Here is a 72,089-nt window from a genome sequence, read left to right as displayed (position 1 = left end):
TTTCTGCCAAAGTGGATAACCTCATACTTGCTAACATTATATTCTATCTGCCAGGTCCTCGCCCACTCGCTCAGCCTATCCAGATCTCTCTGCAGACTTTCCTCACCCTTCACGCAATTTGCTTTTCCACTCATCTTCGTCTCATCAGCAAATTTTGTCACCCTACACTCAGCCCCCTCCTCCAGGTCATCTATATAAATGGTAAATAGTTGAGGCCCCAGCACCGATCCCTGCGGCACTCCACTAGTCACCAACCACCAACCAGAATAGCACCCATTGATACCAACTCTCTGCTTCCTATTAGACAGCCAATCCTCTATCCACGCTAACACCTTACCCCCAACTCCGTGCATCCTAACCTTCTGAAGCAACCTTTTGTGAGGCACCTTATAAAATGCCTTTTGGAAATCTAAAAACACCACATCCACCGGTTCCCCTCTGTCTACCGCAGTAGTCACATCCTCATAGAAATCCAATAAATTCGTCAAACAAGACTTCCCCTTAACGAATCCATGCCGCGTCTGCTCGATCAAACCATTCTTTTCTCGGTGCCTCGCTATTTCTTCTTTGATGATGGATTCTAGCATTTTTTTCAACTACAGACGTTAAACTGACCAGCCTATAATTCCCTGCCTTTTGTCTGCTACCTTTTTTAAACAGCGGCATAACATTAGCTGTTTCCAATCTTCCGGCACTTCCCTGGAGTCCGGTGAATTTTGATAAATAATTACTAAGGCATCCACTATCACCTCTGCCATTTCTTTCAGAACCCTGGCATGCATTCCATCCAGTCCTGGGGACTTGTCCACCTTCGGTCCCATTAGTCTATCAAGCACTACCTCTCTAGTGAGAGTAATTGCATTCAGGCCCTCAACTCCTACCCACATCCTGCATTACTTGTTAACTTGTGTCAGATATTCCACCCTGGTTATTGATCCATAATCAAAGGTAAATAGTCTTCTTACTCCCAGTAAACTTTATTTAAGAGGGATTACTGTCACTGAAATCCACTCTAACATTACACAGGATTCCACTAAAGACAATAACTTCATTGATTACCAAGCCTATGAATTACATGCAGAGTTTTGCCAGTTGATGAGAAGGATTAAAACCACAGAGACATTTCAAGACGTTTGATTTAAGTAAATTGCATTGTTCACCTGTTGTCTGTCTAACAGTGACAATGAGATCACCATGGGGCATTTACAATCAGAGTTTAAAGTCAGAGAGCGACTCACACACAGATTTACACAATCTCAATGGTTAGACTCACTCACTAGGAACACCGATAATGGCAATGATTGGGTAGAATATTTTCTCAGCCATGTCGATTGGACGATGCATCTTCAGTTTGAAGTGATGGGACTCTTCGTGCTGCTGACAATCTCTCCGCCTTAAACTGTAAACCTATATATTCCCAAAGCCTTCAATTTATACACTGTAAAATCACCTCAGGGACATTGAGGTAGCAACACGACTTAAAGATTTTTTAAATATTTGAACAAACAGATTACGACATTGAGTTCAGTGGTGAAAAATATTTTCTTTAGATGGAGTTAACTCTTTCCAAATACTGGATTCTGTTGATCACATTTATCATCTAATAACAAGTGGAAAGATGCCGTCCTCTGAAACACCATCAGTCCCATCTCTAAATCTCACATTGTTCAGTGATATCCGTCACTGAACTGGGACATTTCAGTAATTGAGTTTCAATTGTTACCGTGCCTCTCTGTGGTATTTAACTGCGGACTTTCAGTGATGTGATTTAAGAGGGTTATGGATGAGCATAAATTGCACAATCCTGTTAGTCAATAAATTATAACTTTTAAAACTGCAAGGAAAATTATTTTACCTCTAAATCTAATGGTGCTCCTCAAAATGAAAAAAAGCTAAAAACAACGGAACACCTCAGAAAATTCAAATTCAAACCCTACGACAGATCCAAAACATCACCTCTTAGAGCAGTAAAAAATATCTAACTGTGACAAATCATGCACATGCTCCAGTTAACACTGACCCTACATCTGACACACAGCCTTATACTGAGAGAGAAATGGGTTGAGATGTGGATCGAGAGAGAGAGAGAGCACTTTTGAGTGCGGGAGAGAGGACGGGGAAGCAAATGGTGTGAAAGGAATGGTGTTTCTAAAAGTAACTTAAACTTAGAGGAAAGGCAGCTGCATCCTAAAATGACCCAGTGTTGTGCTCACATTAAATAACTCAGCTGGTTTATTGTCTCCTGTCTCACACACTTTAAGAAAGATGTGAAGACATTGGCGAGAGAAATGGAGGAGATCGTTCAGCAGAAAAGAGACAACTGAATTGAGGGAGAGAGAAGACTAATGGGTGGAGAGAGTGATGGATACACACGGGTAAAGAGGTGGAGGAAGACAGATGAGATGAGCAAGTGAAAGATGCAATTTGAATGAGAGAGGGAAATAGGCGTGTGGGCGGAGAGAGTGAGAGACACACAGGGAAAGATGCGCTGAGGGAGAGATTTTGATGGAGTGAGAGAGGCGGAAGTGGGGAGAGACGGGCTGAGAGGTGTGGAGAGAAGGATCTAAGATATGAAAATGGCCCGAGAGAAGTTGAGGGGAGGGGGAGCGAGAGGGAGTGAATGGAAATGTGAATTTGCAAGAGGAACGTGGTGACGGAGAAAGTGCATGTTACAGAGGGATTGTGTGAAAGAGTGCCTGAGAAATGTGAGTGCGCAAGCTTCTGGATTTGTAAGTGTTTTCGTGTGCGTCAGTGCATGCAACATATCAACGAGAGGGAGTGTGAGAATGAGCTAGAGTGTGGGAATGTGACCCGGGGAGACAGACAGAGGGCATGTGGAAGTTTAAAAGGGTGAAAGTGCTTGATAGTGTCTGGGTTTGTAAGTGTTTTTGTCATGAAAAATTGAAGATTAGTGTGGGCCTGTGTGCATGCACATGTATGACAGAGAGCTTGTGATTGTGCATATTAGTGTGTGCATGAGAGAATGTGAGTGAGTGAATGTGTGAAAGACTGTTTGTTTGGGACAGTTAAGTATAAGTGCAACCCTGACTGGTCATTTGTGAATGTGTGAGTGTGTAATTTTGTGTGTGTGGATGTGAGAGTGTACGAGTGCACATGCGTGAGCCAGAAGGAGCGCCCAAGGGAACGTGTGGGTGTGGGTGTGGGTGGGTGTGTGTGTGATTGACAAAGGGCGAGAGAGATTGAGACTGTGTGTGGAACTTAATGTGTGTCTGTGTGTGACACACTGAGAGAGGGAGTATGTGTCAGTGTGTGAGAGTGTGACACTGTGTGAGAGAGTGTGTGTGTGCGCATCTGAGAGAAATATTGTGTGTGTGGTAGAGGCGGAGGGTGAGCGATTCTGTTTTGTGTGAGACAAAGTGAGGGAGGGGGAAACGGAGGGGGAGAGAGGGCGGGGGTGGGGGGAGGGAGGGCATGGTACCATAGAGTCCTAGGGGTTTACAGCATGGAAACAGGCCCTTCGGTCCAACTTGTCCATGCTGCCTTTTTTTAATCTGCTAAACTAATCCCGCTATACCCATTTTACCCATGTAACTTCCTAAATGTTTTTTAAAAGATTAAATTGTACCCGCCTCTACTACTACTACTGGCTGCTCGTTCCAGACACTCACCACCGTCTGTGTGACAAAATTGTCCCTCTGGACCCTTTTGTATCTCTCCCCTCTCACCTTACACCCATGCCCTCTAACTTTAGATTCCCCTACCATTAGGAAAAGATATTGACTATCTCGTGGATCTGTGCCACTCATTATTTTATAGATCTCTATAAGGTCACCTCTCAGCCTCCTAAAAAAAAGTCCCAGTCTATCCAGCCTCTCCTTATAATTCAAACAATCAAGTCCTGGTATCTTCCCAGTAAAACTTTTTCTAGTTTAATAATATCCTTTCTATAATAGGGTGACCACACTTGCACACAGCATTCCAAGTGTGGCCTTACCCATGTTTTGTACAACTTCAACAGGACGTCCCAACTCCTATATTCAATATTCTGACCAATGAAAGCAAGCATGCCGAATACTTTCTTCACCACTCTGTCCACCTGTGACTCCACTTTCAAGGAACTATAAACATATACCTCTGTAACTCTCCCCAGTGCCCAGGGACGGGGGACACGGGACTGGGGCGGGAAGGGGGGAGTTGGGGTGAAGGACCAAGGGAGGGGGAGACAGGGCAAGGGAGTAATGGGGTGAATGAGGGAGAAACCAGTTGAATCAGGCACCGAGGGGGCATGGCGAGGGGAGCATGGTGAGGATTACAGTGTATCAGGGTGCTGCCGGGTGAGTACGGGGTGTCACAGTGTATCAGGGTGCTGCCGGGTGTGTACGGGGTGTCACAGTGTATCAGGACACTGCCGGGTGTGTACGGGGTGTCACAGTGTATCAGGACGCTGCCGGGTGTGTACGGGGTGTCACAGTGTATCAGGATGCTGCCGGGTGTGTACGGGGTGTCACAGTGTATCAGGACGCTGCCGGGTGTGTACGGGGTGTCACAGTGTATCAGGACACTGCCGGGTGTGTACGGGATGTCACAGTGTATCAGGACACTGCCGGGTGTGTACGGGGTGTCACAGTGTATCAGGGTGCTGCCGGGTGTGTACGGGGTGTCACAGTGTATCAGGACACTGCCGGGTGTGTACGGGATGTCACAGTGTATCAGGACACTGCCGGGTGTGTACGGGGTGTCACAGTGTATCAGGATGCTGCCGGGTGTGTACGGGGTGTCACAGTGTATCAGGACCCTGCCGGGTGTGTACGGGGTGTCACAGTGTATCAGGACGCTGCCGGGTGTGTACGGGGTGTCACAGTGTATCAGGACACTGCCGGGTGTGTACGGGGTGTCACAGTGTATCAGGGTGCTGCCGGGTGTGTACGGGGTGTCACAGTGTATCAGGGTGCTGCCGGGTGTGTACGGGGTGTCACAGTGTATCAGGGTGCTGCCGGGTGTGTACGGGGTGTCACAGTGTATCAGGGTGCTGCCGGGTGTGTACGGGGTGTCACAGTGTATCAGGACGCTGCCGGGTGTGTACGGGGTGTCACAGTGTATCAGGGTGCTGCCGGGTGTGTACGGGGTGTCACAGTGTATCAGGACGCTGCCGGGTGTGTACGGGGTGTCACAGTGTATCAGGACGCTGCCGGGTGTGTACGGGGTGTCACAGTGTATCAGGACGCTGCCGGGTGTGTACGGGGTGTCACAGTGTATCAGGACACTGCCGGGTGTGTACGGGGTGTCACAGTGTATCAGGATGCTGCCGGGTGTGTACGGGGTGTCACAGTGTATCAGGACGCTGCCGGGTGTGTACGGGGTGTCACAGTGTATCAGGACGCTGCCGGGTGTGTACGGGGTGTCACAGTGTATCAGGGTGCTGCCGGGTGTGTACGGGGTGTCACAGTGTATCAGGACGCTGCCGGGTGTGTACGGGGTGTCACAGTGTATCAGGATGCTGCCGGGTGTGTACGGGGTGTCACAGTGTATCAGGACACTGCCGGGTGTGTACGGGGTGTCACAGTGTATCAGGGTGCTGCCGGGTGTGTACGGGGTGTCACAGTGTATCAGGGTGCTGCCGGGTGTGTACGGGGTGTCACAGTGTATCAGGGTGCTGCCGGGTGAGTACGGGGTGTCACAGTGTATCAGGGTGCTGCCGGGTGTGTACGGGGTGTCACAGTGTATCAGGACACTGCCGGGTGTGTACGGGGTGTCACAGTGTATCAGGATGGCTCTCAGGTATGTATGAGGTTCTCGCGATGTATCAGTACCCTGCCAGATATGCTCAAGACTTAATATTAAAAATGATCTCCGGCTGGATTTGACAAAATGAAAAAAAAAGCATTTTTACTGAAGGTGTCAGAAATTGATTGAAATTTAGCTTGCACCTGGACAGAATACTTGATATAAAATGGCAAATTCAAACCACAGTCATCCTTCTTTGTCCATTGAGTGTGAGATTTCCAATTTTGGAAAAGTTCTAAGGCCAGAATCTTCAGGTCATTCACAGCGGCAGGATTCTGTGGTCCCACTGCCAGCGTGCCTCCAATGGGTTCTCCACAGCATGGGGTGGCTTCAATGAGAATTCCCATTGATTGCAACAGGAATGGAAAGTCTTTCCACCAGTGAATTGCATTCTGCTAAAGCAGAATCCCACCCAAAATTAAACAGTGACAGCCAAAGATTCTGAATCTCACCCTCATTTAAAGAAAATACATTGAAATGTCAATTTCATTTTTGAACTTTCAGGTTACTAGATTTTTCAGGTAAATATATGTGATGTTCATACAATCACAACCCATTTAAAACAATCAGCTTTCATAAACATGTGTAGTATCATGATAGCATCTGCTGTATTTGAATCTGAAACCAAATTGACTGAGTTACTACAGCATACCTACCTGCAATTCTTTCAGTATTTTATCCAGCTTTGGTACCTATGTGCATTTTCACACAGGATTCCCATATCTCCCTTCAGGCTTCAAAGCCTTTCTCCATCACCAGATTCAGGAAAACTTTGGAACTGTTCATCTGGTTTCCCTTCTCCACACACTCAGTGATTTTCTGTAAAGAATAATAATAAATGCATTGAGAAGCAGAGTGAAAGTCAAACACTAAAGATGTGAAGTAATGTATCTGCTCTGTGATTGAATTTCACAATTGTGTTGAATACAAAACAAGTCACTAAACTTTCTTTAACAGCATACATTGACAGTGTTTGTGCTGCAATTTAAAGTTCATAACACACTTCACAGAATAAATCTATGGACCTCGACAACAATGTCCCTTGTGCTGGGAATGCGCCCCCACACAATTCTTAGAGACAAGTCCAGTCTTTACCCCGAAGAGAACAGTCACTGATCGGGCTTGAACTCTGTGGAAGAGTAAACTTTATTTATTAGTCACAATTAAGGTTTACATTAACACTGCAATGAAGTTACTGTGAAATTCCCCTAGCCGCCACAGTCCGGCACCTATTCGGGTCAATGCACCTAACCAGCATATCTTTCAGAATGTGGGAGGAAACTGGAGCACCTGGAGGAAACCCACGCAGACACGTGGAGAATGTGCAAACTCTACACAGACAATGAACCAAGGCAGGAATTGAACCCGTGTCTCGGGTGCTATAAAGCAGCAGTGTTAACAACTGTACTATTGTGTCGCCTGGATATTCACAGTAAAGGACACTGGGCAAGAGATTGGAGTTAGATTGGATGGAATTTTGGAGATTTTCAAGTGAACAGAGAGGCTGCTTGCATTGAATTTCTTTAAGTGCTCTCTCAAAGAGCGACATCCTGCAGTAAGTTCTACATTCTGGGCTGTGACTCCACGCAGGCTGGAACTGACAGTGAGTGATATGTGGGGCGGGATAAATGCTGAGCTTTTAATCTCCAGTTTGATTCTGCTGTTTCCTTTTTTACAGAAGTTTCTCATGAAAGCTGCTGTTTCATTTACCGTCTGTGCCAAATTAGCCTTGGAGAAGGTGATGGTGAGCCAAATTATTCAACAACCTCAGTCCTTGCACCAGTGATGGACAACCTGGGATAGTGAGTGGGCCGCATGAGTTTCCCGCTGTCATTTCAGTGGGCCGCAAGTTTGAGCTAATCATGAATCAGATTAAACACATTTAATACACAACAAATATTTATAATGAGTTGAATATTTCATAATCAGTTATAGAAAATCTTAATTATTCATATATTAATAAAACTGTCATCAAATTCAAATGTAGAAATAACATTAATATTTAGTCAGTGTGGAGGGCAATCAGCATGCCTGTCACCACTTCATGTGCTTATCACTTCATTCATGCTGATAGAAAAAAATCTACACAGATGAAAACCAGTGGAATTTGGCTGCCCTGTGCATGGACAATAATTAAATAAATACCTTGTGGGCCACACTCAGATTCCAGATGTGCCACATGTGGCTTTGGGATGCAGGTTGCCCATCAATGCCTTACACCCTTGATATGCCCACAATGCTGTCAGGGAGTTCCAGATTTTTGATCCAATGACAATGCAGGAATGCCACGGCTAGACAGGACTGTGTGTCACACAGCGGAAAGATGAACGAGGTGCTGTTCTCATGCATCTACTGCTTTTGTTCTTCTAGGAGGTCTCAGGTTTAAAGGAGGTTTGAAGAATTGCTGCAATGCTATATAGTGCTGCCATAGACTGCTAAAAGTAACTGAAGGTTCAAGCTGATAGAGTATCAAATGAGGTTGTTTTATCCTCATTGGTTTTGGGTTTCTTGAGTATTGATGAAGCTGTACTCATCCTGGAAAGTGAAGAATATTTTATTGAATTCCTGACTTGTGATTTGTAGATGATGGCCAGGCTTTGGGGAGAAATGAGGTTGAAATGAAATGAGGGAGAAATGAAATAATCAACCTCTATGTGACCAACCTCTGAAAGCTCCTTTGGTTGGAGTAATCAAAAGATTGTCAAGTTTCTGGTTAATGCTAATCCCCAGCGATGCCGATGGTCGATGGTTCACTAATTGCATTGGCATTGACTACCAAGGCGGTTAGACTCTTTCTTCATGAAGATAAGACAATAAGAAGTAGGAATAGGAGTAGGTCATTCAGGCCATTGAACCTGACCCACTATTTAATAAGATGATGGTTAATCACTAGGTCCACTTTCCTGCCTTCTCACTGTAAGCCTTAATTCCCCTACTGATTTAAAACCAATCGATCTCAGCCTTGAAAATATTCAATGACTCAACCTCCACAGCTTCCTAGAGTGAAGAATCCCAAAGATTCATCAGAATAGAAATTATTCTTCGAATCGTCTTAAATGAGCATCCTGTTATTCTGTGACTATGCCTTCTGGTCCTACACTCTCCCACAACTGGAAGTATGCTCCCACCGTTTACCCTGTCTGATCGCCTAAGAATATGATATATTTCAACCATGTCATGTCTCATTCTTTTAAACTCCAAGGAGTACAAACCAAACCTGTTTAATCTTTCTACATATGTCAGTCCCTCCATACATGGGGTTATCACAATAAAACTCCTATGTACTGCCTCCACTGATAATATATATTTCCTTTAATAAGGGGACCAAAACTGGACACAGTATTCTAAATGTGGCTTCACTAGTACCTTGCACAGTTGCAGCAACAACCTCTTTACTGCTATAATGCAGCCCCCTTGAAATTAAAGCCAGCTTTTCACTTGCTTTTCCTATTATCTCCTGCACCTGTATGCTAGCTTTCTGCGCTTCATGAACAAGGACTCTGAACTCCCTTTGTGCTACAGCTTCCTGCAACCATTCCCCATTTAAATAATCATCCATCTTCTCATTCTTTCCTTCAGACTGAACAATCTCACATTTTCCAGCATAGAATTTCATTTGCCAATTTTCTGCCTACTTAACCTATCAATATATGCCTTAAACTATTTATACCTTTCTTACGACATGGCTTCCCTCTCACCTTTGTATCATCTGCACACTTAGCCACAGTACATTCTGTTCCTGCACATCTGTAGAGCTGTGGTTCCAGCACTTTGGCACTCCACTGGTTACTGCCCTCAATCTGCTTGTGGTCTGAGCTCCACTTCCTTGCCTGCCTTCCACACACTCACATCTATCTAAGTCTGTTTTGAGTAAATTCAATGAAAGATTATTGACAGAAGTGGAATTCAAAGATAGTAATTGACTTGTGAGGTATGAATGTTGTTATTTATCAGCTCAATCTGGAATATAAAGGAAACATAACACTGAATGAACATTGAACAAGGAAGATTTTAAGAAAAGGAACAGGTCATTGGTCCTGCAGTGCCATTTAATAAAATTATGGCTGATCTGATTGTGATCTTATCTCCACTTTTCTGCCTGTTCCTCTAACCGTCCACAACCTTATTAATCAAACATCTGTCTAACTCAGCCTTGAATGTATTCAATGACCCTGTCTCCGCTACTCACTGAGGAAGAGAATTCCAAAGACTAACAGTCATGCGAGAGAAGACAATCTTCATTATCTGAGTCTAATAAGGGAGACCCATTAATTTTAGATTGTTTCTTCTCATTCTAGATTCCCTCAAGGGGAAAAATTCTCTTCAGTAGCTCAGTATCAATCGCCTCTCATTTTTCTAAATTCTAATGAGTATAGGCCAGAAACTGCTCAATTTTCCATACAAGACAAAATCTTTATCCCAGGAATCAGCCTAGTGAACCTTCTCTAAATTGCTTCCAATGCAAGCATATCCCTCCTCAGGTAAGGAGACCTCCATGTGGTCTCACCAATGTCCTGCACAATTGTAACAAGACCTCCCAACTTTTGTATCCATGCCCATTGAAATAAAGGCCAGCATTCTATTTACCTTCCTAATTACTCATTGTACCTGCATGCTGGCCGTTTGTGATTCATATACAAAGACTCCCAGATTCTCTCATACGGCAGCATTCTGCAGTGTCTCTCATAGAACCATAGAAAATTACAGCTCAGAAACAGGCCTTTTGGCCCTTCTTGTCTGTGCCGAACCATTTTTCTGCCTAGTCCCACTGACCTGCACTTGAACCATATCCCTCCACACCCCGTCTGTGAACCCGTCCAAGTTTTTCTTAAATGTTAAAAGTGACCTCGCATTTACCACTTTATCCGGCAGCTCATTCCACACTCCCACCACTCTCTGCGTGAAGAATCCCCCCCCTAATATTCCCTTTAAACTTTTCTCCTTTCACCCTTAACCCATGCCCTCTGGTTTTTTGCTCCCCTAGCCTCAGTGGAAAAAGCCTGCTTGCATTCACTCTACCTATACCCATCAAAATCTTACACACCTCTATCAAATCTCCCCTCATTCTTCTACACTCCAGCGGATAAAGTCCTAACCTATAAGACTCTTGTCAGACCCCACTTGGAGTACCGTGCGCAGTTCTGGTCGCCTCACTACAGGAAGGATGTGGAAGCTATTGAAAGGGTACAGAGGAGATTTACAAGGATGTTGCCTGGATTGGGAGGCATGCCTTATGAGGATAGGTTGAGGGAGCTCGGTCTCTTCTCCCTGGAGAGATGAAGGTTGAGTGGCGACCTGATAGAGGTTTATAAAATGTTGAGAGGAATAGATAGGGTGGATTCTCGGAGGCTATTTCCCAGGGCTGAATGGTCACTACGAGAGGAGACAGGTTTAAGGTGCAGGGAAGCAAGTACAGAGGAGATGTCAGGGGTAAGTTTTTCACTCAGAAGGTGATGAGTGAGTGAAATCGGCTGCCGTCAATGGTGGTGGAGGCGAACTCGTTGGGGTCTTTTAAGAGATTTCTGGATGGGATTGAGGGTTATGGATAGGCCTGGTAGGTATGGCTATGATCGGTGCAACTTGTGGGCCAAAGGGCCTGTTTGTGCTGTAGTGTTCTATGTTCTATTCAATCTCTCTCTGTAACTCAGCTTCTCAAGTCCCGGCAACATCCTCATGAACTTTCTCTGCACTCTTTCAACCTTATTTACATCCTTCCTGTAACTAGGTGACCAAAACTGTACACAATACTCTAAATTCAGCCTCACCAATGCCTTATATAACCTTACCATAACACTCCAACTTTTATACTCGATACTCCGATTTATAAAGGCCAATGTACCAAAAGCTCTCTTTACGACCCTATCCACCTGTGATGTCACTTTTAGGGAATTCTGTACCTGTATTCCCAGATCCCTCTGTTCAACTGCACTCTTCAGAGTCCTACCATTTACCCTGTACCTTCTACTTTGGTTTGTCCTTCCAAAGTGCAATACCTCACACTTGTCTGCATTAAATTCCATTTCGCATTTTTCAGCCCATTTTTCTAGTTGGTCCAAATCCCTCTACAAGCTTTGAAAACCTTCCTGACTGTCCACTACTCCTCCAATCTTTGTATCATCAGCAAATTTGCTGATCCAATTTACCACATTATCATCCAGATCATTGATATAGATGACAAACAACAATGGACCCAGCACTGATCCCTGCGGCACACCATGAGTCACACGCCTCCACTCAGAGAAACAATCATAAGAACATAAGAACATAAGAAATAGGAGCAGGAGTAGGCCATCTAGCCCTTCGAGCCTGCCCCGCCATTCAATAAGATCATGGCTGATCTGAAGTGGCTCAGTTCCACTTTCCCGCCCTCTCCCCATAACCCTTAATCCCCTCTCTTATCAAAAACCCATCAACCTGCATCTTAAAAATATTTAGCGAGGTAGCCTCCACCACTTCAACGGGCAGAGAATTCCAGAGATTCACCACCCTTTGAGTGAAGAAGTTCCTCCTCAACTCTGTTCTAAACCGCCCCCCCTTTATCTTGAGGCTGTGCCCCCTAGTCCTACTATCCTTTCTGAGCGGGAAGAGTCTCTCCACCTCTATCCTATCCATCCCATTCATCATCTTATATGTCTCAATGAGATCTCCCCTCATTCTTCTAAACTCTAACGAGTACAAGCCTAGTTTATTCAGCCTCTCCTCATAGCACAACCCCCTCAACTCAGGCATCAGCCTAGTAAACCTCCTCTGCACTCCCTCCAAGGCCAAAATATCCTTGCGTAAGTGCGGCGACCAAAACTGCACACAGTACTCCAGCTGCGGCCTCACCAATGCCCTATACAGCTGCAGCAAGACCTCCCTACTTTTATATTCAATCCCCCTCGCTGTGAAGGCCAGCATCCCATTCACCATCCTGACTACCTGCTGCACCTGCAGGCTGGGTTTTTGCGACTCACGCACAAGGACCCCGAGGTCCCTCTGCACCGTCGCCTGCTGCAGCTTTTCGCCACGTAAGTAATAGTCCTTCCTACCATTATTCCTACCAAAGTGGACCACCTCGCACTTGCCAACATTAAATTCCATTTGCCAGTTCCTGGCCCATTTGCCCAGCCTATCTAGATCCTTCTGCAGACTCTCCACATCCTCTGCGCAATTTGCCGTTCCACCAATCTTGGTGTCATCAGCAAATTTCAACACCATACACTCTGTTCCCTCCTCCAGATCATCTATATAAAAATCCTCCACTACCACTCTCTGGCTTCTTCCATTGAGTCAGTGTCTAATCCAATTTACTACCTCCCCATCTATCCCTAGCAACTGAACCTTCCTAACTAACCTCCCATGAGGGACCTTATCAAAGGCCTTGCTAAAATCCAGGTAGACAACATCCACCGCCTTCCCTTCATCCACTTTCCTGGTAACCTCCTTGAAAACCCCTAATAGATTGGTCAAACATGACCTACCACGCACAAAGCTATGTTGACTCTCCCTAATAAGTCCCTGTCTATCCAAATATTTGTAGATGCTATTCCTTATCACACCTTCCAATAACTTGCCCATCACCAACGCCATTTACTGGCCTGTAATTTCCCGGATTTCTTTTTGAACCTTTTCTAAACAACGGAACAACATGAGCCACCCTCCAATCATCCGGCACCTCCCCCGTGCATACTGACATTTTAAATATGTCTGCCAGGGCCCCTGCAGGTTCACTACTAGCCTCCCTCAAGGTCCGTGGTAATATCCTGTCTGGTCCTGGGGAATTATCCACTCTGATTTGCCTCAAGACAGCCAGCACCACTTCCTCTTTAATCTGTAAAGTTTCCATGACCTACCCACCTGTTTGCCCTATTTCCGTAGACTCCATGCCCATTTCCTCAGTAAATACGGATACAAAAAAAAGCATTTAGTATCTCCCCCATCTCTTTTGGTTCCATACACAGTTTACCACTCTGGTCTTCAAGAGGACCAATTTTATCCCTCATTATCCTTTTGTTGCTAACATACCTAAAGAAGCTCTTTGGATTTCCTTCACTCTGTCTGCCAAAGCAACCTCATGTCTTCTTTTAGCCCTCCTGATTTCCCTCTTAAGTAGCTTCTTGCACTTTTTATAATCCTCGAGCATCTGATCTGTTCCTTGCTGCCTGTACATTTCACACAACTCTCTCTTCCTCTTAACCAGCATTACAATCTCCCTCGAGAACCAAGGTTCCTTATTCCTACTTACTTTGCCTTTAATCCTGACGGGAACATACAAACTCTGCACTCTCAAAATTTGTCCTTTGAAGGCCTCCCACTTTCCATTTACATCCTTACCAGAGAACAGCCTGTGCCAATCCACACTTCCCAGATCCCTTCTCATTTCATCAAATTTGGCTTTTTTCCAGTTCAGAACTTCAACCCGAGGACCAGATCTATCCTTATCCATGATCAGGTTGAAACTAATGGCATTATGATCACTGGATCCAAAGTGTTCCCTCACACTCACATCCATCACCTGTCCTAACTCATTTCCCAATAAGAGATCCAATATTGCATCCTCTCTAGTTGGCACCTCTATATACTGATGTAGAAAATTCTCTTGAACACATGTTACAAACTCTACCCCGTCTAAACCTTTAACAGTATGGGAGTCCCAATCTATATGTGGAAAATTAAAATCCCCTACTATCACAACTTTCTGTTTCTTGCAGTTGTCAGCTATTTCTCTGCAGATTTGCTCCTCCAATTCCCTTTGACTATTGGGTGGTCTATAATACAACCCCATTAATGTGGTCATACCTTTCCTGTTTCTCAGCTCCACCCATAGGGCCTCTGTAGACAAGCTCCCCAATCTATCCTGTCTCAGTACCGCTGTAACATTTTCCCTGACCAATAATGCCACCCCCCACCTTTTATCCCTCTGTCTCTATCACACCTGAAACATTGGTACCCTGGAACATTGAGCTGCCAGTCCTGTCCCTCCTGTAGCCAAGTTTCACTAATGGCTATAATGTCATATTTCCACCTGTCAATCCATGCCTTCAGCTCATCTGCCTTCCCCACAATACTCCTGGCATTGAAATAGACATACCTCAAAAGATTATTTCCACCACACTCAACCCTTTAATTTGTGATTTTGTATGAACTAACCTGTCTTTTTACCCCAGCTCCACTATCTGCTCTGGCACTCTGGTTCCCATCCCCCTGCAAATCTAGTTTAAACGCTCCCCAATAACACTAGCAAACCTCCCAGCAAGTATATTGGTCCCCTTGTAGTTTAGGTGTATCCCGTCTCTCTTGTACAGGTCCCACCTGCCCCAGAAGAGGTCCCAATAATCCAAGAATCGGAAACCCTGCCCCCTACACCAGTTCCTCAGCCACTTGTTCATCCGCTCAAGCATCCTACTCTTACCCTCACTGGCACGTGGTACAGGCAGCAATCCTGAGATTACTACCCTCGGGGTCCTGCTTTTTAACTTCCTTCCAAGCTCTCTATACTCTCTCTTTAGGACCTCCTCACTCTTCCTACCTACATCATTGGTACCGATGTGTACCACGACATCTGGCTGATCACCTTCCCACTTTAGAACACTGTGCATGTGATCAGAGACATCCCTGACCTTGGCACCCAGGAGGCAACAAACCATGCCGGAGTCTGTGTCCTGACCACAGAACCTTGTGTCCGTACCCCTGACCATTGAGTCCCCTATCACTACCGCTCTCCTCTCCTCCCTCCCACACTTGCGCTACAGAAGCAGATTCAGTATAAGAGTTCTGGTTGTCACAGCTTGTCCCAGGTAAAGCACCCTCCACAACAGTATCTAATTCCGTATACCTGTTTTGGAGGGGAATGGCCACAGGGGAACCCTGCTCTGCCTGTCCTTTCACATTTCCATTTCCTCTCCTTACAGTAACCCAACTTCCTGTGCTCTGCTGCTTAGGTGTAACTAACTCCCTAAAGCTATTGTCTATATACATTTGACAAGGTTCCCCATGGTAGGTACTACAGAAAATGCAGATGCATGGGATTGAGGGTGATTTAGCAGTTTGGATCAGGAATTGGCTAGCTGATAGAAGACAGAGGGTGGTGGTTGATGGGAAATATTCAACCTGGAGTTCAGTTACAAGTGGTGTACCTCAAGGATCTGTTTTAGAGTCACTGCTGTTTGACATTTTTATAAATGACCTAGATGAGGGTGTAGAAGGATGGATTAGTAAATTTGCGGATTACACTAAAGTCAGAGGAGTTGTAGACAGTGAGGATGGATGTTACAGTTTGCAGAGGGACATAGATAAGCTGCAGAGCTGGGCTGAGTGGTGGCAAATGGAGTTTAATGCGGAAAAGTGTGAGGTGATTCACTTTGATAAGAATAACAGGAGTACAGAATATAGGGCTAATGGAAGGACTCTTAGTAGTGTGGATGAGCAGAGAGATCTCGGGGTACATGTGCATAGATCCCTGAAAGTTGGCACCCAGGTTGATAGGGTTATCAAGAAGGCATACGGTGTGTTAACTTTCATTGGCAGAGGGATTGAATTTAGGAGCCGTGAGATCATGTTGCAGCTGTACAAAACTCTGGTGCGGCCGCACTTGGAGTATTGCATACAGTTCTGGTCACCGCATTATAAGAAAGATGTGGAAGCATTGGAAAGGGTGCAGAGGAGGTTTACCAGGATGTTACCAAGTACAATGAGAATGTCTCATGAGGAAAGGCTGAGGGACTTGAGGTTGTTTTCATTAGAGAGAAGAAGGTTAATAGGTGACTTAATTGAGGCATACAAGATGATCAGTGGATTAGATAGGGTGGACAGTGAGAGCCTTTTCCCTTGGATGGTGATGGCTAACATGAGGGGACATAGCTTTAAATTGAGGGGTGGTAATTATAGGACGGATGTCAGAGGTAGGTTCTTTACTCAGAGGGTAGTAAGGGCGTGGAATGCCCTGCCTGCAGCAGTTGTGGACTCATCAACTTTAAGGGCGTTCAAATGGTCAGTGGATAGGCATATGGATAACATTGGAATAGTTTAGGTTAGAGGCTCATTAGATTGGTTCCACTGGTCGGTGCAACATCGAGGGCCGAAGGGCCTGTACTGTGCTGTAATGTTCGATGTTCTGTATACTTCTCATTTTTCCAAATTAAACGGAGGTCATCAAGCGCCTTCTCTACTTCCCTAACACACTTTGCTAGCAGCTGCAGCTGGATGCATCTCTTGCAAGTGTTGTCATCAGGGTTACCAGATGTCTCCCTGGTCTCCTACATGCTGCAAGAGGAGCAATCCAACTGCCTTATGAGGATAGGGTGAGAGAGCTCGGTCTTTTCTCCTTAGAGAGACGAAGGATGAGAGGGGACCTGATAGAGGTTTGTAAGATGTTGAGAGGTATAGATCGGGTGGATTCTCAGAGGCTTTTTCCCAGGGCTGAAATGGCTGCCACAAGAGGACACAGGTTTAAGGTGCTGGGGAGTAGGTACAGAGGAGATGTCAGGGGTAAGTTTTTCACTCAGAGGGTGGTGGGTGAGTGGAATCGGCTGCCGTCGGTGAAGGTGGAGGCAAATTCGTTAGAGTCCTTTAAGAGACTTCTGGATGAGTACATGGGACTTAATAGGATTGAGGGTTATAGGTAAGCCTAGTAGGTAGAGATATGATCAGCGCAACACGTGGACCAAGGAGCCTGTTTGTGCTGCAGTTTTTCTATGATTCTATGATTCTAACCATCACAACAAGACCTTGTACCCTGAAAAATACTTCAGAGAGAAGAAGATAGATTCTGCATCGAGGTATTTCTTGGCCGAGGTTTTCCTAACTCAGTAGTATCTATTTTCAGTTATGTTGATATTTCGTTAAAGTTAGTGTGCAGTTTAAGGGTTAAAGTTCAGTTGAGAGTTGATGTTCAGTTAGAATTGAAGCTCAGTTGCCACTGTTTATGTTTGAATTGGTATCAGAAGTGTTGAATAAAGAAATAGTTGAATTATTGTCCTCGTTTGTCTCATTAAACTGGAATTTTTGGAAGGTGTTTAAGTTAAAGCTATATAATACCCTCATTTCCCCCAAAACCCCATTTCAAGTTTCTGACTTTTTAATTTGAGACCTTCAAACCCACTCTTGCAATGCAGGCAAAGGCCACAGGCCCAGTCTGTGCACAGCAAGATCTCACAGCAGCAATGTGAACCTAAATCAGATGGCAGACAATCATTCCCCCGCCCCCGGCCACTTTGCCTCTGCTATAAGACCCCTTCTTCACTGTCCACCCACCCCCCGCACCCCACTACACACACCCTCAACCCTCACACTGTGTCATTGTGTGTATTATCCCAAGTCTGGAGACTTCCCCACAGTCCCCTGGAAGGTTTTATCTCCCTCTGAGAGAAGCCCCTTTTTAAAACAAAGCCCTTGTGGTGCACAGCAAGACCCCACAAGGTGCAGTCAACTGTGTTGAATTTTTTTTAATTTGGGATATGTCTATACGGAGAGAGAGAATGAGGCAGACAGAGGCTGAGACAGTGAAATCCACCCCAGCCCCTCCCCGAGACCCTCAGAATTAAACTAGAACCCTATCCCTCATTGAAGCCCACCCTCCTCTGTGTCTCTCCAGCTGTTTCCATTCCTGCCTCTTTCCCTCTCTCCCTGACTGTCTGTCTCCATCTGTTTCTGCTACATTTACTGTCATACAGGAAGCCAAACACTGTCATCTATGCACAACAAGATCCCACATCAATAGTATGCTGAGAACTCTATACCTCCCCCCCACCTCAGTCACCTGGGAATGGTTAATTAACATCTCTATTTTCCCCTATGTTCCAGTCTGGGTACTTTTAATTCAGAAATGTCTATTGTGCTTCACAATCTATGAAGTGTGGTGACAGTTGCATTGCTGGTCTTTGCATGCACAGTAAGATCCCAGAGGAGACTATCTTTCGCCCTCAGTTTCCCTCAATCTCTCTCTCGCTCTCTGTTTCTTCCAATCAGCCAGAAAAATTGAGATGGAGAGAGAGAAATCTACAAAATAATCTCCTCAAAGACAATTCAAATATTCACAATCACCACCTTCCCCCACCCTGCCACTGCCAGTGCACCCCTGTGTCCCTCTCAGACTCCAGGAGCTGCTCACCCCACTCTTTCACTTTGGGAAGGGGCTGCTGATTCCTTTGGGAAACTTTTTAAAATCTTTCTACAACTTCCACACGCTGTGAGAGGATGTGAGTGGAGCTGCAGCCTGTGACTACATACTGGAGACCCTCACATCCTGATTCCCCTTCCCAATCCACCCTCACTCCCTCCCCATGCCTGTGTGACCCTCACTCCCCTCAGCCTCCAACCATCTCTGTTTTACTATTTCCCACTCTTTTCTCCCTCTGATCCTGTCTTTCTCACTCAGTGTAGTGATGGATGTTCCTTTCTAGATCCTTGTTCCAGTCCTTCTCTTTCTTCATCCCTCTTTCTTTCCCTCTCTCATTTTGTGGGAATAATAGTGTTGGAGGCTGAGCTGCAGTCAATAAATTGGAGTCTGACATTGGTAACTGTTAATTATTGTAAATTATTGTTAAATTATTATAAATAGCAATTCTGAGGGAGGGGAACAAGTTCAGGTTAAAGGGGAAAATGTTCAGTGGAGATGTGCTGGGGAAGATTTCACACAGAGGGTGGCGGAGGCCTGGAATGCGCTGCTAAGTGAGGTTGTTGAGGCAGACACGTTAGTGATATTAAAGATTTATCGGGATAGACACATGAACAGACAGGGAATAGAGGAAAATGAGCAATTGGTTTAGATAGATCAGTGTGACTGGCACAGGCTTGCAGGACCTGAGGGCCTGATCGTCTGCTGCACTCCCTGCTTCACATCCTCTGGAGCATCAATGTTTAATTTAGCTACTCTTTTTTTGTTTTACAACCATGCATGACTCTCCTGAATCCATGTTTGTAATTGTAAACACTCAGGTCTCTCCGAGAAACTGTATTCATATTTGTAACCATCCAAAACTCCCCCGAACTTGTATTTTCAATTATAAACATTTCCGACTCCCCCAGAAACTAGATTTGTAATTGCAAAATTCCAGGTCTCCCAGAATCTGTTTTGTAGTTGTAGCCATCCAGGTATTTCCCAGAATATCTATTTATAATTTCAAATATTCTGGACTCGCCCAGGATCTGTATTTACTGATGTGACCACCTAGAACTCCCCCTGAATCATCGAATCCGACAGTGCAGAAGGAGGCCATTCAATCCATCAAGTCTGCACTGACCACAGTCCCAGCCAGGCCCCAACCCTGTAACCGAGCTAATCCCCTGGACACTAAGGGGCAATTTAGTGTGACCAATCCACCTAAGAGCAAAGAACAAAAACAGCCCGGGAAACAGGCCCTTCGGCCCAACGAGCCTGCGCCACCATTTTAACATTACCAGTCCCCCCACTCCACCCATGACCCTTATCTATGCTTATGGCATTCCACATTGAGGGAAGACTAATTTAGGGACAATTTATTACCTCCAATCAGCCTAAGAGCACATCTTTGGGGTGTGGGAGAAAACCGGAGCACTCGGAGAAAACCCACACAAGCACGGGGAGAATGCGCAAACTCCCACAGACACCGGCCCAAATCCATGTGTCTGCACAGCAAACAGTGATAGTCACTGAGCTGTCGTCTTGCCCAGTATCTGGTCCAGTTTAAGCACACACTAACGACATGAAGCACTAGGCCAATCTCGAACAACCAAGAGCAGCCCCAGTACGACCCATCGCGTGTATGCCCCTCGTTGGACAACAAGGCGGACTGTAGAAGAAATTAGATTCATATAAGCAATTAGGTTGCATAGAAAAGTAAGTCTGTTTTAAACGGACCTACTATAGTAGGGGCTAAAGCTGCAGCAGTAGCTAAAGGGTTAATGATTCACTATATACTCACCATTATACCGAAAATCAAGAAACTAGCTGAAGCAGGCAGGGTTAGAAAAACAGGGGCCTAGCAGACACTCAAGGTCTAAAGGCCAGATAATGGGCCATCTGCCTTTTAGGAGGATAGAAAAATAAACCACCATTCTTCTCCCCTATCTAGTTACGGTAAATCACAAGGGACAGAGACTGTAGGATGATTTAGACCAAGGACACTATAGATAAGTCCTAGGACCAAAGTTTTAATTAATGGGACAATGATTAAAGGGGTAATAGAGATAGTAAGGATAATAGGGAGTATTGTAACCTGCTTGCAGAGTTGTTTGTTTCACTGTATAAAAATAGCGCGGGTTTGTTCAAAAATTCAGAGTTCTCTCGATGTTGACTGAGGTGTACTCTCCGTGGTATCACGACAATAAACTCTCCTGACGCCTGACCCTGAACATCTCTGCCTGAGTTATTCTGAGCTAGGAGTTTCTTCAACACGGACCGACTTAAAACCTAACCCGCACGTCTTTGGAGCACTGAGAGGAAGCCCACGCAGACATGGAGAGAACATGCAGAATCCACACAGACATTGGCCTAAGCCGGGAATTGAACCTGGGTCCCTGGTGCTGTGAGGCAGCAGTGCTAACCACTGTGTCACCCAAGTAAAGTTTAACTTTACTCCTGGATTGTTTGAATAATAAGTACAGAATCTGGGGGAGTCCAGGGTGTTTACAATTACAAATGCAGATTCAGTAGGAGTTCTGGGTGGTTACAGTTATAAATAGGACTCGTCCAGAATCTGTATTTATAATTGTAACCATCAGATTGACTCAGAAATTGCAATTGTAGTGATATTGACCTTGTCCTGTTGTTCAGTCTGACTCGATTGGTTAGACTCTCACTTGGTCAGTCAGAATGTCGACCTTGGTCACTCGTTTTCTCTGTTGGTGTTGCTCAGTCGATCAGAGGCTCAATCTCTCGGTCAGGTGCTCTATCAGCCTTATTCACTGAGTGTGTTGCTCAGTCGTGCTGAGTCTGTCAAACAGTCGGCCTCGCTAGCACTGGATCGGTCAGTCAGTCTGCCTCACTCGGTCAGTCAGTCTGCCTCACTCGGTCAGTCTGCCTCACTCGGTCAGTCAGTCTGCCTCACTCGGTCAGTCTGCCTCACTGGGTCAGTCAGTCTGCCTCACTCGGTCAGTCTGCCTCACACGGTCAGTCAGTCTGCCTCACTCGGTCAGTCAGTCTGCCTCACTCGGTCAGTCAGTCTGCCTCACTCGGTCAGTCAGTCTGCCTCACTCGGTCAGTCTGCCTCTCTCGGTCAGTCTGCCTCACTCGGTCAGTCTGCCTCACTCGATCAGTCTGCCTCACTCGGTCAGACTGCCTCACTCGGTCAGTCTGCCTCACTCGGTCAGTCAGTCTGCCTCACTCGGTCAGTCTGCCTCACTCGATCAGTCTGCCTCACTCGGTCAGTCTGCCTCTCTCGGTCAGGCTGCCTCACTCGGTCAGTCTGCCTCTCTCGGTCAGTCTGCCTCACTCGATCAGTCTGCCTCACTCGGTCAGTCTGCCTCTCTCGGTCAGTCTGCCTCACTCGATCAGTCTGCCTCACTCGGTCAGTCTGCATCACTCGGTCAGTCTGCCTCACTCGGTCAGTCTGCCTCTCTCGGTCAGTCTGCCTCACTCGATCAGTCTGCCTCACTCGGTCAGTCTGCATCACTCGGTCAGTCTGCCTCACTCGGTCAGTCTGCCTCACTTGCTCAGTCTGCCTCTCTCGGTCAGTATGCCTCACTCGGTCAGTCTGCCTCACTCGATCAGTCTGCCTCTCTCGGTCAGTCAGTTAGCCTCACTCGGTCAGTCTGCCTCACTCGGTCAGTCTGCCTCACTCGGTCAGTCAGTCTGCCTCACTCGGTCAGTCTGCCTCACTCGGTCAGTCAGTCTGCCTCACTCGGTCAGGCTGCCTCACTCGGTCAGTCAGTCTGCCTCACTCGGTCAGTCAGTCTGCCTCACTCGGTCAGTCTGCCTCACTCAATCAGTCTGCCTCTCTCGGTCAGTCTGCCTCTCTCGGTCAGTCTGCCTCTCTCGGTCAGTCTGCCTCACTCGGTCAGTCTGCATCACTCGGTCAGTCTGCCTCACTCGGTCAGTCTGCCTCTCTCGGTCAGTCTGCCTCACTCGGTCAGTCTGCCTCACTCGGTCAGTCTGCCTCACTCGGTCAGTCTGCCTCACTCGATCAGTCTGCCTCACTCGATCAGTCTGCCTCACTCGGTCAGTCTGCATCACTCGGTCAGTCTGCCTCACTCGGTCAGTCTGCCTCTCTCGGTCAATCTGCCTCACTCGGTCAGTCTGCATCACTCGGTCAGTCTGCATCACTCGGTCAGTCTGCCTCACTCGGTCAGTCTGCCTCTCTCGGTCAGTCAGTTAGCCTCACTCGGTCAGTCTGCCTCTCTCGGTCAGTCAGTTAGCCTCACTCGGTCAGTCTGCCTCACTCGGTCAGTCTGCCTCACTCGGTCAGTCAGTCTGCCTCACTCGGTCAGTCTGCCTCACTCGGTCAGTCAGTCTGCCTCACTCGGTCAGGCTGCCTCACTCGGTCAGTCAGTCTGCCTCACTCGGTCAGTCAGTCTGCCTCACTCGGTCAGTCTGCCTCACTCAATCAGTCTGCCTCTCTCGGTCAGTCTGCCTCTCTCGGTCAGTCTGCCTCTCTCGGTCAGTCTGCCTCAATCGGTCAGTCTGCCTCTCTCGGTCAGTCTGCCTCACTCGGTCAGTCTGCCTCACTCGGTCAGTCTGCCTCTCTCGGTCAGTCTGCCTCACTCGGTCTGTCTGCCTCACTAGGTCAGTCTGCCTCACTCGGTCAGTTTGCCTTCACTCAGTCACTCAGTCAGTCAGTTGTTCGGCCAGTCATAGAATCATAGAACCTATGGCATGGAATTAGGTTGAACCGATCTAAACTTTATCTTTAATACCCGGCAAACTAGTCGTGTCCTCCTCCGTGAAGACCGAGGCAAAAAACTTATTTAAAGCCTCAGCCATTTCCTCATCGCCCACCACTAAATCCCCCCTCTCATCCTTTAAGGGTCCAACATTCACTCTAGCCAGTCTCTTCTTTATATATTTGTAAAAACTTTTATTGTCTTTTTTTTATATTTAGAGCTGGTTTAGCTTCATACTCTATCTTTCCTTTCTTTATCACCTTCTTAGTCATTCATCGTTGATTTTTAAATCTTTCCCAATCTTCTAATCGCCCACTATTTTTAGCCACTCTGAATGCATCAGCTTTTAATTTAATACTCTCCTTTATTCCCTTCGATAACCACGGCTGGTTATCCCTTCTCCTACAGTCTAAAGGACTGTAGACTTTAGATTGTTTAGAAGGACGAGGGGGGATCTTATAGAGATGTGTAAGATAATGAAGGGGATGGATAGGGTAGAGGTAGAGAGATTCTTCCCGCTTAGAAAGGATAGCAGGACTAGAGGGCACAGCCTCAAGATAAGGGGGGGGGGGGGGGGATGCAGTTTAGATCGGAGTTGAGGAGGAACTTCTTCACTCAAAGGGTGGTGAATCTCTGGAATTCTCTGCCCGTTGAAGTGGTGGAGGCTACCTCGCTAAATATATTTAAGACACGGGTAGATAGGTTTCTGATAGACAAGGGAATTAAGGGTTATGGGGAGAAAGTGGGAAAGTGGAACTGATCCACTTCAGATCAGCCATGATCTTATTGAATGGCGGGGCAGGCTCGAGGGGCTAGATGGACTACTCCTGCTCCTAATTGTTATGTTCTTATGTAAACTGGTCCATCCAATCTAAATGTCCATCTAAGCTAACCCTATTTGCCTGCCGTTGGCCCACATCTTTCTGAACTTTTCTGATCCATGAACCTATCCAAATGCCTTTCGAAGGTTATCAGTAGCCCTGCTGCAATCACTTCCTCCGACAATTCATCCCACACACACACACTCTGTGTAATCAAGATGCTCCTCAGATTTCCATTAATCCTTTCAGCTCCCAACTTCAACCTGTGCCCTCGAGTTCTCGATTCTCCAACCCTGGGAAAAAGGCGGAGTACATTCACCCTATCCATGCCTCTCATAATCTCATACAGCTCTATAAGATCACTCCTCAGTCTGCTACTCACCAAAGAATAAAGTCCCAGCCTGTCCAATCTCTCTCTATAACTCGATCCCTTGAGGCCTGGCATCTTTCTTGTAAATATCAACTGCACTGTTTTCAGTTTAATGACACCTTTCTTATAGCAAGGCAACCAAAACTTGTGGCCTTGTACAATTGCAAGATAATGTCCCAATTTCGATTCCCATGCCCTGAATGATGAAGGCCAGAATGCCAGAAATCTTCTTCACTGTCCTTTCCATATGTGACTCCACCTTTAGAAAACCACGGCTGAGCCCCAAGGCCCCTTTGTTCAACAATATTCACTCAGTCTTACCATTCACTGTGAAAACCCTACCTTGATTTTAGTCATGCTATTACAGCCACTCAGTCAGCTGACCTTGATAGATCACTCAAATTTACTCATTCCGTTAGCTTCACTTACTGTTCCAGTCAAAAACTCAGACATATTCACTCACTCAGTCTTTGGCTGAGCAGCTGAATACATACTTTGATTCTGTCTTCACAAAAAAAGACACAAATCAGATCCCCAAAACGTTGGAGAATGCAAGATTTAGTGAGAGGAGTGAACTGAGGGAAATCAGTCTTAGTGGAGAAATGGTGCTGGGAATGTTGATGGGATTGAAGGTGGATAAATCCCCAGGGCCGGATAATTTACATCTCAGAGTACTTAAGGAAGTGACTCTAGAAATATTGGATGCATTGGTGGTCATCTTCCAGGATTCTATAGACTCTGGAACAGTCCCTGCGGATTGGAGGGTAGTAAATGTCATTCCAATATTCGAAAAGGGAGTTAGAGAGAAAACAGGGAATTATAGACCAGTGAGCTTTATATCGGTAATGGGGAGAATTCTCAAATCTGTAATCAAGGGCTTTATACAAAGCAGAAAGCAGTGACAGGATCAGACAGAGACAGCATGGATTTACAAAGAGGAAATAATGCTTGACAAATCTGCTGGAATTCTCTGAAATGTAACGAGTAGAGTTGACTAAACGGAACCAATTGATATCGTATATTTGGACTTTCAGAAAGCATTTGACAAAGTCCCGCAAAAGAGATTATCGTGCAAGATTAAAACACATGGGATGGACCTGGGTGTCCTTATGCACCAGTCACTGAAGGTAAGCGTGCAGGTACAGCAGGCGATAAAGAAGGCAAATGGTATGTTGGCCTTCATTGAGAGAGGTTTGGAGTACAGGAGCAGGGATGTGTTGTTACAATTATACAGGGGCCTTGGTGAGGCCACACCTAGAGTATTGTGTACAGTTTTGGTCTCCTTTTCTGAGGAAGGATGTTCTTGCTCTCGAGGGAGTGCAGTGAAGGTTTACCAGGCTGATTCCAGGAATGGCGGGACTGATGTATGAGGAGAGATTGATTAGGTTAGGATTGTTTTCACTGGAGTTCAGATGAAAGAGGGAGGATCTCATGGAGACTTATAAAATTCCGATGGGACTAGACAGGTAGATACAGGGAGGATATTCCCACTGATGGTTGCTTCTATTGTAGGCCTCTATCACTTGCTTTGTGAGTTAGTCTGCCTCGTTCTTTCAGTCAGCTGGTCTCCCTCAGTCAGTGTGTCATTCAGTTGGTCTCACTTTCTCACTCGATCAGTCAGCCTTGGCTCATTTGGCATCCCTTGCTGGGTCATTCATACTTCCTCATGTAGTTGCTTATTCAGTCAGTCTTCCTAGGTTTAGCAGCCAGCCTTGCTTAGTCTTTAGATCAGTTGATCTTTGTTGATCAGTCAGTCAGGCTCTCTCTTAGTTAATCAGCTTCACACAGTCGGTCAGTGAGTCAGTCTCACTCGGCTTTTGGTGGCAGCTTACTTTCTCAGCCACTCACACATCGTAGTCTCTTAACTCCAACTGGAGCATTGTTTTCCATTCTCTGTGAGATATGAACAAGCTGACTGACCATAGGGCAAAAATCCTGGGAGGATGGTAAGGGGTTTTAACGACATACAACTTGGTTGAAAAATGGGAGAGGAGGGAAGGTGGGTGCTCAATTTCTATCCATCAGAGTTAGGAAACACAGTGATGGAGAGATGCAGTGGCCAGCTGGAGGTTGAGTGGTATTTCATGTGTCAAATCAATGTGAGGGTGGTTGGCAATTTATAATTTTTGAATCCAATAAGATGAAAGAAAGGCATTGATGTGTGTTTTCCCTCAGTGTTTAATGTACTGAAGAATTGTAGTAAAGGGAAATTTTAGCACATTTTTCAACTGCTGCCTGAACTGAGTCTGAGTCACTGCATAAAGTGCAGTGTTTGTGCTGCAACTCAAAAGCTGCAGCATGAAACCCAATTCCATAACAAACCAATCTAACCACACTGACTCATATCCCAAATAATACATTCGGCTCCATATAGAATAAAACAAAAATGTTGACCATAAGAAGATGAAATTGGCTGAGATAACAAACAGTAAAATTATGGATTTCTTTCGATTCACCATCTCTGGGTCTCTAGGACTCTCCACATTACTGCGAGAGCAGAGTCGCCTGCGAGCTCTGCTGCTCACTAAAATGTGTCTGATGGTGAGAATATTCAGAAGCAGAATCAGGACGAATGGGACACACGGGGTTAGAATGTTGTGGAGGAACTCGACTGTTCCCCAGACCGGAGATTCCATAACATCCCATGGGAACTCACAGAACCATGGGTCGTTCGCCAGTTGATATCCTCCAAATAACATAAAATACCAGAAAATGTTCTTTAAACAGCTCAGAACCGTCACTGTTCCTAGAACCACAGCAGCTGTTTTCTCGCTGCAATATTTACTTTTTAGTTTGGGGCAGCAAATGGCCACAAATCGATCAAAGGTGAAAGTGACGGTGAACCAGACAGAACAGTCAGTGGCTGCATAAAGCAGGACAGCGTGGATGTTACACACATGGATAGATTCCAGGAAATAAAAATGTTCCACAAAGACAATGGGAATTTGTCTCAATATCAGGTCGAGGAAAATGACCAGTAGATCTCCTGCTGACATAGCCACCAGGTAACAAGTGATACATTTGGATAGACCACAATTTCTGCTCATCAGTGTCACAATTGTGATTAAGTTCACTGTAACAGAAGAAAATAAAGAATGAAATTATACATTGTCTGGGGATGAAATCAACTCTTTGAGTGGCGTGGTATTGACAAACACACACATGCATATACAAACACATCGACCCATACACTTACACACACACGCACACATTTACACACACGAACCTGCATACACAAACACGCAGAAATATGTACACACAGTTCCACTCGCATACATTCACACACAAACACACAGACAGACATGCACACACACGCACACACACACACACACACTGCAACATAACCTCGCTGTTTTTAAACTCCATCCCTCTAGCAATGAAGGACAAAATTCCATTTGCTTCTTAATTACCTGCTGCACCTGTAAACCAACTCCTTGTGATTCCTGCACAAGGACACCCAGGTCCCTCTGCACAGCAGCATGCTGCAATTTTTTACCATTTAAATAATAGTCCATTTTGCTGATATTCCTACCAAAATGGATGACCTCACATTTACCAACATTGTACTCCATCTGCCAGACCCACACCCATTCACTTAACCTATCTATATCCCTTTGCAAACTTTCAGCGTCCTTGTACGCTTTGCTCTGCCACTCATCTTAGTGTCATCTGCAAATTTTGACACACTACACTTGGTCTCTCACCCTATTCTTTTGCACAGAGAAATACACATATTCACACAGTTGCACTTACACACACTGACACACACAGACACACACATGGACAAACAAACACACACACACTTACACACATTCACACACACACACAAACTCACACACACAAACAGTCATATACTCATACACATACACAAACACAGCCATAGACAAACTCATATTCACCCACATACACAAACTCACACCATGCTCATTCACACACACTCCCACTCTCTCTCTCACACACACACTCACAGACACTCTTAAAAACACATTCACACACACACACACACAGAAATGCACACATATACATAATTGCACTCACATACATGCACATACATTGACACCCACACAGAAACACAAACCCACATGTACTCATACACACATTCACACACTCACGTACAAACACACAAACTCCCCAAGCCACACTAAAATACTCAGACAAACACGTACACACCAGCACACACTTGCACTGTCTCACACACACACACACAAAGACACACGGCACACACAAAAACACAGACACACATGCACTCACACAAACATAATCAAAGACACAGACTCACACATTGTCTTTTTAACACAAACTTGCCCATTCAGACACACCAGGACAGAGTCAAGTATACAAACATTCACACACACACACAAACACATACACTCACACACACGGACAGACACATTCACACACACACACAGACATACACACACACACACATACATGTTGCTACAAATATAATCTTTCTCACCCACACAAATACACACAAACCGACAGAAAGAATGCAACACACTTTCCCAGATTCAAACACAGCCATGTACACACACACACACACACACAGATACACACATGCAAACACACACGCACACAAATACACATGCACTCACACACACACACAGACACACACACTAGTGCATGTGAATGTATGTGTGAAATGTGAGTGTAGATGTGAATATATATATATGTGTGTGTGAGTATGTGTGTGTGTGTGAATGTCTGTGTGTGTGCACCCGTGTGTGTGTGAGTGTCTGTGTGTGCTCGTGTGTGTGTGCCCATTGTGTGTGTGTGAGTGTCTGTGTGTGTGTGCCCGTGTGTGTGTGTGTGTGCACACGCGCACACGTGTGTGTGTATGTGTGTGTGTGAATGTGAGTGTGTATGTGTGTGTGTGTGTGTATATGTGTGTGACAGAGAGTTACTATGTTTTACTGCAGATGGTGTAACTGGGTATGAATGAGTGTGTGAGTTTGCGTGATTACGGTTGGATGTGCAGTTGTGTGTTTACGTATATGTGCCACGTGCTAGTAAGAATAGGAATAGGAAGCTTAGGCAGATGAATGTGTGTCTTGAGATCTGGTGCAGGGGGCAGGGGGCAGGGAAATAGATTTTTGAATCATTGGGATCTCTTCTAGCGAAAGGGTGACCTGTTCAAGAGGGACAGATTACACTTGAACTGGCGGGGAGATTTGCTAGATCCCCTCGAGAGGGTTTAAACTAGTTTGGCAAGGAGCTGGGATCCAAAGTAGTAGGAAGAGAAGGCTGAGGACAGCACGGAAGTTAAAGAGAGCACATTAAGTAGTAAAGTCAGTGTCAATAATCCTAGTAGCAAACAGATCAGGCAGAAGCAAGACAGAGAGCAAGGGAAGCCCAGATTAAACTGCATTTATTTCAATACAAGAGACCTGACAGGCAAAGCAGATGAACTCAGGGCATGGTTGGATACATGGGACTGGGATATTATAGCAATTGCTGAAACATGGCTAAGGGAGGGACAAGACTGGCAGCTCAGTGTTCCAGTGTACTGATGCTATAGGAAAGATAGAACAGGAGATAAGAGAAATGGGGGAGTTACACTTTTGACTCCGGAAAACATCACGGCCGTACTGAGAGGGGATATATCTGAAGGTTCACCTATTGGGTCTGTATGGGTAGAACTGAGAAATAAGAAGGGGGAAATCACTTTTATAGGGTTATAATATGGCCACAAATAGCCAGTGGGAACTTGAGGTGCAAATATGTAAGGAGATTACAGATAGCTCAAAGAAAAATAGGGTGTAATAGTCATGGATTTTAACATTCCCAACATAAGTTAAGGTGAGAGGGAGAGATACAAAAATGTCCAGAGGGGCATTTTTTTCACACAGAGGGCAGTGAGTGTTTGGAGCAAGCTGCCAGAGATAGTAGTAGAGGCAGGTACAATTTTATCTTTTAAAAAGCTTGGGTACAATGGGTATAGAGGGATATCAGCCAAATGCAGGCAATTGGGATTAGTTTAGTGGTTTAAGAAAAAGGGCAGCATGGACAAGTTGGGTTGAAGACCTGCTTCCATGCTGTAAACCCCTATGACTCTGAGTCTATAAAACACTGACACTACACATGAGCAGTCTTCATAGAGACACAGATAAAAAAATGCAGACACGCAGAAACAGAGACACACAGAAACAGAGACACACAGAAACAGAGACATACAGAAACAGAGACACACGGAAACAGAGACACACGGAAACAGAGACACACAGAAACATAGACACACGGAAACAGAGACACACAGAAACAGAGACATACAGAAACAGAGACACACAGAAACAGAGACACACAGACACAGAGACACACAGAAACAGAGACACACAGAAACAGAGACACACAGACACAGAGACACACGGAAACAGAGACACACGGAAACAGAGACACACGGAAACAGAGACATACAGAAACAGAGATACACAGAAACATAGACATACAGAAACAGAGACACACAGAAACATAGACATACAGAAACAGAGACACACAGAAACAGAAACACACGGAAACATAGACACACAGAAACAGAGACACACAGAAACAGAGACACACAGAAACAGAGACATACAGAAACAGAGACATACAGAAACAGAGACACATAGAAACATAGACATACAGAAACAGAGACACACAGAAACAGAGACACACAGAAACAGAGACATACAGAAACAGAGACACATAGAAACATAGACATACAGAAACAGAGACACACAGAAACATAGACATACAGAAACATAGACACACAGAAACATAGACACACAGAGACAGAGACACACAGAAACATAGACATACAGAAACAGAGACACACAGAAACAGAGACACACAGAAACATAGACATACAGAAACAGAGACACACAGAAACATAGACATACAGAAACAGAGACACACAGAAACATAGACATACAGAAACATAGACACACAGAAACAGAGACATACAGAAACAGAAACATACAGAAACAGAGACACAGGAAGGCAGTCACAATAAAATGCACAGAATGCAGACACATGTACACGGACGGAATTACATAAACATAGAAATATACAGGCAGAAAGGCAGACACGTACACAAAGAATAACTTATGCACATAACACAGAAGCAGAGAAACAGACACCCACAAACGCACAAAGCAATGCAGACACACAAACGTAGACACACATACACATACACTCACACACACACACACACAAAGCAAGGGATGGAATTGCTGGGGCTTTGAGAGAAATCTTTGCATGCATACTTGCTACAGGAAGGTCCCAGAAAATTGGAGAATAGCAACTCTTATTACTTTGTTTAAAGAATAGCAAGAATAACATATAAATGTCCTTTAGGGATTCGAAGCTGCGGACATTATCTGGTCTGACTCAATGTGACTCCAGAGCTATATCAGTGTGGTTAACTCTCAACTGTCCTCCAACAACAATTAGAGATGGACAATAAATGCTGGCTAGCCAGTAACACACATGTCCCACAAATGATTTGAAAACAAAACGCTCATAAGAATGCATTCCTGTTCATATAGAGATTCTGATCAATCTTATGATTAACTCCAGAAGGAACATACTCCTCAGGAAAGCTCCTCAAAGTCCACATACACTAACCGTGTTGATGATGTGGGACATGGCTTGTCACGCACTGCCCGCCACCCAGCCTGAGACATATAAACCTTTTCCTCATATAGGCACAGACAGAGCAGCCTAACCCTCATTAACATTACAGCCCATCAGATTAATGATGGGCGAATACTATGAGTATCACAAATCCTCACATATCCTCTAGATGCTTATTCCATCATGGCAGACTGAGGAAGTGGTCAGGACTGCCTGGAGACAGCAACATCCTGCCTCATGGAACACATCCTGGACTTCCTCCTGACTAGGGTAGACAGACACAGGGACATCCTGTTCCCGGAACCATCCAGGTTCCCTCCAGACACCACAGAAAGAGGTTGGATGAAAGTGTGCAGATTATCAGTTCCCCTCATGACTATCAGATGACCTGGACACAATGTCGAAAGTTCTTCAGTAACCTTCTGAACTCCGCCAAAGTGAGTGAGTTGAACCAACAGGACGTTCAGCCTGATATCTTTGCAAACAGTATGTTGGACCTCGGATGGATAGAGGGTACATGAGGGTCAGCAGCGCCAGAGGAACATGTGTCCATGACCAAGGTGAAGCAATGATAAAAGATGGAAACATAGAACATAGAGCACTACAGCACAAACAGGCCCTTCGACCCACGAGTTGCGCCGATCACATCAACACCTACCAATCCATAGACCTATCTATAACCCCCAATCCCATTAAATCCCATATACTCATCCAGAAGTCTTTTAAAAGACCCCAGCGAGTTCACCTCCACCACCACTGACGGCAACCGATTCCACTCACTCACCACCCTCTGAGTGAAAAACTTACCCCTAACATCACTTCTGTACTTGCGTCCCTGCACCTTAAATCTGTGTCCTCTCGTAGCGACCATTTCAACCCGGGGAAATAGCCTCTGAGAATCCACCCTATCTATTCCTCTCAACATTTTATAAACTTCTATCAGGTCACCTCTCAACCTTCGTCTCTCCAGGGAAAAGAGTCCCAGCTCCCTCAACCTAACTTCATAAGGCATGCCTCCCAATCCAGGCAACATCCTTGTAAATCTCCTCTGTACCCTTTCAATAGCTTCTACGTCCTTCCTATAGTGAGGCGACCAGAACTGCACACAATACTCCAAATGAGGCCTGACAAGGGTCTTATAAAGTTGCAGCATTACCTCCTGATTCCTAAACTTAATCCCTCGATTAATGAAGGCCAGTACACCATACGCCTTCTTGACCACATCCTCCACCTGCAAGGCCGATTTAAAAGTCCTGTGGACCCGGACCCCAAGATCCTTCTGCTCTTCAACACTACTAAGACTCCTGCCCTTGATAGTGTACTCGTTCATCCCATTGGTTCTGCCAAAATGGACGACTACACATTTATCCGCGTTGAAGTCCATCTGCCACTTCTCCGCCCAGTCCTGCATCCTATTTATGTCCTGCTGCAACTTTTGACATCCTTCCAGACCATCCACAACACCACCGACCTTTGTGTCATCAGCGAACTTACCCATCCCTCCACTTCCTCATTTAGGTCATTTATGAAAATGACAAACAGCAAGGGTCCTAGAACAGATCCCTGGGGCACTCCACTGGTGACTGACCTCCATGCAGAAAAAGACCCATCCACAACCACTCTCTGCCTTCTGCAGGCAAGCCAGTTCTGGATCCACAAGGCCAAAGGCCCTTGGATCCCATGTCCTCTCACCTTCTCAAGAAGTCTTGCATGGGGGACCTTATCAAATGCCTTGCTGAAGTCCATGTACACCACGTCCACTGCACTTCCTTCGTCAATGTATTCAGTCACATTTTCGAAGAACTCAACTAGGCTCGTAAGGCACGACCTGCCCTTGACAAATCCATGCTGACTATTTCTGATCATGTCAAACCTCTCCAAATGCTCGTAAATCTTGTCCCTCAGAAGCCTCTCCATCAGCTTACCAACCGCTGAGGTCAGACTCACCGGTCGGTAATTTCCCGGGCTATCTCTGTTCCCTTTCTTGAAAATAGGAACTACATCCGCAAACCCCCATCTTCCGGAACTTCTCCCGTCTCCATTGATGACGCAAAGATCATCGCCAGGGGCTCTGCAATCACTTCCCTCGCCTCCCACAGTATCCTGGGGTACATCCCATCTGGTCCCGGCGACTTATCTATCTTGATAGAATTCAAAAGTTCTAACACGTCCTTCTCCTTAATATCCACATACTCAATCTTTTCCATTTGCTGCAAATCCGTAGCAAAATCTCCCAGATCAGTTTCCATTGAAAATACTGAGGCAAAGTACTCATTAAGCACCTCTGCCATTTCTTCTGGTTCCACACAGACCTTTCCCCCTTCACCTTTTATAGGTCCTATCCCTTCTCTTCTCATCCTTTTACTTTTCACATATTTATAGAAGGCCTTGGGATTCTCCTTAATCTTACCCGCCAAGGTCTTCTCCTGACCCCTTCTGGCTCTCCTAATTTTCCTTTTAAGCTCCTTTCTACAGTCCTTATACTCCTCAAGATCCTTACCATCTCCTAGTTCCCTGAACCTTTTGTACACCTTCCTTTTCCTCCTGACTATGTTCAACACAGCCTTCGTGCACCACGGTTCCCGTGACCTACCAAAACCCCCTTGTCTCATCGGAACGTTGTCGTGCAGAGCTCCAGACAAACATTCCTTGAATATCCGCCACCTTCCTTCGGTACTTTTCCCTAAGAACGCCTCCTTCCAGTTTATTTGTCCAAGTAACTTCCTGACTTCTTTGTATTTCCCATGGAGAACTATAAATCTTTTGGAGCAATCTCCAAACACCAGATGTCAATCTGACACCATATCTCCCTTCCCTTCACATCCTTGCAGAAGATAAGGCTGCACCAGGATCGATACCTCACCATCTCTCTGACTGTAGGAGCCCATTGTGATAATGCCCTAACCATGTCTCAAATTGGAGACTACATAATGAGCAGCTACAAGAGAGTGGCCAAAATGGTGCTTAGCCCATGCAGCAGCAGTGGGATTGGAATCTCCTGCTCTGTGACATTCGTCCAGTAGTGAGAGAGGAGCTAAGAATCCTGAACAGGATGACCCGGCGAGGGGGTGTTTGATGTGTCGAGAAACTGTACCCAATGGCTGATTCCGTCCAGCCTTTGGGACAAAAGCTCGTGGACTGAACAATCTTATGAAGAGGATGAGGGATCCATTAAGGGAATCTCATTCTCCACAGGTTTCCTCTGAAATGTATTCGGGGCAATTTTTGTGTCAATATGTAGCCATCCCAACAAAGGATGGCACAGTGCTAGTTCTTGTTCTTGGAAACAAAGCTGGAAAAGTGCTCAATGTGACAGAGGGGGAGCATTTTAGTGATAGTGAGCACAACACATTGCAGTTCAAATTTGTTTTGGAGAAGGAGAAGAATTGTCTGCAAAAGATAGCTTTCAATTGGGGAATGGCAGATTTTATTAAAATAAAACAGGATCTGGCCAAATTTGTTTGGGACTAGCTCCTTGCTAGACTAGAGCAAAACAGTTGAGGTGTCCAGAAAGAAGCTGGCAAAATGTCAGTTCAAAATGAGGTTACAGGAATAGGGGCTGGGTGGGATTGTGGTTGATGCAGGCTCGATGGGTCGAATGGCCTATACTGTAGTGATACTATGATAACATGCTCCTAAATGCAAGAGGGAATCTACAAAAATAATTGGAAGAGCTAAAAAGGGGGAATAGAAAAGGATTTGCGAACAGGATTAGGGAGAATCCTAAATGTTGTTATCTATATATTAATGAGAAGAGGTTAGCCAGGGAAAGAGAAGTGTCTATTAGAGACCAAATGTCTAATCTGTGTGTGAAACCACAAGATGTTGGAAGGGTATATTTATCATATTCCAGGAAAGGAGAATATAAGTACAGACATTAGAAAAAGAAACTGAGAAGAATTTCCACAGTTGACATAGGAAATGCAGGGTATTGGGGTCTCTAAAGGGCTTAAAAATAGGCAAATCCCAGGCCAAGATGAATTGCATCTCAGTGGGAGGTGAGGCACAAAATTTCAGGGGCTCTGATACAATTTTTATATCCTTTCTGTCTACGGTGGAAGTGCCAGAAAACTGGAGTATAGCTATTGTGGTTCCACGTTTCAAGAACGGTGTTGGAGATGTACCAGGACATTGCAAATAAGGGAGCCTCATGTCATCGTTTGAGGAAGTATTGGAGAAAATGATGAAGGAGAGAATTACTCTCCATTTGGAAAGGCATGTGTTAATTAGGGACAGTAAGTATGACTTTGTCAGAGGGAGGTCATGCATAACAATGTTGTTAAATTTTTTGGAGTTTGTGATGGAGTGTGTGGGTGAGGTATGCTCAGTTGATGTAGTTTATATATATTTTAGCAAAGTCTTTTGACAAGATTGTACATCGGAGGCTGATTGGGAAGAATGAAATTAAGTGAACCTTGGTGAGATTTATCAGAAACTGGTTGAGCAATAGAGCACAAAGTATGATAGTAGGGGGCTGTTGGAGTGACATGAGATCAGTTAACAGTGAAAAAGCATATCATAGGTTACAAGAGAATATTAATGAGCTGTGCAACTGGGCAGAGCACTAAGAGATGACATTTCACTCTGATAAGTACAAGATGATGCACTTTGGAATAAGCTACAAGACAAGGGAGTATTCAACAAATTGCACAACACTGGGAAGCTCAGAGAGCCTTTATTCACAGATTCCTAAAGACCACAGCTCAAGAAAATAGGATAGTTAATAAGGTATCTGAAACTTTCATCACGGCTTTCATCAGCCGTGGCACAAAGTATAAGAGCAAGAATGTAATGTTGGAGTTCTGCAGAGTAATGGTGAAGCCACAGCTGGAATCGTGCATGCAGATCCGATACCTCACAACAGTATTGAAGTGATAGGAAGTAGAGAGAGTGCAGAGGAGGTTCAGAGGATGTTGCCTGGAATGGAGACTTTCAGCTATAAGGATAGAGTGGGGGGTAAGTTTAGATTGTTTTATCTAGAGCAGAGGAGGCTGAGGGGGGACACGATTGAGCCATATAAAATTTTGAGTGGTACGGACAGGGAATGGGAAACATTTGTTTCCCTTGTTTGAGGGGTCAGTCACGAGGCAGCATAGTTTTAGGATCAGAGCCATTTGAAAACAGGATTTGTTTTAGTTGTTATGGTGATCAGGCAGGAAAGTGGAATTAAGGCCGAGACGAGATCAGTTATGATCATATTGAATGGTGGTGCAGGGTTAAGGGAGTGAATGGCCTTCTCCTGCTCCTAGCTCTTATGATTCCTATGATTAGACGTTTCATTCCAAATTGTGATTCTTATATAATTCAAATCCCACTATCTGCTGTAGTGTAATGCAGAGAATGTGTGTTTCCTAAGAAATATCCACTTTCCCTGGATTATTGGTGTGGGAGATAGAAGGTAGAAATGAAAGACAGAAACAAATAATGAACATGTTGCACAGTGGGATCACCATTGGATTAGTTATCCAGTGACCCAGGGCAATGCTCAGGGAAACTGCGTCATATCCCAACATGGCAGATCTAGTTGACTCTTAAATGCTCCCTGAGGTTTTCTAGCAGGGCAAGTATGGATGCACCACTAATGATGGTCCAGCCAGTGATGTTCACATGAACGAATAAATGAAAGGTTGGCAATAATTCCACCATTTTTGGGAACGACGAGCTGCGTATGAAAGAACCACACCCTCCTCCTCATCCCCCTCCTCCCCCTTTACAGAGATTTTCCTCACCGGCGCTTCTTCTCCATTTGGTGGCCATGTCACATACCCAGGTGTACTGTAACTACAGTCCCCACACTCACCAGAGTTGGGTCACTAAATCCCCTTACCCGCCTGACTGTGCAGAGTTCACAACACAGCTTCCAAACACACATCCACAACACCTCCACTAACTTTCCAATGAAAGGAGTCAGTCAAAAGCCCCTCAGTTGCAGCTTTGAAGCCTAGACCATATTAAATAACACAAGAAGGGGGTTCCTTGTGTTGCTGGATGTGTGTCGAGCTGAAAGTGACAAACAGAGGCATTCAGTGGATAGACACAATTCAAGTTTCACTGGGACATGTCAGTGCTGCTGAGACACCCATGTCCAACTGGAGCTCCACACGTGAGACACAGGGAATAGAATGCATGGCATTTCCTGTTTTCAGAACTCTGTCACACTGTCACCAATGATTCTCATTGTTCTCCAGAGCAGTGTACTGGTGGCTGCTGAGTCTTGAACTTGCAATTTACTTTATTTCTTCTGTGTATTGCCGGTTCGCAGGGTTTTTGTTTGTTTTCGCTTTCCGTAGCGGGAGCTAGGCGTGGGGGAAGTCGGGAAGGGAGCGCGGGAGTACAAAAAGAAGGCCGCAATAGACAGCGGGCAGCGTCGGGAGTGGGCAGCGGAGTGAGGAGGGTGCAGAGTGAGTGCTGTAAGGGCTTTGGCTCACAGGGCTTAGGCGAGAGCAGGCTTAGGCAAGGTGAGTTACTGGTCCAATTTTTCCTCTTTTCCATTTGTGTCCATAATTCTAAGGTTGGTCAGGTAAATGGCAGGGTCCTTGGGGAGACCTGTCAGCTGTGTTAGGTGCAATACGTGGGAGTTCCTGGAGACACTGTGTCTCCCAAAAGTCCACCTCTGCACCAAATGTCTGGAGTTGCAGTGTTTGAGGGCCCGGGTTAGGCAACTGGAGTTGAGGCTGGAAGATTTATTTTTAGTCAGGGAGAATGAGGCGATAATGAATAGGAACCATGGTCACGTGGAGATCCCAGAGCCTGGGGGGGAGGGGGGGTGGGATGGGTGGATTACTGTTAGGAAGGGGAAAAAGAAGAGGAATCATAGTCCAAAGACTACCCCAGAGGTAGTCTCTCAAGATATCAGGGGTAAGGAAACAACTGGGGTAGAAAGGGCAAGAGAGGAAGACCAGGATGCCTCAGAGGGAAGGAAGGGGGTTGGATGTGAGATAGTGGTGGGGGACGGGAGGGTTAGAGGAATTGTTAGGTGGTTCTGTGGGCAAAAGCGGGAGTCCAGGATGGTGGTCTGCCTCCTTGGAGCAGGGGTACAGGATGTGTCGGAGAGGGTAGAGGGAATCTTGAAGGGCCAAGAGGCGGATGTAGTTATACACGTGGGAGAGAAGGACGCAGGAAGGAAGAGCAGGGGGGAAATACATACGCAGTTCAGGGAGTTGGGAGCCAGGCTGAAGTGTAGGGCCTCCAGGGTGGCGATCTCTGGGCTGCTGCCAGTGCCCAGTAATAGCAGGGATAAAAATAATGAGATCCTGCAGCTGAATGCGTGGCTGAGGGATTGGTGCAGGATAGAGGGGTTTAGTTTTATTGACCATTGGGAAGTCTTTGTGAGGGAAGGGCACCTGTACAAGTGGGATGGGGAAACATTTAAATGGGAAGAGCACACATATTTTAGCTGGGAGGTTAGCTGGAGCGTTTCGGCAGGGTTTAAACTAATATGGAGGGGGGGTGGGGAGGAGACAGATAGCTCAGTAGGCACTGGGATTGGGAGTGAGTTGGAGGTCAGGGTAAGTCTAGATGAGAGGAAAATCTCCCAGGAGAAGAAGGATCCGAGTGGGCCTGGGGGTCTTCGGTGCATCTGTTTTAATACAAGGAGTGTGACGGGTAAAACGAATGTGTTTAGGGCCTTAATGTTTGCGAGGAATTTAGTTGTGGTGGCAGTGACGGAGACGTGGTTAAAGGAGGGGCAGGACTGGCAGCGAAATATTCCTGGGTATAAGTGTTTTAGGCACAACAGGGGAGGGTTGAAAAGAGGAGGGGGAGTGGCGCTGTTAGGGAGCAGATCACAGCGGTGCAGAGGGAGTATAATATAGAGGGGTTAGGAATTGAGTCTCTGTGGGTGGAGTTGAGGAATAGGAAGGGATCGGTTACTATGCTAGGGGTCTACTGCAGGCTGCCCGATAGCCCGCGGGCAGTGGAAGAGGGTATATGTAGAGACATTTTGGATAAGTGTAGGAAGAACAGGGTTGTTGTAGTGGGAGATTTTAATCTCCCTGGGGTGGATTGGAAGGTGCCTAGAGCTGGGGGTTCGGACGGGGAGGAATTCGTAAGATGTGTATTGGAAGGGTCCTTGGAGCAGTATGTAGACAGCCCAACTAGAGAGGGGGCTATACTGGATTTAGTTCTGGGCAATGAGCCGGGTCAGGTGGTTGAGGTTGCAGTAGGTGAACATCTGGCTAACAGTGACCACTTTAGGATACGAATGGAAAAAGATGAGTGTTGTCCTAAGGGGAGGGTGCTAAAACTGGGGGAAGGCTAGATACAGCCGGATTAGGCAGGAGCTTAGGGATACAGACTGGGATAGGCTGTTGGAGGGCATGTGGGAGTCTTTCAAGGGAAAACTGAAATGGGTGCAGGAAAGGCATGTGCCGGTTAGGAGGAAGGACGGGAAAGGTAGGATTAGAGAGCCATGGATTACTAGAAATATTGAGGACTTGGTCAGGAAGAAACGAGAGGCGTATGTTAGGTCTAAGCAACTGGGAATGGAGGGAGCTTTGAAGGAGTACAGAGAGAGTAGGAGGGATCTCAAACGGGGAGTTAGGAGGGCAAAAAGGGGGAAATGAAATGGCTTTGGCAGGTAGGATTAAGGAAAATCCAAAGGCGTTTTACTCCTATGTTAGGAACAAAAGGGTGTCTAGGGGAAAACTCGGTCCCCTCAGGGACAGACGAGGGGAATTGTGCTTAGAGTCCAAGGGAATGGGGGAGATCCTGAATGAATACTTTGCGTCGGTATTCACGAAGGAGAGGGGCTTGATGTCTGGTACAGTCTTCGAGGGAGCTTTAGACCAATTGAAGGAACTATCGATTACGAGGGAGGAAGTGTTAGGGTTTTTAGGTAGCATTAAAACTGATAAATCTCCGGGGCCCGATGGCATTTATCCTAGGCTGCTTAGGGAGGCGAGAGATGAGATTGCTGGGCCTCTGACGCAAATCTTTGTTTCTTCTTTGGACACAGGTGAGGTCCCAGAGGATTGGAGGATAGCGAACATGGTACCGTTGTTTAAAAAGGGTAGGAGGGATAATCCGGGTAACTATAGGCCAGTGAGTTTGACGTCAGTGGAAGGCAAGTTGATGGAGAGGATTCTTAGGGATAGGATGTATGAGCACTTAGAGCGTTGCGATCTGATTAGGGATACGCAGCATGGCTTTGTAAAGGGGAAGTCTTGCCTTACGAGTCTGGTAGAATTTTTTGAGGAGGTGACAAAAACGGTCGACGAAGGACGAGCCGTTGATGTCGTCTATATGGATTTCAGTAAGGTGTTTGACAAAGTCCCTCATGGTAGGTTGAAAAGATTAAGGCTCATGGGATACAAGGCCAGGTATCTAGATGGGTTGAGAACTGGCTTACTAAGAGGAGACAGAGTAGTAGTGGAGAGGTCCTTTTCTAGCTGGAGGTCTGTCACTAGTGGTGTGCCGCAGGGCTCAGTACTGGGATCTCTTCTCTTTGTAGTGTATATAAATGATTTGGAAGAGGGAGTAAGTGGTGTGATCAGCAAATTTGCAGATGACACTAAGTTGGCTGGATTGGCAGGCAGTGAGGAGCAGTGTCTGGCAATACAACGGGATATTGATAGGCTGGTATATTGGGCAGATATATGGCAAATGGAATTTAATCCTGATAAATGTGAGGTGATGCGTTTTGGCCGGAATAATGTAGGGGGGAGTTATATGATAAAAGGTAAGCCTATAAAGAGTATAGAAATGCAGCGGGACCTAGGGGTGCAAGTGCACAAGTCTTTGAAGGTGGCAGTACAAGTGGAGAAGGTTGTAAAGAAAGCCGATGGTATGTTAGCCTTTATAGGAAGGGGTATAGAATATAAGAGCTGGAGTCTAATGTTGCAGTTGTACAGAACGTTGGTTAGGCCGCATTTGGAGTACTGCGTCCAGTTCTGGTCACCTTACTACTGGAAGGACGTGGAGACTCTGGAGAGAGTGCAGAGGAGGTTTACCAGGATGTTGCCTGGTATGGAAGGACTGGGTTATGAGGAAAGATTGAGCAAACTGGGGCTGTTTTCCCTTGAAAGACAGCGACTGAGGGGAGATCTAATAGAGGTATATAAGATTATGAAGGGTATAGATAGAGTAAACAGAGGTAAGCTATTTCCTATGTTAGAGACACACAGTACGAGAGGCCACGGGCTTAGGGGGAGCGGGGAGAGGTATAACACGGATATTAGAGGGAGGTTTTTCACACAGAGGGTAATGGGGGTATGGAATGCTCTGCCAAGTAAGGTGGTGTAGGCAAACACGCTAGAGTTGTTTAAGAGTAACTTAGACAGGCACATGAGTGGGTTGGAGATGGGAAGATATAGGAAATTGTTTTAAATAAGGTTCATTAGCATTGGGACGTCCCTGGGAATGTAAAAGGATGTGGTATAATACTAATGTTTTTCTGTTTTCATTCACAGGTTTTAAGTCGGTCCACCTCGTGTCCAACGAGGGGCATACACACGATGGGTCGTACTGGGGCTGCTCTTGAATGTTCGAGATTGGCCTCGTACTTCATGTCGTTAGTGTGTGCTTAAACTGGACCAGATACTGGGCAAGACGACAGCTCAGTGACTATCACTGTTTGCTGTGCAGACACATGGATTTGGGCCGGTGTCTGTGGGAGTTTGCGCATTCTCCCCGTGCTTGCATGGGTTTTCTCCGGGTGCTCCGGTTTCCTCCCACACCCCAAAGATGTGCTACTAGGCTGATTGGTGTAACAAATTGTCCCTAAATTAGTCTTCCCTCAATGTGGAATGCCATAAGCATAGACAAGGGTCATGGGTGGAGGGGGGACTGGTAATGTTAAAATGGCAGCGCGGGCTCGTTGGGTCGAAGGGCCTGTTTCCCGGGCTGTTTTTGTTCTTTGTTCTTTGTTCTTTGATTCTACAAGACACACAATTCAAGCCCGTCATACAGAGGGAGATAAATTCACTTAAATCATGGAATAGGACAAATAATTACAGGGAACAATTTTCAGAGATCTGGGAAAAAGGGGATGTGACTCATTTCTGGAGTCATTCAATCACAAGAAAGAGGATATTAATACTCAGGGACTGTGAGATTGATTGTAAGGGTTTATTCATGTCACATTCAGAGCTTGCCTCATATTCCCAACCTAAGCTGAATACAGTCCGGACATGATATCTGCCCAGCACGGGGAGGTGTACAGGACATACTGAAGATGACTAGCAGTGTGACTGCACCATTTGTTGATCTAGATTTCTATAACAGAGGTAAAAGAGGGGCTGTATCAGTAAACATTGCTGTCAGGGAGACATGCGGAACTGACAATTGGGAGATTGCACTTCAGATCAGCCATGATCTTATTGAATGGCGGAACAGGCTCGAAGGGCTAGGTGGCCTACTCCTGCTCCTATTTCTTATGTTCTCATGGTATTTTCAGGCTATGTATAAATGTGAACAAACAGGATTTTGTGAAATGGACGGAGAGTGGGACAGTCAGGTGAACAAATAATGGACGTATTTGATCAGGCGAGAAAGGAAATGGAAGGTTTACAGAACAGCTGGTAATAAAGATCAGTGAGCAGGATGACAATGATGATGATGATGAATGAATGAGGTTTAATGAGAGTTGGGATATGAACAGCAGAGTTTGAGATGAGTTTTAATTCCACACCTTAGTAACAGGGAAGCTGGTCAGCAGAGAATTGGGTTAGTTGTGTCTGGAATTCACAATGACAACTGGGGGGAGCCAGATGGTGATATTCCAAAGGTGACAGCAGACAGGATTAATAATGGACTGGATATAATGCAAGTATGCAGCTCAGAGACAAAGAGTTGATTGAGGCTGCAATCAATATGAACCTGCCTCAGGTACAGGAATGGTGTCAGTCTACATGGAACAGAGATTGCGAGTGGAAGTGTAATCAATGCTCTTTTTACCAATATACAGGAACATAGGAATTAGGAGTAAGAATAGATATATCAGCATTTCAAGCCCATTCCACCATTAGATTAGATATGATCAGGCAGCATGCTACAGTGCAGAGGGACCTGGGGGTCCTTGTGCACGAGTCGCAAAAACCCAGTCTGCAGGTGCAGCAGGTGGTCAGGAATGGGATGCTGGCCTTTATAGCGAGGGGGATTGAATATAAAAGCAGAGAGGTCTTGCTGCAACTCTACAGGGCACTGGTGAGGCCGCAGCTGGAGTACTGTGTGCAGTTTTGGTCGCCGCACTTGTGCAAGGATATTTTGGCCTTGGAGGGAGTGCAGAGGAGGTTCACTAGGCTGATACCAGAGATGAGGGGGTTGGACTATGAAGAGAGACTAAATAGACTGGATCTGTACTCGTTGGAGTTTAGAAGGATGGGGGGGGGATCTTATAGAGACGAATAAGATAATGAAAGGGATGGATAGGGTAGAGGTGGAGAGATTCTTCCCGCTTAGAAAGGATAGCAGGACTAGAGGGCACAGCCTCAAGATAAGGGGGGGGGGCAGTTTAGATCAGAGTTGAGGAGGAACTTCTTCACGCAAAGGGTGGTGAATCTCTGGAATTCTCTGCCCGTTGAAGTGGTGGAGGCTACCTCGCTAAATATATTTAAGTCACGGGTAGATAGGTTTTTGACAGACAAGGGAATTAAGGGTTATGGGGAGAAAGCGGGAAAGTGGAACTGATCCACTTCAGATCAGCCATGATCTTATTGAATGGCGGGGCAGGCTCGAAGGGCTAGATGGCCTACTCCTGCTCCTATTTCTTATGTTCTTATGATCATATAATGTTGGCCAGTGTGAGGTTATCCACTTTATAATAATAGTAAAATGGACTATTATTTAAATGATGAAAAATTACAACATGCTACTGTGCAGAGGGACCTGGGGGTCCTTGTGCATGAATCGCAAAAACCCAGTCTGCAGGTGCAGCAGGTGATCAAGAAGGCGAATGGAATGCTGGCCTTTATAGAATATAAAAGTAGGGAAGTCTTGCTGCAATTGTACAGAGTACTGGTGAGGCCTCACCGAGTTTTGGTCCCCATATTTGCGAAAGGATATATTGGCCTTGGAGGGAGTATAGAGAAGGTTCACCTGCTTGATACCAGAGATGAGGGGTTAGCTTAGGAGGAAAGATTGAGTAGATTGGGCCTGTACTCATTGGCGTTTAGAAGGCTGAGGAGAGATCTTATGGAGACATATAAGATAATGAAGGGGCTAGACAGGGTAAAGGCAGAGAGATTCTTTCCTCTTAGAAAGGAAACAAGAACTAGAGAACACAGCCTCAAAATAAGGGGGAGTCAGTTTAGAACAGTTGAGAGGTATAGATAGGGTGGATTCTCAGAGGCTATTTCCCAGGGCTGAAATGGTCGCTATGAGAGGACACAGGTTTAAGGTGCTGGGGAGTAGGTACAGAGGAGATGTCAGGGGTAAGTTTTTCACTCAGAGGGTGGTGAGTGAGTGGCATCGGCTGCCATCGGTGGTGGTGAAGGCGAACTTGCTGAGGTCTTTTAAGAGACTTCTGGATGAGTACATGGGATTTAATGGGATTGAGGGTTATAGATAGGGATAGGGATTGACGCAACTTGTGGGCTGAAGTGCCTGTTTGTGCTGTAGTGTTCTATGTTCGATGTTAACAGAGTTGAGGAGGAACTTCTTCTCTCAGAGAGTAGTAAATCGCTGGAATTCTCTGCCCATTGAAGCGGTGGAGGCTACCTCATTAAATGTGTTTAAGTCATAGGTAGATAGATTGCTGATCAATAAGGGAATTAAGGGTTATGGGGAGCAGGTGGGTAAGTGGAACTAAACCACTATCAGATCAGCCATGATCTTACTGAATGGCAGGGCAGGCTCGAGGGGTTTGATGGCCCACTCCTGCTCCTATTTCTTATGTTTTTATGGCTGATCTCTATCTCATGCTCACTCAATTCCTTGCTTTTTCCTCAAAGTTTGTTATCCTGCTTTAGATTAAATATTTTTTTTTAAACCACTGATTGATTCCACATCCACTGCACTCTGAGGCAATGAGTTCCATTGATTCATAACCCACTGTGAGAACTCAATCCTCCATAGCTCAGTCTTGAAACTCCCTTCTATTTCTGTACAGCTATGACCTCTTTTCTTTGACCAATCTAGAAAGGGGAATTTGGTTAACATTTACTTGGTCAATCCACTTAAGTATTTTATAAACCTCAATCAAACCCCCCCTCATTCTTTTGTATTCCAGCGAGTACAAGCCCAAGCTGCTAAACTGCTCCTCATACAACAGCCCCTCAAATCTGGGATCAATCGCTTGAACCTCTTCTGAACCTGCCTCCAGTGCCACCAAATCCTCCGTCAAAGAAGGCGACCAAAACTGAACACAATATTTTAATTGTAGTCTACCCAATGCCTTATACAATTGTAACAACACAAGGCTACTTTTATACCCTGGACCCTTTGCAAGAAATGCAAAGATTCCATTTGCCTTTCTTATAATATTCTACAACTGCATACCCAATTTCTGAGACTCATGATCTCTGTGCACAGATATCATCTGAATCTGTTTCCCATTTAATCACTAATTTGCTGATTATTACTTCTAGCCTAAATAGATAACCTCGTACGTATCCATATTAAACTCCATCTACCAGATTCTGGCCAATTCCCCTTGCCTTTCAATACCCATTTATAAACTGTTTTATCTTCCCATCACAGCTGCTTTTCCTTCTATTTTCGTGTCATCAGCAAATTTCGCTTTGCACACTCTTGCCCTGCCCCCTGTAGCTCATTAAACCAATTGTAAATAGTTATGGTCTGAGGACTGAACGCAGCAGGACCCCTCTAGTTACAGATTGCCAACTGGAAAAGAACCCATTTATCCCAACTCTCTCCTTGCTATCAATTAGCCAATCTTCAACCCAAGCTACTACATTACCTCCAAGCCTTTGGGATCTAACCTTCTGAATCAATCTCTTGAGCAGCACCTTACCTAATGCCTTCTGCAAGTCCATATAGATCACATCCACAGGATCCCCGCTATCTACCTTGCCAGTTTCATCCTCAAGGTTTGTCAAACAAGACTTGCCATCACAAAAACTTGCTGATACTGGTGAATTGAGCTTTGCATTTCCAGATCTCAGTCACCTCCTGAATGATCTTCACGGAGGAGGACACGAATAGCTTGCCGGATCTTAAAGATAGAAGGATGGTAGGAGTTGAGGGCCTGAATGCGATTACTGTCACTAGAGAGGTAGTCCTTGATAGACTAATGGGACTGAAGGTGGACAAGTCCCCAGAACCGTGGAATGCATCCCAGGGTTCTGAAAGAAATGGCAGAGGTGATAGTGGATGCCTTAGTGATTATTTACCAAAATTTGCTGGATTCCGGGGAAGTGCCGGAAGATTGGAAAACGGCTAATGTTACGCCGCTGTTTAAAAAAGGTAGCCGACAAAAGGCAGGGAATTATAGGCTGGTCAGTTTAACGTCTGTAGTTGGAAAAATGCTAGAATCCATCATCAAAGAAGAAATAGCGAGACACCTAGAAAAGAATGGTTTGATTGAGCATACGCAGCATGGATTCGTTAAGGGGAAGTCGTGTTTGATGAATTTATTAAATTTCTATGAGGATGTGACTAGTGCGGTAGACAGAGGGGAACCGGTGGATGTGGTGTTTTTAGATTTTCAAAAGGTGTTTGATAAGGTACCTCATAAAAGGTTGCTACAGAAGGTTAGGATGCACGGAGTTGGGGGTAAGGTGTTAGCGTGGATAGAGGATTGGCTGTCAAATAGGAGGCAGAGGGTTGGTATCAATGGGTGCTATTCTGATTGGCGGTTGGTGACCAGCGGTGTGCCGCAGGGATCGGTGCTGGGGCCTCAGCTATTTACCATTTATATAGATGATCTGGAGGAGGGGGCTGAGTGTAGGGTGTCGAAATTTGCTGATGACACGAAGATGAGTGGAAAGGCGAATTGCGTGGAGGGTGTGGAAAGTCTGCAGAGGGATCTGGATAGACTGAGCGAGTGGGCGAGGACCTGGCAGATGGAGTACAATGTTAGCAAGTGTGAGGTTATCCACTTTGGCAGAAATAATAGTAGGAGGGATTACTATTTAAAGGGCAAAAAACTGCAGCATGCTACGGTGCAGAGAGACCTGGGGGTCCTTGTGCATGAGTCGCAAAAACCCAGTCTGCAGGTGCAGCAGGTGATCAAGAAGGCGAATGGGATGCTGGCCTTTATAGCGAGGGGATAGAATATAAAAGCAGGGAGGTCTTGCTGCAACTGTACAGGGTACTGGTGAGGCCACAGCTGGAGTACTGTGTGCAGTTTTGGTCGCCGCACTTGCGCAAGGATATTTTGGCCTTGGAGGGAGTGCAGAGGAGGTTCACGAGGCTGATACCAGAGATGAGGGGGTTGGACTATGAAGAGAGACTAAATAGACTGGATCTGTACTCGTTGGAGTTTAGAAGGATGAGGGGGGATCTTACAGAGACGTATAAGATAATGAAAGGGATGGATAGGGTAGAGGTAGAGAGATTCTTCCCGCTTAGAAAGGATAGCAGGACTAGAGGGCACAGCCTCAAGATAAGGGAGGGGCAGTTTAGATTGGAGTTGAGGAGGAACTTCTTCACTCAAAGGGTACAAAGAACAAAGAACAAAGAACAACTCAGCACGGGAAACAGGCCCTTCGGCCCAACGAGCCCGCGCCACCATCATAACAAAGCATTTTCCTACCCCTACCTTGACCTGTGTGTATGTGTACGGTACCTCCATTGGAAACCAGATTCAGGGGAGAATAGTTTAGGGACAATTTGTTACACCAATCAGCCTAAGAGCACATCTTTGGGGTGTGGGAGGAAACCGGAGCGCCCGGAGGAAACCCACGCAGGCACGGGGGGAATGCGCAAACTCCCACAGACACCGGCCCAAATCCATGTATCTGCACAGCAAACAGTGATAGTCACTGAGCTGTTGTGGTGCCCGTCTGCTGGTCCAGGTTTAAGCAAACACAACGATGCGAAGTACTAGGCCACTCCCGAAACATCCAAGAGCAGCCCAGGCACGACCCACCGTGTGCATGCTCCTCGTTTGACAACAAGGTGGACCGACACACCTGCGGAGTAAAAGGGACAAAACATCAACATGTAGCATTAGATTTCCAGTAACGTCCCGAGGTTCTGACCCTTTTTAAAACAGTCTCCTATAACCCTCCATCCCTGTTTCGCTCATGTGCCTATCTAAGTAAACCTTGAACAAGTCCAGCGTGCCTGCCTCCACCACCTTACTTGGCAGTGCATTCCATACCCCCACTACCCTCTGTGTGAAAAACCTCCCTCTAGTATCCAAATTATACCTCTCCCCCCCCCCTCACCCTTAGCTCGTGACCCCTTGTAATATTTGACTCCAATCTAGGAAAAAGCCTGCCACTGTTTACTCTATCTATTCCCTTCATTATTTTATATACCTCTATCAGATCCCCCCTCAATCTCTGTCTTTCTAAGGAAAACAGTCCCAGTTTACCCAATCTTTCCTCATAACCCAGTCCTTCCATACAAGGCAGCATCCTGGTAAACCTCCTCTGCACTCTCTCCAGGGTCTCCACGTCCTTCCGGTAGTAAGGTGACCAGAACTGGATGCAGTACTCCAAATGCAGTCTAACTAACGTTCTGTACAACTGTAGCATTAGATGCCAACTCTTACACTCTATACCCCTTCCTATAAAGGCTTGCATTCCGTAAGCTTTCTTCGCAACCTTCTCCACCTGGGTTGCCACCTTCAGAGACTTGTGCACTTGCACTCCCAGGTCCCTCTGCATTTCTATACTCTTAATCGGTCTACCCTTTATCATGTAACTCCTCCCTGCATTATTCCTTCCAAAATGCATCACCTCGCATTTATCAGGATTAAATTCCATCTGCCATCTATCTGCCCAATATACCAACCTATCTATATCCTGCTGTGTCACCTGACAATCCTCCTCGTTATCCGCCAATCCTGCCATCATGGTGTCATCTGCAAACTTGCTGATCACACCACGTACGCCCTCTTCCAAGTCATTTATATATATTACGAATAGAAGAGTTCCCAGTACTGAAGGTGAAATAAAGGGTGGTGAATCTCTGGAATTCTCTGCCTGTTGAAGTGGTGGAGGCTACCTCGCTAAATATATTTAAGTCACAGGTAGATAGGTTTTTGACAGACAAGGAAATTAAGGATTATGGGAAGAAAGTGGGAAAGTGGAACTGATCCACTTCAGATCAGCCATGATCTTATTGAATGGCGGGACAGGCTCAAAGGGCTAGATGGCCGACTCCTGCTCCTATTTCTTATGTTCTTATGTTCTTATGATTGACTTGAAAAATGTTCCCACGCAAATGTCAAGCTGACAGGTCTATAGTTTCCCAATTTTTGCCACTCTCTTTTCTTGGATAAGGCTGTGACATTAGCATATTTACAGTCCACAGGTGCCTTTCCAGAAGCCAGGTAATTTTGAAACATAATAACTAATGCATCCACAATCTCTGATGGCACCTCCTTTAACATCCAAGGCTGCAGCCATCAGGTCACAGGGACTAATCTACTTTTAATCCCGATATTTTACTGAATACCTGCTGCCTGGTTTTGTATTTTCACCATGTTCCACTGTATTAACTACAGTCTTTGGGACAGAATTATTATTTTGTGCTGTGAACAAAGAGACAAAGTTCTGCTTTGGTCACTCTGCCATTTCCATCTTTCCCACTATTACCCCACTATTTCGATCCTCTAAAGGACCAACATCGACCTTCACTACTTTCTTCCTCTTTCTATACTCATAGAAGAAACTTTTGGTGTCAGTGTTTGCATTTGCAACTCCCTTCCTTCATAGTACATTTATAATGAATTTGTCCATTTTATACTGAAATGACAAAGAGAGTAATACAATGAAACAGGATTACAAATATAATCACTGCTATGAAATAAACCAGAAACTACAATCAGAGCAATTCAAATAATCTGAACTGTCAGAAACACAAAAATAATAATTATTATTGTGTAAAGTTCATTAATGGATGGAGAGAATCAATAGTAACAACAGTTGCATTGCACACTAAATTACAAGATCAGTAATACAGTAAAATAGGGTTTATGGAATTAATTACTGGACAGGCAGACTTACCAGGGACACCAACAATAGCTAGGATCGGATAGTAAACACCTTGAATAACATAGAGTACACCTTGAACCTGCCACACTAATGATAATTTGTCAAACCGACCACTTGTCATCCAAGAAAGACCATCGGCAAAAACCCTGTCAATTGTTGGAACACTCCTGTCCAGTGTTCTCAGGTTAGAATCCATTGTTGGAACATTCCAGTCCATTGTTCAGAGATTCAGGTCCTCCTCCCCCTCTCTCTGCCGCCGCTGGTCTCTATTGTTTTTGGATTGAATCCCATTGACTTGACTGGATCAAACATTGAGTGAAATCCCTTATTAATAGAGGAAGGAAAACATCCAATGAGACTGGCCAGATCCATGGAGACTGACGTTAATCACAGTCACTAAGCAAACAGCTTTAGTTAACACCTTCCGATCCAACATGTTTTACATCACAAAGTAACATATTTACCTGGTCTGCATGGGATGGTAAGTGTCAGGGAGGAATGACATGCTTAAATTAATGGAACATAAGAACATAAGAAATAGGAGCAGGAGTAGGCCATCTAGCCCTTCGAGCCTGCCCCGCCATTCAATAAGATCATGGCTGATCTGAAGTGGCTCAGTTCCACTTTCCCGCTTTCTCCCCATAACCCTTAATCCCCTTGCCTATCAGAAACCTATCTACCCGTGTCTTAAATATATTTAGCGAGGTAGCCTCCACCACTTCAATGGGCAGAGAATTCCAGAGATTCACCACCCTTTGAGTGAAGAAATTCCTCCTCAATTCCGTTCTAAACCGCCCCCCCTTTATCTTGAGGCTGTGCCCCCTAGTCCTACTGTCTTTTTTGAGCGGGAAGAGTCTTTCCACCTCTATCCTATCCATCCCATTCATCATCTTATACGTCTCAATGAGATCTCCTCTCATTCTTCTAAACTCTAACGAGTACAAGCCTAGTTTATTCAGCCTCTCCTCATAGCTCAACCCCCTCAACTCCAGCATCATCCTAGTAAACCTCCTCTGCACTCCCTCCAAGGCCAAAATATCCTTGCATAAGTACGGTGCCCAAAACTGCACACAGTACTCCAGCTGTGGCCTCACCAGTGCCCTGTACAGTTGCAGCAAGACCTCCCTACTTTTATATTCAATCCCCCTCGCTATGAAGGCCAGCATCCCATTCGCCTTCCTGACCACCTGCTGCACCTGTAAGCTGGGTTTTTGCGACTCATGCACAAGGACCCCGAGGTCCCTCTTCACCGTCGCCTGCTGCAGTTTTTCTCCACGTAAGTAATAATCCTTCCTACCATTATTTCTACCAAAGTGGACCACCTCGCACTTGCCAACATTAAATTCCATTTGCCAGTTCCTGGCCCATTCGCCCAGCCTATCTAGATCCTTCTGCAGACTCTCCACACCCTCCGCACAATTTGCCGTTCCACCAATCTTGGTGTCATCAGCAAATTTCGACACCCTACACTCGGTTCCCTCCTCCAGATCATCTATATAAATGGTAAATAGCTGAGGCCCCAGCACCGACCCCTGGGGCACTCCACTAGTCACCATCCGCCAATCCGAATAGCATCCATTGACCCCCACTCTCTGCCTCCTATTTGACAACCAGTCCTCTATCCACGCTAACACCCTACCCCCAACTCCATGCCCCCTGACCTTCTGCAATAACCTCTTGTGAGGTACCTTGTCAAATGCCTTCTGAAAATCAAGAAAGACCACATCCACCGGCTCTCCTCTATCCACCGCCCTAGACACATCCTCAGAGAACTCCAGTAAATTTGTCAGACACGACTTCCCCTTAACGAAACCGTGCTGCGTCTGCTCTATCAAGCAGTTCCCCTCAAGATGCCTCGCTATTTCCTCCTTGATGACGGATTCTAACATTTTACCTACAACAGACGTTAAACTAACCGGCCTATAATTCCCCGCCTTTTGCCTGGCACCCTTCTTAAACAACGGCGTAACATTAGCCATTTTCCAATCTTCCGGCACTTCCCCGGAATCCAGCGACGTCTGGAAAATAACCACCAAGGCATCCACTATCACCTCCGCCATTTCTTTCAGAACCCTCGGATGCATTCCATCCGGTCCTGGGGACTTGTCCACAATCAGCCCCTCCAGTCTGTCGAGCACCGCCTCTCTAGTAACAGTAATGTCATTGAGACCCTCCAGTCCTACCACCTTTCCATCTCTAACATCCGGCAAATTATTCACGTCCTCCTCCGTGAAGACAGAAACAAAAAAGTTATTCAAGACCTCAGCCATTTCCCCATCCCCTACCACTAAGTCCCCCTTGTCATCCTCTAAGGGTCCAACGTTCACCCTAGCCAGCCTCTTCCTTTTTATATACTTATAAAAACTCTTGCTATCCTTTTTTATATTAAGCGCTAGCCCAGCTTCATAGTTTCTCCTACCCTTCTTTATCAATTTCTTTGTCAATCTTTGTTGACATTTAAACCTCTCCCAATCCTCTTCTCGCCCACTACTCTTAGCTACTCTAAACGCCTCCGCTTTTAATTTAACGCTGCAATATTTCTCGCTGCAATATTTACTTTTCAGTTTGGGGCAGCAGATGGCCACAAAACGGTCAAAGGTGAAAGTGACAGTGAACCAGACAGAACAGTCAGTGGCTGCATAAAGCAGGACAGCGTGAATGTTACACACGGGGATGGACTTTAGGAAATAAAATTGTATTTTAAGAGAATGGGAATATGTCTCTGCATCAGGTCAAGGATAATGACCAGAGATCCCCCACTGACACCAAGTAACGAGTAACATATTTGGATAGACCACAGTTTCTGCTTATCAGTGCGACAATTGTGATTATGTTCACTGCCAGGAAGGAAATAAATAGAGAAATAAATTTCAGGCTCAGGAAGAAGTTGCCTCTTTGAGATAGGAGGCGCTGTTGACAACACATGCACACACACACATTCTCTCTCACACACACCCAAACATTACATAAAGACAGACGTGTACACACGCACACTCACACATATACAGACACACACAGACAGACACACAAATTTACTTATTCATTCACACGCATACACAAAACTTCAAACACACACTCACATGTGCACACTCACAAACATGCATACCCTCACACAATCACACACACACATACACTGCCACACACAAATTCATAGAAATCACACATGCGCACACACAGACACACACAGACACACACACACATACACACGCACACACACACACATACACATACACATACACACAGACACATGCACACACACACATATTGTAAGACGTACACAGTCACATACAGGCAGACTCATGATCTCAAACACTCTCAAATGCACAGATAGATTCCCAGAGAAACAAACACTCAGTCACAAACACACTTGAACACACAGACACATACTCGATATCTCTCTCATAAGAACATGAGAAATAGGAGCAGGAGTAGGCTATTTAGCCCTTTGAGCCTGCCCCGCCATTCAATAAGATCATGGCTGATCTGAAGTGGCTCAGTTCCGCTTTCCCGCTTTCTCCCCATAACCCATAATTCCCTTGTCTATCAAAAACCTATCTACCCGTGACTTAAATATATTTAGCGAGGTAGCCTCCACCACTTCAACGGGCAGAGAATTCCAGAGATTCACCACCCTTTGAGTGAAAAAGTTCCTCCTCAACTCCCTCCCCCCTTATTTTGAGGCTGTGCCCTCTAGTTTTGGTTTCCTTTCTAAGCGGGAAGAATCTCTCTACCTCTACCCTGTCTAGCCCCTTCATTATCTTGTAAGTCTCTATAAGATCCCCCCTCAGCCTTCTAAACTCTAAAGAGTACAGACCCAGTCTATTCAATCTCTCTTCATAAGCTAACCCCCTCATCTCCGGTATCAGCCTAGTGAACCTTCTCTGCACTCCCTCCAAGGCCAATATATCCTTTCACAAATGTGGTGACCAAAACTGCACGCAGCACTCCAGCTGCGGCCTCACCAGTGCCCTGTACAATTGCAGCAAGACCTCCCTGCTTTTATATTCTATCCCCCTCGCTATAAAGGTCAACATTCCATTCGCCTTCTTGATCACCTGCTGTACCTGCAGACTGGGTTTCTGCGATTTGTGCACCAGGTCTCTCTGCACCGTAGCATGCTGCAGCTTTTCACCCTTTAAATAATAATCCCTCCTACTATTATTTCTTCCAAAGTGGATAACCTCACACTTGCTAACATTGTACTCCATCTGCCAGGTCCTCGCCCACTCACTCAGCCTATCCAGATCCCTCTGCAGACTTTCCACACCCTCCACACAATTTGCTTTTCCACTTATCTTTGTGTCATCAGCAAATTTCGACACCCTACACTCAGCCCCCTCCTCCAGATCATCTATATATATGGTAAACAGTTGAGGCTCTCACATGCTCACTATCACACACATGCACGCATACTGACACTAATTCACACATCTACAGACACCTACTAACGACCACACACACTCACGAACACAGATTCACATTCACCAGCCCAGAGAAACATTCACAAAGACATGCACTCTGTCATAAATATACACATACTTTCTCTCATGCACACATACACAAACACATACATACGCACACCAACCCATGGACACATTTACACTCACATACACATGCTGACAAGTACACACATTCACAGACAATTGCTCAAACTCTCTCACACACACACACACATGAACTCACACAAAAATTTAGACAAAACAAACACATTTACACATACGTACAACACCCCCCACTCATCCACAAACACATAAATACACACAGACACATGCACACTCACGCATGCGTATGCACACATTTTCACACGCATACATTCTGACACATGTATGCACACGCAATGACACACGCACACATTTGGAGACACACACAAACACACTCTCAAACACAATCTCTCAAATACACACAGACACATACACTGACACACATTCACACAATGTCACACGCAAAGACATACACACAGACTAACCCACATATACATCACCAACATGCATATCTACTCAAGAATACACTGTCACTCACAGACTCAAAATATATACCCTCGCATCCGCACATACACACACATGCACACACAACACAAACAGCCAAATTTAGACACACCAACAAGCACAAATATACAAAAACACACATGCAAACATGCATAAACACAAAAGTTTACTCACTCACCCACGCAAATACCATATCACAACTGGACACACTCGCAAACACACAGACACATTCACAAGGACACATGCACTCTAACAGACACACACACACTCACACATTCTCTCACACACACACAAATACACTTCATACGTGCACACTCACACAAGTTTACACAGTCATGCACAAACACGTACACACACACTCACACACATACTCACACAGATACATACGCATCCACTCACGCAAATTCACACAGACACGCAATCAGACTCATTCACGCATATATACATGCTCGCACAATCATACACCTACCCGAACACATAAAGACACTCACACTGACGCTGTAACTCACATGTCGATGCATACAGACACACATGCACACGATTGGACACACTCACAAACACCCAGGCACATTCAAAAGGATACATGCACTCCAACAGACACACACACTCTCACTTACGCACGCACTCTCACACACGCACTCTAACATTCACATACGGGAATGTTACTAACATTCACATATGGGAATATGGGTACAGAATTCCCTAAAAGTGACGTCACAGGTGGATAGGGTCATAAAGAGTGCTTTTGGTACATTGGCCTTTATAAATCGGAGTTTTGAGTATAAAAGTTGGAGTGTTATGGTAAGGTTATATAAGGCATTGGTGAGGCTGAATTTAGAATATTGTGTACAGTTTTGGTCACCTAGTTACAGGAAGGATGTAAATAAGGTTGAAAGAGTGCAGAGAAAGTTCATGAGGATATTGCCGGGACTTGAGAAGCTGAGTTACAGAGAGAGATTGAATAGGTTAGGACTTCATTCCCTGGAGCGTAGAAGAATGAGGGGAGATTTGATAGAGGTGTATAAGATTTTGATGGGTGTAGATAGTGAATGCAAGCAGGCTTTTTCCACTGAGGCTAGGGGAGAAAAAAACCAGAGGGCATGGGTTAAGGGTGAAAGGAGAAAAGTTTAAAGGGAATATTAGGGGGGGTTCTTCACGCAGAGAGTGGTGGGAGTGTGGAATGAGCTGCCGGATAAAGTGGTAAATGCGGGGTCACTTTTAACATTTAAGAAACAAAGAACAAAGAACAAAGAACAGAGAACAAAGAACAACACAGCACGGGAAACAGGCCCTTCGGCCCAACGAGCCCGCGCCGCCGTCCCACTGTCTCAGTGTCCTATTCATGATTTTAGTCTACGCCTAATGTGCGAGGATCAGGGAGGTCCAATTTAGGGACAATTTAGTACCCAATCAAGTACACTTGGACAGGTACATGGATGAGAGGGGTGTGGAGGGATATGGTCCAAGTGCAGGTCAGTGGGACGAGGCAAAAAAATGGTTCAGCACTGACAAGAAGGGCCAAAAGGCCTGTTTCTGAGCTGTAATTTTCTATGGTTCTAACACACACAAATACACACACACACTCACGTACACGCAACTGTACTTACCCGTGGGCTTACTCACAAAAACACAGAGCCACACACAAATACACTCTCTTTCTCTCTCTCTCACACACACGTATGCAGACACATACTAACACATACACGCAAATGCACACACACATTTTTCATATGCACATACACATTCACATGCACAAGCACACATAATTCTCTCTGTCAAACAGACTCACACTCTCACACACATATATTCAAAAACACACTCGTGTGTATGCACACTCACCCTCAAGTGCACACTCACAAATGCACAAACAAACACACACAGCCACGCACATGCACATGCTCTCTCACAGTCTCATACAAACACAAACTGCAAACACATTCACAGACACATACTCGCACTCACATAATCAAACAAACATGCTGACATAAACACACTCTCACACACACAAATGCATACATAATAATTTTTATCCAAACACAGCACACATTCACACAGGCACACACACACAAACACACAGATATAAAGTTATCATTTTCCCACTCATACACGCACGTTCACACACATGGTCATGCACAAACACACGCATACAGACACTCTTACAGATACAGACACATACATTCTCTAGCTCTCTCACAAACTCAAATACACTCACACGCAAACACTCTCACGCAAACTCATTCTCGCGCACATGTACATTCAAACACATACTCACAAATGCAGATACATAAATACATACACACAGACACACACACATACATATACTCAGAGATAGTCTCACAAAAACACGCACACACACACACACACTCATATTCATAGGCACACACCCAGTCATATCCAAACACACACATTACACACTCACAAAACACATTCACATTCTCACACATACAGACTCATGCACACACTTAAGAAATCTCTATCAGACACAGGGTCACACAAACACACACACACACAATCCTCATACACACACTGAGATGCACGCATGCATACAAACACGCACAAAGACATACCCAAACACACAAACTCACTCAATCATTCATACATGCACACACACGCACACACAGACTCACTCACACACATTCACACATGCATAAAACACACTAATGTACATTCAGTCACATGCTGTTGTTGTCCGTCCATTGTCATTGATGAGGATCTCGACACCATTAGTCATTTTGAGGCTGGTTGCAGTGTGTCTGAAGATGACTGATCAGGGCCAATTCGGGCACGGAATGTCCTGGCACATATTGGACAGACTTGTGTAGACACTGTAGTTGTTGTGCTGGTGGCTCTGGACTTGTGCAGTTCGCGCTTAAGTTGTGTTTCAGTAATACACCTTGCTTCGTGAGCTTGACAGCCTTTGTGGATGAGGCAGTGCCAGGTAGGGCGGTTTTGTGCCAGAGTTTCCCAGGTGGTCGTGTCAATGTCAGGCGACTTCAGGGAGGTCTTGAGTGTGTCTTTGTAATGTTTCTTCTGTCCTCCATGCGAGCGTCTTCCAGCAGAGAGTTCCCCAAAAAGTAGCTGCTTGGGTCTGTGCTTGTCTGACATACGGATGACATGACCTGCCCACTGGGTCTGTGCTCTCATCAGCAGTGTGTGGACTGATGGTAGAGTTGCTCTAGGGAGAACTTCAGTGTCTGGTACTTTGTCTTGCCATCAGATGTGTAATATTCTGCAAAGACAAGTCATGTGGAAATGATTGAGCTGTCTTGCATACCTTCGATACACAGTCCACGTTTCACAGGCATACAGGAGGGTAGTGAGTACCGCGGCGCTGTAGACCTTCAGTTTTGTTGCTGGGCTGATTCCTCGATGTTCCCATACAGTGGAGCGCAGTCTACCAAAAGCAGAACTTGTCTTTGCTATGCTGCAGTTAACTTCTGTATCAATAGTCACTGCTTGGGAGAGGGTGCTGCCAAGATAAGTGAACTGGTCCACTGCCTGTAGTTTCTGCCCTTTGATTGTGATTATGGGTTCTGTGTACGGTGCATGAGGAGCAGGCTGGTGCATGACTTCAGTCTTTTTAATGTTGATGGTGAGTCCAAAGTTGTCACAAGCCGTGGAAAATTTGTCCATACTGACTTGCATCTCTGGCTCTGAGCCAGTACACAGGGCGCAGTCATCGGCAAAGAGGAAATCTCTCAGAACAGTCTCCTTCACTTTGATAATAGCTTGAAGTCTCCTCAGGTTGAAGAGCTTCCCATCCACTCTGTACTTGAGGCTGATTCCAGCAACACTGTCCTGGAAGGCATCATTCAGCATGGCAGTAAACATCATGCTGAACAGTGTGGGTGTGAGCACACAGCCCTGTTTGACGCCATTGGTGACTGGGAATGCCTCAGAGGATTCTCTGCCATTCAGTACTCTGGCCATCATGGAACTGGCGTACCATCTGAACGAATTTGGGGGGGTCAGCCGAACTTTGACATGATCCTCCACGGGCCTTGTTGGCTGACAGTGTCAAAGGCTTTCGCGAGGTCAACAAAGGTTGTGTAGAGCTCGCGATTCTGCTCCTGACACTTCTCCTGAAGTTGACGCGCAGCAAAAATCATGTCAATAGTCCTGCGACCTTTGGGGAAGCCACACTGTGACTCTGGAAGCAGACCCAGCTCCAGATGAGTGACCAGACGATACAGCAGGACTCTCACGAGGGTTTTTCCTGTGGTGGTGAGCAGTGAGATTCCTCGGTGGTTGTTGCATACTTGCCGATTGCCCTTCCTCTTGTAGAGGTATATGATGGAAGCATCTTTCAGTTCCTGAGGAATGGATCCTTGCTTCCAAAAGGACTGGAACAACTCGGTGAGCTTCTCGATAAGTGCAGGACCAGCAGCTTTATAGATCTCTGTGGGTATAGCATCTGCCCCTGGGGCTTTGCCACTGGATAGCTGGCTGACAGCTTTCGTGACTTCGGCTACTACCGGTGGGTCATCCATGGCGCTGTTGATATCAACCTGGGGAATCCTGTCTGTTGCCTCATCGTTAATAGATGACGGTCGGTTGAGGACGGCTTCAAAGTGTTCAGCCCATCTCTGCAGGATCTGAGCCCTCTCTGTAACGAGAGTTGTACCATCTGTACTCAGGAGGGGGGAACTCCTCAGAGATTGAGATCCGTAGAGAGTGTTGAGGGCTTCATAGAACCATTTCAAGTCGTTTCTGTCAGCGTATCCTGTATTTCATCTGCCTTGGCGCTCAGCCAGGCATCCTGCATTTTACACAGTTTATTCTGGACTGTCCTGCGAGCACTGGGAAAAGCATTTTTCTTGGCAGCTGAAGATGGGTCGTTCTGACAGGCCCGATGAAGACGGTGCTTTTCAACAAGTACAGCCTGTATCTCCTCATCATTCTCATCAAACCAGTCATACTGCTTGCGGGTAGAGGGCCTGAGCATCTTCAGCGATGTATGGATAGCATCCCTGAAGCGTTCCCAGTCGTCCTCAGCGCTGCCTGCGAGGTGTAGGTCAGCAAGCTTGATTTCTAAGCCTTCAGCCAGTGCTGAAGCTATGCTGGTGTTCTCTAGCTTGGCCACATTGATCCTTTTCATAACCTTGCTTCCTTGTGGTCGCCTCTTGGGTCTGATGCGGAGCCTCATTGTCTTCAAAATGAGCCTGTGATCTGTCCAGCAGTCAGCACCACACACGGCCTTGGTCACTCTGACATCCTGCCTGTCTTTTCTCCTGACAATGACATAGTCGATAAGATGCCAATGCTTAGAGCGGGGGTGCATCCAAGAGGTCTTGTTACGGGTAGGCAGATGGAAGGTTGTGTTGGTGATGAGGAGGTCGTGTGCTGCACAGGTCTTCAGTAAGAGTAGCCGTTACTGTTACACTTCCCCACTCCATGCCTCCCAATGACTCCCTGCCAGATTGCAGAGTCACACCCTACTCTTGCATTGAAATCACCAAGCAAGATCAGCTTGTTGGTACTGCTCCCTGCTGATAGGAGGGAGTCTCTTCGTCGAACTTGTCTTTCATCTCGTCCGGGTTGTTCATTGTGGGGACATAGGCGCTGATCAGGGTGGCTTGACTTCTGTTCTGTAGCGGAAGCTGTGATGTCATTAGCCGTTCATTCACACCCTTGGGCAGACCATCAAGTTTCTGAACAAGGTGACTCCTGACGGTGAATCCATCTCCAGTATCACGACGCTCATCGCTGCCACGACCGCTCCAGAAAAAATGTATCCACCTCCAGTTTCAGTCAACTGATCTACGTTGGCAAGACGAGTTTCACTCAGGGCTGCAATGTCAATGTTGTATCTTGCAAGCTCTCTGGCAACTAAGGCTGTTCTTCTCTCTGGTCTGTCTGCTGTAGGGTTGTCTAAAAGCGTGTGCACGTTCCCAGTGCCAATGGTGAGTGGTGTTTTATTTTGTTTGTTCGACCACAAGATGGGATCTCCGCCAGCCGCGGTAAACTGGCCAGGGTGTAGTGAAGCAGGTAATGTTTAGGGCACCTTTTCTAGCCCCTTCCTCATTCCGCAGAGGTGAGCAGTGTGTTCCTGAAGAGGACTGCTCAGTCGCCCAGGTAGACACCGAGTTTCACTGCTGCTTCGGTCAGCGGAAAACGACCGTACGACCTGAGTCGCCTTTGTGCAGGTCCATGACTACAGCTCCCAGTGTATCCACACCTACTGCTTCATCACTCGCCCATCGCCACAGGACTTCAAAGGTTGAACAGGACACATGATGATGATGATGATGGTGTTGAAACTAACGCTTGATTTGGATTAAAGTGAGGGAGAGTTGTGCAGCGTCAGCCTCACTCTCTCTTCCCAATTCCCATCTAGATCCAGTGGCAAGACAAGAGTCAAGACAGCTGGAGGTGGGACTAGGCGCAGTGGGTGACCAGGACATCTTCTGTGTTTTGTTCTGCTCTTCGCGTTCCACGACGCTTGCAGAGACCGCCTTCTTGACTGTTGGACCTTCCATTGGTCTCGTCTGCTCAATCCGCCGGACTCTATCTTCACATGCTGGGATAGACATCGCCCCATCTCACCGAGGGTTGAGACCCATCGGTTACCCTCACCTGGTTTAGCCGGCTTGTTGAGGCCGTTGCCCGGGATGTGGCTGCTGTCGCATGCAAACAGCTACAGGGAGCCACAGGTGAGAGCTGAGTGCCAGGTGGGGACAAAGGATGGACAAACCGCCCTGAAAGGACACAACATGTTCCCCCACCAGAGGGACTACCCCTCCCTGACACCCCATACACGCCCTCACTCACATGCACAGAGACGCATGCTCAAGATTACAAACTCACAAGCACAGAGACACATTTACAAACACACACGCTCAGACATGCACATTCTAACTCTTGCACATACACATGCAGATTTCCCCAAACACACACAAATAGATTCTCAAATTCTCACTTTCTCACATGCACACACATACACACTCTCTCACACAGACTCATCAGTCAAACACACACACATTTACATAAAACATACTCTCACACACAATCTCTCTCAAAAACACACATTACAGGAAGGATGTGGAGGCTTTGGAGAGGGTGCAGAGGAGGTTTACCAGGATGTTGCCTGGTATGCAGGGGAGGTCCTATGAGGAGAGACTGAGGGATTTGGGGTTGTTTTCGCTAGAAAGAAGGAGGCTAAGAGGGGATCTTATTGAAACATATAAGATGATTAGAGGTTTAGATAGGGTGGATAGTGATAGCCTTTTTCCTCGGATGGAGAAAGCTAGCACGAGGGGGCATGGCTTTAAATTAAGGGGTGGTAGTTATAGGACGGATGTCAGGGGTAGGTTCTTTACCCAGAGGGTGGTGAGGGATTGGAATGCCCTGCCTGCTGCAGTTGTAAATGCACCTAGTTTGGGGGCGTTTAAGAGATTTGTGGATAGGTTTATGGATGAAAAGGGATTGGTTTAGATTAGTGGGTCAGTGTTTTTTTTATAAAACTGGTCGGCGCAACATCGTGGGCCAAAGGGCCTGTTCTGCGCTGTAATGTTCTATGTTCTATAAATGCACATGCATACATTCACACATGCAAATATACACAGGTTAACAAATTTTCACTCTCATCACTCTCACAGATACTTAACACACAGTCACATGCATGCACATACACACACACAGACAATAACACACCCTCACATATAAACACATATCCCTCTCACACATGTGAACTCACACACAGTAAGCCACAAATCCTGACCCTCCCTCTCTGTTAAACTCACACCTGTCCATGGTCTCGCACACACACACACACACACTCACAGATTCATATGCTCACACCTCTCTCTCTCACACATACACACACAAAATAGCACACATACATTCACACACATACTCTCACATGCACATTCACAGACACACACCCAATTTCTCACTCACACTATCACACACACACACACACACACACACACACTCTCGCATGCACACACAAAATTGCACACACACACAAACACACAGATTCCCTCACACTCACATGCACACACTTATACACATGGTCACACTCATGAACACATAATCACATAATTGCACACACACTCGCATTCACAAGCACAATGACAAACAAGCACTCACTCACTCACACAAACACAAAAGCACATTTACACAAATCATTCACACACTCACACACATATACCCTCACACACATGTACACAGTAACACACACACACACATTGAACCCTTCAGAGTATTAATAGGTAGAGAAATCTGGGTGTACAGATACATAGGTCACTGAAAGTGGCAACACAGGTGAGAAGGTTGTCAACAAGGCATATGGGATGCTTGCCTTCATCGGCTGAGGTATTGTATGTGAGCATGTGTGTGTGCGTGTGAGAGTGTGTGTGTGCATGAGTGAGCATGTGTGTGTGTGTGTGAGTGCATGTGTGTGTGAGTGAGCATGTGTGTGTACGTGTGAGAGTGTGAGAGTGAGTGTGTGTGAGTGTGTGAATGTGTTTTTGTGAGTGTGTGTGTTTACAAAGAACAAAGAAAATTACAACAAGGAACAGGCCAGTCGGCCTTCCAAGCCTGCATCGACTAAGCTGCCCATATGAAGTAAAGCCGTTCGCCCTTCCAGGGACCATTATCCCCCTAGTTCCATCCTATTCATGTATTAATCCAGACAACGTCCACTGCCCTACCCTCATCAACCATCTTCGTCACTTCCTCGAAAAACTCAATCAAGTTAATGAGACATGATCTCCCCTTCACAAAACCATGTTGCCTCTCACTAATACATCCACTTATTTCCAAATGGGAGTAAATCCTGTCTCGAAGAATCCTGTCCAATAATTTCCCTACCACTGATGTAAGGCTCACGGGCCTGTAATTACCTGGATTGTTCTCACTACACGTCTTAAACAAAAGAGCAAAATTGGCCATTCTCCAATCCTCTGGGACCTCCCCTGTAGCCTGTGAGGATACAAAGATTTCTCTCAAGGCCCCAGCAATTTCCTCTCTTGCCTCTCTCAGTATTCTGGGGTATATCCCATCAGGCCCTGGGGACTTGTCTACCTTAATGTTTCTCAAGACCCCCAATACCTCCTCCTTTTTGATCTCAATATTTCCCAAACTATTTCCACACCCTTTCCCAAACTTATCATCCATAAAGTCTTTCTCTTTCGTAAATACTGAGGCAAAGATCCTTACTAGGGACACCAGCAACAGCTTGGCTGGAATAGTAAATCCTTGAATAACCCAGAGTACAACTTTGATCCTATCAGCGAACAAGGATTCTGAAGCTTTATAACTGGGAAGATGGTCAGCAATGAATTGGTGTTAGCTGTGGAGGGTAAAATTGATTCTGCCTCAATATTTTACTATAATCAAATTATATGATGCATGACCATGGAAAGTCACAGCACACAAAGGACAAACTAACACATAGACACTGAACTAATTGTCACTAATTGATGGAATCAATAACTGGATACAGATATTCAACATAAACTACAAGAGCAGCAAGTCCAGAGCAGTTAATGACAAGAAAAACAATATAGTTAAACAAAGTTTCTAGAAACAGGAACTGGGCACAGGTACTTACCCAGAACACCAACAATAGCCAGGAGGGGATGGTAAAATCACCTTCAGTGGATATGCAGTCCAAAGATTTGGTGTTATCCACCAATAGTCTGCATTAATGTAAAATATCCAAATGAATAAACTCTTGTCTATGGGAGTAATATTCCGGTCCTTTGTTCCCAGATTCTGATCTCTCTTTTCACTGCAGCCATTGGTATTTGTCCATATCGGAGTTGATGCTGTTGTTCACACGATGGGATAAAACAGTGAATGGAATGCCTTCTTAAAGGAAGAGTGAATACTTCCAGTGAAACTGACTGTATCCTTGGAGAATGACATTAATCACAGTCTCTGAACAAACAGCTGAGTTAATCTCTTTCAATCCAACAATTTTCCTATCACAAAACAGCACATTTACCAGGTCTACATTGGACGGTGAAGATACAAAAGATGGAAAGGCGAAAGTAATGGGGAGCCCGACCACAATCTTTCAATTTTCCTTGGATATGGGAGTGGTCCCTGTGTAATCATTGTTGTGCGTTTGGGATGAGACTATTATTAGTCACGGTTGAGATTGCTAAAATCTTGGCTGCTTTTAAACTTTACCTTTTGTTCAACACCCTGTAATGTCCAGGACAAATTTAGTGAGAATCTGCAGAGACAGATGGGATTGCAAAGGATGGAGGCACTGGTAGCGATTGGGATTGTTAGAGGAATTGGGGAGGGTTGGAGGGGTTCTAATGATAGATGAGCTTGCTGAGTTCAGACATCGATCGGACCTGGTGGTTCCAGATGTAGTGGTATCTGTAGAGTTTCAGCGAAGTTTGTAGAGATGGGATGGTTTCTCATGGAGGAGATTACAGAGATATGGCACATTGTAAGGGGTGGAGAACACTACTTTGATTGGAATTCTCCATGAAGCTGAATTATCTCTCAGATCTGATGACTGTTCATTCTCGATGATGGTACCTTGCTGCAGGTTTGTGTGAAAATCCCTGTCACTGACCTGTTTACCATCTTCAGTGAACGTGGTCGACAAACAGGAGTGGAAAATTTAGCTGAATTGATGACACCTCGACCTGCTGCAAGAGACAAAGGCGCCAATTGGACCCACACAGTGAGGACTACCAACAGGGACCGAGCCCCATATGATGCACAACAGAATCCCAATATCCATCTCCAACTTGGACAATGATGTTCTTATGTAGTGCGATACTGAGACTAATACTCAAAAACATCTGGATTCACAGCTGTGTTGTCCAAGTGCAGCCCTATCTGAAATCCATCAAAGGGAAGCAGTGATACTATGGGATTGATATTTACACAATTAGAGATTGTCCTGTAACATGACTGCTTCATGGGTTTAAATTCGGATATTATTTAGTGCACATGTTGAAAGGATCTATTGACATTTACTGTGTGAAGTGATGATTCTCTGCTTGTTTCACCCATTCTGGTCTACATGTAATGGAAGGTCCACAGAAATATGTTTGAATCTTAACATCCCTCTGACATGGCAAAGTCAGACACTAAATTCTGGAGAAATTCGGGATGGAAGAAACATGCCGGCCTTGTCAGACTTCATCAAGTGAGTGGCATTTACCTGGCAAAGGGCAGCGCTCTGAAAGCTAGTGGTGTTTACTACCAAATAAACCTGTTGGATTTTAACCTGGTGTTGTGAGACTTCTTACCGTGTTTACCCCAGTCTAACGCCGGCATCTCCACATCTTGTCAGACATGTCCAGACCCCGTTAAAGAATGACAAAAAAAAGCAGCACAACGCATTATTGTTAACACCACAAAAGAAAAACATACATCTGTTCTGGGAGTTCTGGCGTTGCAAACACATTAGTGACAGAAATGTGAATAACAACAGAATCAATAAAAACAATTTACTATAATTAAAGATATAATTCAAATTGCATCCATCTCACAACAATCTTCAAACTCTGTACAATTGCTAGAGGTGTCGACCGCATTGAGACGGTTGAACTGACCTGTTTCACTGCCGGGCTCAGGATTAATCAGAAAGATTCAATTCAAAATCTGAACACAATTTGAACTGGAAATCAAAACTAACAACAACAAATGCTTGAGAACTTCAACAGGAAACATGAGTGAGGAGAAAAAAATCAACCTTTCAGTTTAGGATGACCTTTCATCAGACAGCTTGAAAGCAGAGAAGTAGGGAGGCTCAGGGTGAACGAGGGAGAAATGTGAGATAATGTGAAGAGGGAAGATTGAAGATCGTGATGCAGCAAGGAGAGTGGTTTCAGAGATAGCAGTAAAACAAAGCATGTGTCTGAATGAACTGCGAGTAGTAACATAAAACCCATTGGAAAAACCAGGAGAAGGGGATTAAAAGCAACAAGATCAACAAGTTCAAACTAAAATCAAACACACAGGAAAAGGTACAGACGGAGGTGATGGTGGAAAGTTGTAAAATGCAGTGTTGAGTTCAGATGGTTGTGGCTTGCTGACCCTGAAAGATTAGGTGCTGCTTCTCAAGCTTGCATTGAGCTTCACTGGAACAGTCCAGCAGACTGAGGAGAACAAGGCCAGAGTGAGAGCAAGGTGGAAAATTAAACTGAGAAAGAACTGGAAGCTTATAGCCAGTCTTGTGGAGTGAATGGAGGCATTGTGTGAATGAATCATACAGTATGTGTATGATTTCCCCAGTATAGAGATCATCACATGGTGAACAGCAGACAGGGTATTCCCACGGACCTTGAGGGAGGCTAATGTTGAACTTGCAGGGGCCCTGGCAGACATATTTAAAATGTCAATATTCATGGGGGAGATGCCAGATGATCGGATGGTGGCTCATGTTGTTCTGTTGTTTAAAAAAGGTTCCAAAAGAAATCTGGGAAATTATAGGCCAGTAAATGACGTCAGTGATGGGCAAGTTATTGGAAGGTGTGATAAGGAATAGGATCTACAAATATTTGAATAGACAGGGACTCATTAGGGAGAGTCAACATGGCTTTGTGCGTGATAGGCCATGTTTGACCAATCTATTAGAGTTTTTCGAGGAGGTTTCCAGGAAAGTGGATGAAGGGAAGGCGGTGGATGTTGTCTACCTGGATTTCAGCAAGGCCTTTGAGAAGGTCCCTCATGGGAGGTTAGTTAGGAAGGTTCAGTCGCTAGGTATAGATGGGGAGGTTGTAAATTGGATTAGACACTGGCTCAATGGAAGAAGCCAGAGAGTGGTTGTGGACGATTGCTTCTCTGAGTGGAGGCCTGTGACTGGTGGAGTGCCGCAGGGATCGGTGCTGGGTCCATTGTTGTTTGTCGTCTATATCAATAATCTGGATGATAAAGTGGTAAATTGGATCAGCAAATTTGCTGATGATACAAAAATTGGAGGTGTAGTGGACAGTGAGGAAGGTTTTCAAAGCTTGCAGAGGGATTTGGACCAATTAGAAAAATGTGCTGAAAAATTGCAAATGGAATTTAATGCAGACAAGTGTGAGGTATTGCACTTTGGAGGGACAAACCAAAGTAGAACGTACAGGCTAAATGGTAGGACACTGAAGAGAGCAGTTGAACAGAGGGATCTGGGTATACAGGTACAGAATTCCCTAAAAGTGGCATCACAGGTGGATAGGGTGGTAAAGAGTGCTTTTGGTACATTGGTCTTTATAAATCGGAGTATCGAGTATAAGAGTTGGAGTGTTATGGTAAGGTTATATAAGGCATTGGTGAGGCTGAATTTAGAGTATTGTGTACAGTTTTGGTCACCTAGTTACAGGAAGGATATAAATAAGGTTGAAAGAGTGTAGAGAAGGCTCACAAGGATGTTGCCGGGACTTGAGAAGCTGAGTTACAGAGAGAGATTGAACAGGTTAGGACTTTATTCCCTGGAGCGTAGAAGAATGAGGGGAGATTTGATAGAGGTGTATAAGATTTTGATGGGTATGGATAGAGTGAATACAAGCAGGCTTTTTCCACTGAGGCTAGGGGAGAAAAAAACTAGAGGGCATGGGTTAAGGGTGAAAGAGAAAAGTTTAAAGGGAATATTAGGGGCGGCTTCTTCACACAGAGAGTGGTGGGAGTGTGGAATGAGCTGCCGGATAAAGTGGTAAATGTGGGCTCACTTTTAACATTTAAGAAACACTTGAACGGGTTCATGGATGAGAGGGTGTGGACGGATATGGTCCAAGTGCAGGTCAGTGGGACTAGGCAGAAAAATGGTTCGGCACAGCCAAGAAGGGCCAAAAGGCCTGTTTCTGAGCTGTAATTTTCTATGGTTCTATGGACCCTCCAGATCGAATCTCAACTGTGGCAGCTGCTTTGTGAGAGTCACATCAGGGGAATGGTGGGGGTGAGGGTGAGAGTTTAACTGGGATTACCCATCGAGGCCCCAGTGTGTACACCCAGCTTTGAGACGGCCTGAATGGTTGGCACCAGTGGCAGAGGCCAAACACAGGAGGTCTGTTGGACAGGGATAGCAAGCAAGCAAACAAACACGCATAGCGGACCATGGCGATGATCGTTCCACCTGCAGATGCAGCTGATGCTGGTGAGGCCACACCTGGAGTTACTGTGTACAGTTTTGGTCTCCTTACTTGAGAAAGGTTATACTGGCACTGGAGGGGGTGCAGAGGAGATTCACTAGGGTGATTCCAGATTTGAGAGGGTTGGCTTATGAGGAGAGATTGAGTAGACTGAGGCTATACTCATTGGAATCAGAAGAATGAGGGGAGATCTTATTTTTCACTGGCGGGTGAAACTAGAACTAGGGGCATAGCCTCAAAATGAGGGGAAGCAGATTTAGGACTGAGTTGAGGAGGAACTTCTTCACACAAAGGGTTGTGAATCTGTGGGATTCCCTGCCCAGTTGAGGCTCCCTCATTGAATGTTTTTAAGGCAAGGATAGATAGATTTTTGAACAGTAAAGGAATTAAGGGTTATGGTGAGTGGGCGGGTAAGTGGAGCTGAGTCCATGAAAAGATCAGCCATGATCTTATTGAATGGGGAGCAGGGCTCGAGGGGCCAAATGGCCGACTCCTGCTCCTAGTTCTTATGTTCCCCCCTCACCTTCCCCAGCAGCATCGCCAGCGTGGATGGAGTGAAGTTGGGGCGGGGGGAGTGGATGGGATTTGACTCTAGTGGAGTCAGGCATGGTGGGGGGTGGTGGGTTTAGTTACTCAGTTAAAATCTCTCCACCTAGTATCATATCCAATCACGGAAGGTGAGAGGAGGGGAATGTTAAAAGGAGATGTGAGGCATCATTTTTTTCTAAAAGCGAGGAGTGGTAGGTGTCTGGAACACGCTGCCAGGGCTGGAGGTGGGGACAGGTATGATAGGGGCATTTAGATTAGCATGTAAATATGATCATGAACAGTTGATATGGTTCCATTATTTAAGAAGGGTTGTAGAGATAAACCAGGGAACTACAACCTTATAGAACCTTAGTTCGGCTGCACTTGGAATATAGTGTTCAATTCCGGTCGCCACACTTCCAGAAGGATGTGGAGGCTTTGGAGAGGGTTACAGAAAAGATTTACCAGGATGTTTGCCCTGGTATGGAGGGCATTAGCTATAAGGAGAGGTTTGAGAAATTTGGTTTGTTCTCACTGGGGTGATAGAGGTTGAGGGGAGACCTGATAGAAGTCTACAAGATTATGAGAGGCATGGACAGAGAGGATAGTCAGAAACTTTTTCCCAGGGTGGAAAAGTCAATTACTCGGGGGCACAGGATTAAGGTGCGAGGGACAAGGTTTAAAGGAGATGTGCGAGGTAAGTTTTTTTTTACACAGAGGGTGGTGGGTGCCTGGAACTCGCTGCCGGGGGAGGGAGTGGAAGCGGTTACAATAATGACTTTTAAAGGGCTTCTTGACAAATACATGAACAGGATGGGAATAGAGGGACATGATCCCCGGAAGGGCGGGGGGCGGTTTAGTTCAGACGGGCAGCATGGTCGGTGCGGGCTTGTAGGGCCAAAGGGCCTGTTCCTGTGCTGTAATTTTCTTTGCTCTTTTGTATAGACCAGTGAGTCTCATGTTAGCCATAGAGAATCTACTGGAGAAGATTCTGAAGGGGAGCATCTATCTCCGTTTGGAGAGGCAAAGCTTGATCAGAGATAGTCAACATGGCTTCATCAGAGGGAGGTCATGCCTGACAAATTTGATTGAATGTTTTGAGGAGGTGACCAGGTGTATAGACAAGGGTA

At 45.6% G+C, this 72,089-nt stretch overlaps 1 protein-coding gene across 1 annotated transcript; it reads right to left on the bottom strand.

Moving 5' to 3' along the window:
- Positions 1-26,885: 26,885 nt before the first annotated feature.
- Positions 26,886-51,591, bottom strand: LOC145339401 (putative G-protein coupled receptor 139). Its single transcript, XM_080183852.1, has 2 exons — positions 51,408-51,591; positions 26,886-27,787 (listed from the first exon to the last, which is right to left on the bottom strand). The coding sequence occupies exons 1-2, from the start codon at positions 51,589-51,591 to the stop codon at positions 26,886-26,888; spliced, it is 1,086 nt and encodes a 361-aa protein (XP_080039978.1).
- Positions 51,592-72,089: the final 20,498 nt, after the last annotated feature.

This window comes from Carcharhinus amblyrhynchos, unplaced genomic scaffold, assembly GCF_965287045.1.
Source record: "Carcharhinus amblyrhynchos unplaced genomic scaffold, sCarAmb.v2.hapA scaffold_447, whole genome shotgun sequence".
NCBI classification, from domain to species: domain Eukaryota; kingdom Metazoa; phylum Chordata; class Chondrichthyes; order Carcharhiniformes; family Carcharhinidae; genus Carcharhinus; species Carcharhinus amblyrhynchos.
Note: the sequence above shows the minus strand (reverse complement) of the source record. Positions and strands in the feature narration are given on the sequence as shown.

Excerpts from the sequence above, each read along its gene's own strand:
- LOC145339401 (XM_080183852.1), bottom strand. The coding sequence starts at position 51,591 with ATGGATTCTAACCTGAGAACACTGGACAGGAGTGTTCCAACAATTGAC. Across the intron at positions 27,788-51,407 it reads AGCTATTGTTGGTGTCCCTG|TGAACTTAATCACAATTGTG; the intron begins GTAAGTCTGCCT and ends CTTCTGTTACAG.